The sequence below is a fragment of the Camellia sinensis genome, chromosome 7 (assembly GCF_055761805.1).
Source record: "Camellia sinensis isolate YWXY chromosome 7, ASM5576180v1, whole genome shotgun sequence".
Lineage (NCBI taxonomy): Eukaryota > Viridiplantae > Streptophyta > Magnoliopsida > Ericales > Theaceae > Camellia > Camellia sinensis.
Window position 1 is genome coordinate 101,172,881 of NC_138967.1, and position 72,089 is coordinate 101,244,969.

The 72,089-nt window shown below is 36.2% G+C and overlaps 1 protein-coding gene and 1 pseudogene across 7 annotated transcripts in view; both read left to right on the forward strand.

Moving 5' to 3' along the window:
- Nucleotides 1-6,711, forward strand: part of LOC145795226 (transcription activator GLK1-like) — a 14,816-nt pseudogene extending 8,105 nt beyond the window's left edge. The window contains exons 5-8 of the transcript XR_014335794.1: nucleotides 1-50; nucleotides 116-172; nucleotides 1,080-1,204; nucleotides 6,149-6,711. The exon at nucleotides 1-50 is cut by the window's left edge and continues 155 nt beyond it. The product of XR_014335794.1 is annotated as a transcription activator GLK1-like (transcript). The remainder of the gene's footprint in view (nucleotides 51-115; nucleotides 173-1,079; nucleotides 1,205-6,148) is intronic.
- An 11,784-nt stretch (nucleotides 6,712-18,495) lies between these two features.
- Nucleotides 18,496-49,082, forward strand: LOC114307358 (26S proteasome non-ATPase regulatory subunit 2 homolog A). Of its 6 annotated transcripts, none has more exons than XM_082878874.1 (25): nucleotides 18,496-18,781; nucleotides 18,873-18,973; nucleotides 21,480-21,600; nucleotides 21,685-21,744; nucleotides 22,067-22,134; nucleotides 23,605-23,647; nucleotides 24,026-24,091; nucleotides 25,096-25,134; nucleotides 25,207-25,290; nucleotides 26,678-26,794; nucleotides 26,920-27,072; nucleotides 42,090-42,248; nucleotides 42,396-42,503; nucleotides 42,593-42,697; nucleotides 42,776-42,916; nucleotides 42,998-43,102; nucleotides 43,561-43,782; nucleotides 44,132-44,245; nucleotides 44,330-44,545; nucleotides 44,708-44,767; nucleotides 44,866-44,979; nucleotides 45,080-45,165; nucleotides 48,275-48,383; nucleotides 48,488-48,612; nucleotides 48,672-49,082. In XM_082878874.1, the coding sequence occupies exons 1-25, from the start codon at nucleotides 18,713-18,715 to the stop codon at nucleotides 48,760-48,762; spliced, it is 2,676 nt and encodes an 891-aa protein (XP_082735000.1). In that variant the 5' UTR covers nucleotides 18,496-18,712; the 3' UTR covers nucleotides 48,763-49,082. The 6 variants fall into 6 exon arrangements, 4 of the variants coding, with proteins under 4 accessions (XP_082735000.1, XP_082735001.1, XP_082735002.1 ...); XM_082878875.1 differs by having other exon boundaries at nucleotides 48,488-48,594; nucleotides 48,687-49,082; XM_082878876.1 differs by having other exon boundaries at nucleotides 25,207-25,289; nucleotides 26,680-26,794; nucleotides 26,998-27,072; nucleotides 48,488-48,594; nucleotides 48,687-49,082.
- The last annotated feature ends 23,007 nt before the right edge of the window (nucleotides 49,083-72,089 follow it).

Genomic DNA, 72,089 nt, shown 5'->3' on the forward strand with positions numbered 1-72,089 from the left:
GACCACTGCTAGACTCATCATTTTGGCACTTACACTACCAAAGGCATAAGGTAATCTCTCCCTCCCTCCCTACTTGTTACCTCTCTCTCTAAAATGGCATCTCCTCTTTATTCAGGTTCCAAATTCTCTTACACCGGGAACACCTTGCTTTCCGCCACCACTGCCAACTACGGTAACGATTTGTTTCGGAGCAGCGCTACTAAGTACTAACACAACAATGAGCAAGGGTTCCCTTTCCTAAATATTCTTATCCATTTGTCCCAAATCATTTACAATCATTGGATTATATGAGAATCTTAAGATTTGAGAGACATATCTAACAATGAGCAAGGCTTCCCTTTCCTAAATATTCCTGTCCCTTTGTTCCAAATTACTTACAATCATTATATGAGAATTCTAAGATTTGAGAGACATTCCTAAATATTCCTGTCCATTTGTTCCAAATCACTTACAATCATTGGATTATATGAGAATTCTAAGATTTGAGAGACATATCCAATAATTGTGAATGATTTGAGACAAAGGACAGAAATATTTGGGAACCGGAAATCCTTGGACCAAATACAAATGGGTTTACAAACGCTTGCATAGTTCTGTGATTAATTTATGTATTCTAACGCTTTATTGTAGCAAAAAATCTAATAATAATTAAAAAAATCTAGTATGGCAGCAAAAAATTGAGTAATAATTAAAAAATAGAAAACAAAAGCATTCTTTGTTTATCTTCTCAATAAATCTAATAATAATTATAAAAAAAAAAAAAATCTAGTATGGTAGCAAAAAATGTAGTAATAATTAAAAAATAGAAAAGAAAAGCATTCTTTGTTTATCTTCTCAATAATCAACCTTTTCTTGTTTATTTAAAATAAATTTGTATAATAAACTCTAAAAAAAAAAAACTTACATTAAGCACACTTACACTAAGTTTTAAAATTAAAAAATAATAATAATAATAATAATAATAATAATAATCTGTAAACAATTGTAAGTAAACTGCACCAAAAGAAGTTAAAAAGACTTGCCTTGAGCTTGGCTCCATCTACAAGGAATTCAATGACACATGGTTATTATAATTGCAGAGATTTGGCACTCCAACGGTCCCCGGGATTCCACCCAATGATGCCATGTACAGGCTCAACCCTGGCATTGGTGTCCCTCCCAGACTAACAGGTCCCCACCCCACCCTCCATTCGATTTTCACCCGGTGAGAGACTACTGCTCCCTTCACTTTCTCTCTATCATATTATTTTCCTCTTTTTTGCCTTCTTTCTCCTCCTTGTTTTTACTTACAAAACATATAGTAAAGTCTTTTACAGGATGACATTTGAATAATTAAAAAAATCAATATTGTTATGGAGCAAGTTATTTTTTTGTCTCAGGTGTCACCGTTATATTAGTTTAAAAGGACTGACTCCTCTCCAATTACAGAAAAGTGGAGTTCAGCATTGGTGGGCCTTAATCTGGGCTTATGTCGATAATCCAAATCATTTTATGTGTAGAACTCGTTGACTACATTATCCCTGCAAAAAATTACATTGATTGAATATTGATAATCACTTGATCAAACAATACTTAGACTCAATTTACTTTGAAATTTATTTTGAAAATGTGATCTGATCAAATAGTTATCGATATCTAATCAAAGTGATTTTTTACAAGGATAATGTATTCGACGAGTTCTACACATTAACGATTTAGATTATTAACATGAACCCAAATTACGACCCACCAATACCGAGCTCTCCTCTCTAGTAACTGGAGAGGAGCCATGTCCATTTAAAAAGTCTTACTATTAATTTCTGTTATTGATATTGGCATATTACTTATAAGAAAAATGACATAAAATATACTTTTTAAATTTATTTTTTAAATATAGTGACATATCAAGAAGATGATTTATTGATAACCAAATAATGTTTAATTATCAACAAATTATTTTTTGACACAATACTGAGTTTAGAAGTTAGATTTAGGCCAAGTTTAGCATCTACTAAATAATACAAAAAGTCAAAAAGTCACTATCATATTTAAGTCACATCATCTTATTTAAATCACATCACATCTCTAACACATCACATCAAACCCAACCTATATAAGTTAATAAGTCAAAAAGTACACTTTTTTAGAACATTCCAAACCAACCTTTAACTTGGAAGTCTAAATAACGATGCTCTATTTATAAATAAGAAAAAATTAAACATAGTTGCGGAGCCGGCCCAAAGGGCAAGCTGGCTTTGGGCCCTGATGTTTGGGCTAGAAAATATTGCACGGTTGACCTCTCTTCAACCATTGTGTTGGAATGGTGCTGCAAATGATTGGTCATATCCTGTTGTACCAATTTAGGTGGAATCATTGGGCTTTGTTTTGATTCTTATAGCACCGCCTATTGGTCTTTGTGTTTTTTCTTTATTGATTTATGATGTAAGGTTATCCTTAATTCTTACCAATAAACTTTATTTTGTTGATATAAAATAAATAAATAAAATTAAAAAAAAAAAACCAAAAAAAAAAAAAACTATTTTTATTAGTGGATGACCACTAATTATTTTGATTTTAACTTGCCAAAACCCAAATACTACATGGCTTATTAGTACCAAACTCAAAAACAAAACTATTTTTACTAGTGGAAGCCTAACTTATTTGATTTTTACTCTACCAAACTTTGCCCCAACAATTTAAGGGCTGGTTTGACATTATGTATAAAATTCAAAAAGTCAAAAATTCACTAAAAAAATAAAAAATAAAAAGTTCATACTATTTACCTTTATTTTGGCAGGAAATCTGTCAGATGAAAAACAAAAACAAAAAACAGTGCTGCCACAAAACTGTGCAGCCACAACTTCCCAAGTCAAAAAGAAAACGTGGCACACTTGAAGCCACACATTCCCATTAAAATAAATAAATAAATAAACTAAAATAAAATAAAATAAAATAAAAATTGAAAAGAGATAGAAAGTCAGCGCAATATTAATGCTGACTATGTCAGGGAGGATAATTTCGTAATTTTACTATTTTATACAATATTTTAATACACATTTTTTCGTAAAAAGTCAAAAAATTATCCCAAACAACCATCTTTTTTTTCTCTAATTTTTAGTCTAAAAAGTATATTTATTTAGGACATTCAAAACAACCCCTATGCCTTTGATAATCTCTTTATATGTTGTCAAATTTTATATCATTCTGATTCTACTTTAGTGTTTGATAATTTGACTTGAAAATTAAAATCTCTACAATTTGAGTTGATTGTTACTTGTTAGATTGTGAATTAAATTGTTTATTTAATCATATTTCTTGTTAAGTATTAATCTATATGGGCCGTGCTATGTCCCCCGAAAATCCCCCCCCCCTAATCCTCCGAATTTTCAAACCAAGACAAAAAAAAAAAAAAAAAGTTCCCCAAAACGACATCGTTTTGGGGATTAGGGGGATTAGGGGAGGCTTTTTTAGGGCTCCAAATCATTTTCCAATCTATATATACATAAAAATAAGAAGAAAAGTAAAATAATTAAGGGCAAAAGCACTTAATACCCTTTGGTTTTGGGCTGAGGCAAATGGCCCCTGACGATTGGAAATATGCAAACATCTCTTCTGTAGTTTTAAACTTATCTGCAATCGTCACATCGTTAACGTCTATGTCAAAAAAACTAATTTACCCTTGCTAATATAGGCACACTCACCCATCACACACGTCACACACATGCACATTCCTGCTCTCTTCTCTCTTTCTCTCTCTTTACACGCCGTTAACGTCTATGTCAAAAAAATTAATTTACCCTTGCTAATATAGGCACACTCACCCATCACACACGTCACACACATGCACATTCCTGCTCTCTTCTCTCTTTCTCTCTCTTTACACAGCACATATCACATCACATCACTTAATTCACTTTTTTAATTAAAAAATAGAACAAATTTTATCCAATTTTATTTTAATAAAATACATATAATTTTTAATATATAAATTCAATTTTTATAAAATTAATTTTATTCAAAAAATATCAACAAAATCTTTAAAATAAGACTAATATTAACATATTTAATAAAAATTTAAATTAATAGTTCAAAACTATATAAAAACTTAAATAATTAAAATGATTTGTATGATTTGAAATTAATGTAAATAAAAATTATTTAGAATTATTTTTTAACAAAAAAATATTATTTTTATTTACTAAAAAAAAGTTAAGACTAATAAAAAAATATTAACTCAAATTGTACAAAATTAGTAATAATAAGGGTAAATTATGTAAATGGTCCATGTAGCTTACACGAAGTGTCAATTTGGTTGCTAGTGTTTTAATTTGCTCTATTTTACCCTTTAATTTAACGAATTGTGTCGTATTGGTCCAATAAATAACAGTTGTTAGGTTTGGTAGATAGAAACTCAAACGATGTATCAATTTAGTCTCTATAGTTTACACGATGTGTCAATTTGATTCCTGTCAAAATCGAGCAAATTAAAATAATAATGACCAAATTGACATATCGTATAAACTATAAACACCAAATTGACACATCGTTTGAGCACGTGATGATTTTCCGTCCACCAAACCTAACAGCCGTTATTTATTGGACCAATATGACACAATTCGTTAAATTAATGGGTAAAATTGAACAAATCAAAATAACATTGACCAAATTGACACATCATGTAAATTACAGAGACCATTTGCATAATTTACCCTACTAATAATAATAATATTCAAACTACTCAAATGTTAACTTAAATTGTATAAATAAAAAAATAATAATAAACCATAAAGATGGTAATAATTAAACCATACAAATATTATTTTGTGTTTTTATTAACTCAAATCATACAATAAAAATAATACAAATTAATACCAAAAAAATCACTAAAAATAACCAAAAAAATAGTCACATATATTTTAGCATTAAAAATAGTTTCAAAAAATTATGTCATGAGAAATCCAATTCGTTATATTTGATTGAATTTTGTCTTCTATTTTTCTAAAAAAAAAATTAAAATTAATTTGTTAAAGAAAAAGATCAATTTCTTATGATTCTATAAACAAATTGTATAATTAACAAAATATGATCAAGTGTTTCCCTTCCAATATTGTTTACAAAAGACATTTCAATATTCTTAACAAATTGTATAATAAAGTTAAAAATAATAAACAATAAAATAAAATAAAAAAGACACTATAGAGTGGAAGACAAATTAAACAAATAAATATTTGATTAAATAAAAATAATAAATAAGTAAAATAAATAAGAGATATAAATATAATAGAAAAAAATTTGTATAATACAGTTTAGTAAAATATAATCAAGTGTTTCCTACTCCAATACTGCTTGCAAAAGACATTTCAATATTCCTGACAAATTGTATGATATAGCTTAAAAAAAATAAACAACAAAATAAAAAAGACAATATAGTGTGAAAGACAAATTAAACAAAAAAATATTTGATTAAAAAAATATATAATAAAATAAATAAGAGATAAAAATATAATAAAAAAAAAAACAAATTAAAATAAAAAGGAGAGGAAGTACTAATTGTTCCAAGATGGTTCCACTCTTCCCTACAATTTGGGTGGAGTATAACATCTATTTCAAATCATGTGAAGGGTAGGGTCATTTTGGTCTTTTGATCAAATCATTTTTAGAGAAAAACTGTCAAACGGAACAATACTTGCACATCTGTTTTTTTGGATGGAAAATGTGATAGTTACAAATAAGTCCAAAATCATAGGAGAGATGTCTACATATTTTCAAACGTCAGTGGAGTTATCAGTACCAACCCAAAATCCTAGTGGGTTAAGTGCTTTTTGCCTTAACATATATTCAAAAATAAAAATTAAAAAATTAAAAAAATAAGTAACATGACTAGATTGTCTTTTTAATTTTTTAATTTTTTTTGTAATAATTTCCTTTTTAAGCTGATTGTCTTTTCAAGTGGTATTCACTAAGAGCCTCTAAAAGTTTAGGATCGACCCTTTTATAATTGTTTAAATTGTGAATTTCTACTAACTGACTTTCATTTCCAATTTGATTTGGTTGTTTAAGTTGTTAATTGCTCCATAAAATTTATTAATATGGTGAGAGATGTGTCTTACATAAATTAGAAACAATAATTGATTTCTTGTCTTGACTATTTGTCAATGTTGTTTTACAGTCGAAAGAGAGCATCGATGCAGCTATTGGAGATGCTTTATCAAAGCCATGGCTGCCACTTCCTCTTGGACTAAAACCTCCATCTCTTGTTAGTGTATTGGGGAAACTACAACTTCATGGAATTCCCAAGATACCACTCAGTTGCGCTTGAAATCCTAAAAACAATTTGGTGATCTCAAATCATAAAATAATCCTAAATTTGACGACATTTCCTGCATTTAGATATCCATCTAAGTTTGCAAAATTTTCACCTTTTCCAAAAAATAAATAAATAAATAAAAACCGGCTTTTCCTTCTTTCTTTTTTCCTTCTTTTTTTTTTTTTCTTTTTCTTTTTCTCTTTTTTTTTTTTTTTTTTTGAACTCAAAATCAGATTACCTCTATTTTCTTTTTCAAGACTGAGCTAGAAGAGCTTGATGTATGAAGCTAATAATTTTTGTAATAGTTGTTATCAATATAAGACAGTAATACTCATGAGGACCTCACTCTCTCTCTCTCTGCTTCATTGAAGTCCTGTTTGATAACTTAGTAATTTTTCCTTTGAATAATAATGTTAAATTGTTAACTATCAATGCTCAAGCAGGCTAACACATGTGTCACTTGCTACCAATTTATTTAAAAGCTTTTGCTATTATAGAAAAATGGATAACTTCATTATTTATATCTTCAAACAGGTAATAATTAAAAAAACAAACCACTAAACTGTGGGGACATAATTTTTGAATGACAACACTTGGTCGAAGTGTCACCGAAGTGCCAATCGAGATGCCACGTGTCCTGGTCATGACGCCAAGATGATCTCGGCTAGACCGAGGTTACCGGAATCCGGGATAAGCGGATAAAGGACAAGAGTCCTAGAATGAGAGAACTTTAGTTTGCGTAAAGATAAAACTCTTAGAGAGTTTATCCAAATCTTACTATGAGTCCAAGATTAGCAGTAATCCTAAGTCTATTGAAGCTAGGCTTCTATTGGGACTAGGTTTGTGTTGGCTATAAAAGAGAGGCACCCTCATGGATCTAAGGTATGCTTTTTATGCTCTGAATAGTGAGTTAAGCACTTTTGCTATCTTTGAGAGATAACTGACTTGATCGTCGGAGTGCCCCCGGGTGGACGAACCACAGCCGGAATTTCTTCTTTTTTGTGACAGGTCGTTTGAGCTTAATCTATTCTGCCAGTGTTCTCCAGCTGAGTGCTTGATTGGCATTGTGGTCGGAAATTGACACACAAAAAAATTTCAACAAGTTGAAGTTAAACTGAGGTCATATTTAACACTTATTGAAATTTTTAAGAAAAATTTACAAGTTGAAGTTAAACCGAGGTCATGTTTAACACTTGTTGAAATTTAAGAAAAATTTACAAGTTGAAGTTAAACTGATGTCATGTTTAACACTTGTTTGAAATTTAAGAAAAATTTACAAGTTGAAATTAAACTGAGGTCATGTTTAACACTTGTTGAAATTTTAAGAAAAATTTACAAGCTGAAGCTAAATCGGGGTCATGATTAAAGGAATGAATGATATAGGTTCCATCACCTCAGGATGCCGAGATAATAGAACCTAGGGGGCAGTTGTGGGGACATAATTTTTGAATGACAACACATGGCCGAGGTGTCACCGAAGTGCCGGCCGAGGTGTCACCGAAGTGCCAGCCGAGGTGCCACGTGTCCTGGTCATAACGCCGAGATGATCTCGGCTAGGCCGAGGTTATCTGCAAAGATACCAGAATTCGGGATAAGCAGATAAGGGACAAGAGTCTTAGAATGAGAGAGGATTTCAGTTTGGGTAAAGATAAGACTCTTAGAGAGTTTATCACAATCATACTGGAAGTCCAAGATTAGCAGTAATCTTAAGGCTATTGAAGTTAGGCTTCTATTGGGATTAGGTAAGTGTTGGCTATAAAAGAGAGGCACCCCCATAGGTTTAAGATATGCTTTTTATGCTCTGAATAGTAAGTTAAGCACTTTTGCTATCTTTGAAAGATAACTGACTTGATCGTCGGGGTGCCCCCGAGTGGACGAACCACCGCCGGAATCTCTTCTTTTTGTGACAGGTCATTCGGCCTTAATATATTCTGCCTATGTTCTCCAGCTGAGTGCTTGATTGGCAGTGTGGTCAGAAATTAACACACATAATTTTTAAATGACAACACGTGGCTGAGGTGTCACCGAAGTGCCAGTTGAGATGCCATGTGTCCTGGTCATGACACCGAGATGATCTCGGCTAGGCCGAGGTTATCTGCGAAGATACCGAAATCCGGGATAAGCGGATAAGGGATAAGAGTCCTAGAATGAGAGAGGACTTCAGTTTGGGTAAAGATAAGACTCTTAGAGAGTTTATCCCAATCCTACTGGGAGTCCAAGATTAGCAGTAATCCTAAGTCCATTGAAGCTAGGCTTCTATTGGGACTAGGTTTGTGTTGGCTATAAAAAAGAGGCACCCTCATGGGTTTAAGGTATGCTTTTTATTCTAAATAGTAAGTTAAGCACTTTTGCTATCTTTGAGAGATAACTGACTTGATCGTCGGAGTGCCCCCGGGTGGACGAACCACCGCCGGAATCTCTTCTTTTTGTGACAGGTCGTTTGAGCTTAATCTATTCTGCCGGTGTTCTCCAAGTGAGTACTTAGTTGGCAGTGTGGTCGGAAATTGACACACACAATTTGGCACCGTCTGTGGGAATCGAACCCACGACCACGTGGGTTCAACCACTAAACCATAAAATTTTGGAAGAACTATATGGAATTGGAGAAAAAAATTACAATTGCATGGGGGGTGCAAGTATGTCAGTGGTGGCACTATAGGAATTCGCACTTTTGCCGATTAAACATTTAGTCAGCAAAAGTCCATTTTTAGTTGGCAAAAGTTATCCGTGGCTAATTTTTTTGGTCATCACTTTGGTCACCAATTGAGGGTCACAAAAAGTAATTAGCGACTAAAAATTTTTTAGTCAAGAAAAAATTCTATTTGCCGACTAAATTTTGTCGCTAAATATATAATTACTGCGACTAATCCATTTAGTAGCTAACACACTTTAGTCACGCAAAGTCATATTTTCTTGACCAATCATGTTAGTCACCAATTATCACATTCCACGACCAAACATGTTAGTTGCCAAAAGTAATACTCCCTAACCAAACCTATTAGTCGCCAAAAGTAATGTTTACCCGACTAAAATGTTAGTCGGCAATAGATCTATTCGCGACCAAACTCTTTGGTTGCCAAAATTAATAATTTTATCTACTAATTATTTAGTCGCCAAATGTACCCTTTTACCTACCAACATTTTGGTCGCCAAATGTGAGTGGTGATACACCGACCAACAACTTTAGTTGGCAAAAGTATTACTTATCTTTCCCAACTAATCACTTGGTCGCCAAAAGAGGAAAAGCAAAACCAATTTTTGGTCGCCAATTCAATTCTTTTTGTTTATCAAAATATAATAACCTATCAAATCCATTCAATATGACCTGTAATTTCCAAGAATCATTCAAACCAACAAAATCAACTGAATCATGAACATCCAACAAAATATATAAATCATCCAATTCTTAATTTGTTTAATTAAAATCATCAACTATTATAAGTTTTCATCCACAAGTAATTCTATACTACATAATCGTCCAATTGAAAATATGATGTAATCTATATAATCATTCAATTCATATCCATCTAGCATATAAATTTAAAACATAACAAGTACCTGTTATTATGTATTAAATTTTTATCCATGCACATCTATCAAAAAAATATAACTAGTAGTGTACCCAAATATTTTCCATACACATCTATTTAAAAATATATAATTCTTCAAAAAATGTAACAAGTGCCAACTAGACCTGTACAATTCAACTTCGGGTACGAGTTCATCCATCTATACAAAAGAAAAAGGAAAATAATGTCAGGGAATTTTTTTTAATCAAAGTTATAAGCACATCAAATGATTGTAAAATTGGACAAAAAATGAAAAAGGTCCATAAAAATTAAAGGTATACCATTTTGTAAATAAAACAACAACATTCATACGTATATATCCAATCAACATTACAACTCTATCAATATCAATGCACCACACTTAGAAAAATTCCAATAGTAATAGATGTATGACTAATAGATTAAATGGAATAAAAAATAAATAAATAAAAGGAAGTAACCTCCACATTGATCCAGTACTCCCAAGCTTCCAAAAAGCTTTATCTATACACTTGCTACAACTAACAAAAGATTCTTCATATTTAAAAGAAAACTTCCCATAGTGGATATAATAATTCTAACAATTCAAACATCATCTCCTTCACAAAGCTTATCCAATAAATATATACAATTTAAAAATTCCATCTAATTACCAAAGGTTTACAAGGTAGAGACTTCATAATCATCATTTGTGTGAAACACCAATCTTGGTACACCTCTTTCAATCTTTGCATTTTTGTTAACATAAAAGGCTGTACAACTCCAAGGAGAATAACTGGGCCGAATAAGTTTTTTCTGTAAAAGAGTATTTTTTTCTATTTTACAGAGTTCTAAATACTCTTTTTTTATTTGATGGGATGAGACCTGGTAGGAATTGTGCGCTCATCAAATCCTGGTTCATATGGAAGAGAAACTATATGTTTCTTTCGTTCCCAGAAAGCATTAGGAACATTACTACAGATTTCTGTATAAAATTCTTTTTCAATTAGTTTGATTTTATTCTGTAAAGAAGACTGTTATAATCTTTGTTCTGTAATAAGGAAATGAATTTCTGTTTGAAGGAAATTAATTTGTTTTTCCTTAAAATTAACTAGATCTTTGATTTGATCTAATTCTTTTGTATAAGGTTTTGTAATAAACTCGAAAATAATCGGTTGATTACTAATGGTTGTATAGATGCCAATGGAATCCACTTTGGTTATAAGCATTAATAAACACAGGAATGGTGTCCCCAAAATAATAGTTTGGGACATATTTCTGATAAGAACAAATGAAGTTGGAAGACAAATGCCCTGATTACAAATAAGAACTTCTGGAAGTTTGTAACGAATATACATGGAATTACCACTAGCACTAACTAGGTAGTTTTCTAGAAATATTGAGTATGAATTAATCCTTCTTGAATGCAATTCATATTCCGCACCGCTATCCACAAGAGCGACAACATCTTTGATTATAAAATCTGGTGTTATAATAAATGTTATTCTTATATACCATTTCTGGAAGTAACCTAATTCATCAGCATTAAATACTGATTATCAAAAGGGTCAGTCTTACTACTACTGGATTCAGTTTCAGTAATATCTTTATTTTTGATTGAGTCTTTCTGTTGGTTAAGCTAAGTATTAATTTTCTTAATATCAGCAGTGATTGCTAAATTGGCAGTTTGTAGATGTTTAATTTCAGCTTTTAAAACATTAACTTCCATCTTGAGGTCTTGGATTGTTATAGGTTTTTCCTGTGGATAAGGTGTTTGTTAATGATGATAAACTTCTCTCATACTGTAATGATTAAGAGGAAGGCCAATTTCCTCTTTTTTATGTTGTTGATAAAATATTTCTAAAAATTTTAATTTCATTTCTAGATTGGTGATCTGGTCAGCAATGTTTAACATTTGTTGTTCATTATCAGCAAGGACATTGAGACTAGGTCCTCCTATGTCAAGTCCATTCATTTCGACTATTGCTTTCCAATAGTTTGCTTCTAAAATTTGGTTAATATTATTTTGGTTGCAAGGACAATTTTCTGAACCAAAGTTAGATTCTGAATCAGACTCTGAGGGTAAGTAAAGCTAGGCTAAACCATCATTAGAACTCGGGCTAGTATCTGTGTCTTCTTCAGATATAGCTTGGAGGATTTGTTGCTAGATATGATTATCTATTGCCATTTCATTAAGTTTCTGTTGGATTTTGGATTTACAGTGATTGGCATAATGTCCTGTTTGTCCACACTTGTAACATTTTATTGTTGATTTGTTTTTTCTTTTGTAAGAGGTTTTCTGTTTGCCTTTAGATCTTTGAGGCTGATTTTGCTGGTAACTATGTTTAGGAGATTTATATTGTCTGGTGTTTCTGGAGTAGTAATTGGAAGGTTTTCCAAACTTGTGTTTCTTATGTTTAGAAGGATACTGGATTTTACTATCATGGGCGAATTGTTCACAAAATTTACCTATCTTTTTTTCTCAGTATGTTGTTTTTTCATTTGATGTTGGAGTTTGAGTTCATTGCATAAAGCAAGACCTTCTTCAGTAATAAGAATTATGAGTTGTCCATAAGTATATTCATTGTAAGGTATAGTCATTCTATCATGTCAGTCACATAATTTCTTTCGAAATCTCTTAGCAAAGAAAGTAGGAAGGCCATAATTGAATTTGGCTTTCTAATGTTCATTGTTTGCATCAAATCGACGCACTATCCGCATAAGGAAACATCTTTATACCATGGAAAATGAGATAAAGATGGACATCGAAGATTCTGTAATAATTCACGACTCTTGTCTTCAAGGCCGGAAGTCATGTCACCAAGGAAATGGTATACAATAGTATGAATAAGATTGTAAACAGCATCTTGCTCTTGATGAGCATGACCAGTTATATAATCGGTTATAATTTTAAATGAATTTAAAATTTCATTCTATTGAGTTTCAGTGAGATAATTATCCCACCATCCTTTGAGAATTCCCGTAAAACCGTTTACGATGAAACGAGCTATTTGATGGTCTGTATTGTCATTTTGTTGGCATATAGTAGAATACATTATCATCTGATGCATAGTTTCAAAAACTTGATATTCAGATTGCCCATCAATATTCCATTCATAAATGGTTTTTCCATGATAAGATCTTTGTGTCTGGAGGAAATCTTCTTCGTAAAGGACATCCATGGGAGTAGGTCTAGGATAATAGTACTTACTTGGTCCTATTAAGGCCATTCTGTTTGTGCCTTTACCATAATTTATTCGGTTGACAGAGGTTGGCATTTCTTGAAAATTGTTTTGAATTTCAGTAATTTGGGAGAGTGTAGGATGTTGATAATTCTCTTCATTATCTTGTTGGTGCTGGCTGGATATCATATTAATTTGTATGTTAATATCCTTAATTCTTTTAACTAGGGTTTCCATAAATTCATTATTTTGCTTCTGTGACTTAAGATTAAACTTAGTCACTTCTAAAGCTGGTTTAATAGTTACTGGTATTAAGGACTTAGGCTTAGGTTGGACCTTATAATTGTCTTTGATGTGAACGACAGTTTCTTCAATTCTGATTAACTGTTTTCCTACTGTTTGGCAGTAGAGGTTTGTATAATTATTCTGTTTGATCAAAGGAATAATATCTTTGACTAATATAGATTCTCTTTGGGATATTCTTTCTAGAGTTTCCACAAAAGCGGTAATAACTAAAGGTTTACTGGATGTTGTGTCACTAGGTTTAAGTTCTAATGACTGTGGGGGTGGATGAACAAATGTTGTACTTTGGCCATCTGTCGTAACCCAAGTTTTCTGAATATTTTCAAGAACATTTATTTGAGCTTCTGGAATAGGAAAAGTTTCCTTGTACCATAAAAGAAAAGATTGAAGTTTCTGATAGTCCTCTAAATGGGAATAATACTACTATTGTTTCGTCAAATCCATTACACTTCAAAATTCATGTCACTGGCCATTGGACTGTAAGGCCTTCTGGATTCATATACCCCGTGTGGTATTTGGTTTTCTGAAAACTGAATTCCTTGAACAACAGGATCTGTAGCGTTATCAAGATTTGTATTACTTGGAGGTCTAGATGACATTTCTTGTAATACAGACTCGATAGGTTCTGAAGTAGATTGTCTAGAGGGGTCAAGTAGATCGACCTTGTAAGATGGAACAGTTCTAAAACTGTCACTAGACATGCTTCTGGATAATGACCTATGTGGCCTATTGAAAGTGAGGTATACATTCCCTCATTGTGTCTGTATAACATCATCTAAAGATTGGCGAATGATGGGTCTAACTGAAACGGCATTAGGAATTTGCCATCTTTTTGGAAAAGTTATATTCTGCCAAGGTATCAATCTTGGAACAGCAACTTGGCTACTGAAAAGGTTGGTATCAATTAGAACTGTTTGTCATAATTCACTCTATTTTTTGATATAAGGATTCAGAGTAGTTAAGACTTTTAAATGAATCCTAGAAATAACTGTAAATGGAGGTGATCCTGGAAAATACTGATATCCATTAGAAAGAATCCTAAGCTTGAGGACTTTTGACAGATTAGGGTCAATAAGTGTGATACTTAGGTTTGGATAAATGTTGAAATATACTGGACTATGAGAAAGGCTAGTTTCAATAGCTCCCATAAGGGATGCTCTCAAATCAAGACATTTTCCGTCTCGAAGGGTGCATTGGATACTGGTATTTTGCCCAAGTAATGTCAAGGGTTTAAATGCAATTTGATCAAGCCCTATGTGGACATACTTATACTCTTGTAAAAATGGGTATAAGTCCTGTATGTGAAAGAGATACATAATCATATCATCATTCTGTATAGGAACAACATGTTCAAAGGTTTTAATTATTTTTCTACTGGTAAAGTCAAAGGTTCATATCTTATAGGATAGTCCATTTATCTAAGGCTTCCCTTACATCCTAGGCGACTAACTCGGCTGCTTCTAATGTAGAAGTTATTGTATTGGCTACTGTAGTAATTGCATTATCTGTAGGTGCAGTACTCATTACGTTGTATGGGGACCATATATGTATAATTTCAATAAAATATAATTGTAATACAAATAGTACTAACCTTGGCTCTGATACCAAGAGAGGTGCTTACACAGGGTAAAGCTAAGCACGTCCGTCAACGACTTACAAGGATGTAACCTAACTGCAATCACTGCTAACCGGTCTGCCTCAACGCGACTTGAATGACGTCCCACTTAACCTAACACAGTTCTATCCCCAACTAGCACAAACCCAGGAATACTACTATTCATATTATTATTATATTAAATTTAAATTATGCCATATATGGTCTCATGAAATTACTGTAGAGGAGGAGGTGGCCGGACAGCCGTTACCAACAAGCAGATCTGCTCCTGGATCTGCTACTCAATTAACTGTATTTGATTATTAATATTCTGTAATTGTTGTGTCCTTACAATCTGTAAATGGCAATTATCAACAGTAAGCCATAAATTACGACGCAAATTGTAATATGTTAATAAATCATGTAATTCAACAAGTCTATCTATAGGCATACATTAAAATATTAAAAGATTAAAAAGAAATACTTACAACCAGAATTGCAAACTTTATTAAATAGGAAAGATGCACAGAGAGAGAGCACACTTATGTTAAGACTTAAAACACTCTGAAAAAAAAAACTTGTCCTCAACAAGAGTGAGGTTATCCCTTATATAGACACATAAAAGATAAGATAATATAAGATAAGGGTGATGACAAATTACGTGTCCTAGATGGGTGGAGTCAATCGTCCTTATCCTCAGCTGACGCAACACCTTATCTTTATTGTTCTGTACTGGATAGCTGTCTGGATAGCTAGGTGGTAGGACTGGATTACAGACAAGGAATCTGCTTTTGCCGAAAGTTGTTATCCTGGTAATTTGTCATTTTGTGCCGACATAGTGATGGTGGAGGACAAGGTCATGCAGCCTTTCCTTTCCTTTCATGTCTTCTTCGTTTCAATTTTTTTTGAAATGAGACTAGTCAAAGAGTCCCAAAAATCACCAAGATTAGGTTCATTATCGGCAAGGTCTTGAGATTCACCAGCAAGGACTGTGAACTCATTTTCATCCTGATCTAGGTCTTCTTCTGGATCAGGTTCTTAACTGCTGGAGACAGATTTCATACTGGTATCATAACTGGATAGGGACTGAAGGAACTGTTCCTTCATATAATCCATATTTTTAATAATTAATTCCTGTTCGAGCAAATCGGGATACTTTTGTCATAATTTTGTTTGAATATGTAAAAAAGGATTCTTCATTACTGAAGTTGCTGGGAGTAAATTAGGAACAGCATCCCAGTATGCCTTGGTATGAGCATGGATTTTCTGTAAAGTCTCCTGCTGTTGCTTAAGGGCATTAAGCCCCTTTGTCCACCACTTCACAAAAAAAACTCTTTTTGAGTCGTGGGATTTTATTCTGATAATCACATTGGAAGTCCCACTTCTATATCCTTGGAATTCCAAAGCGAATGACAAATTGGACAACATTTAGACATTGAAATGTCCTTGTATACTAGAAGACGACTGTAGGCAATTTGCCATTCATTAAAAGCCTATCGAATAGGTTATGGAAAAATTTCTAACTGGAGCCCGAACTTATCTCATCAAACGAGAAACCAGTTGGGCAGATTGTTTTTGAGGTTGTTGGGAACAATGCGGAGAAACCAGGAATGGCTTCGAGGGGGATTCTGGTAATAAAATGCATAAGTAAATGCATCAATAGAATCCCAATAACTGTAACGGGATTCCTTGTTATGGATATCCAAAAAGCCTCCAAACCCTCTTCCCAAACCATGCCAAAGCCAATTTCACTTTCGAAACAAAAATGCATGCTTATGTGACTTTTTTAAGGAAAAACACTGCTTATATATATATATATATATGATTACTAACAATTTTTAAATTTACACCAATTTTAACCTTCATCAATTTGTCAAAAAAAATTAAATGTAAAATTTTAAAAACACTCAAGTCAAGAAATCATTTAAAATTTATAGGGCTATGTTCTTGTTAAATAATATCTACGGGATTATTTGAGAATGCATTAAATAAGTATTTCTTATTTGAGTCATATGATTTTTTTATTATTTTTATATAACTTTTTATAAAAAATAAAAACGTACATTAAATAAACAAATTCCAAACAACCCCAAGTTTTATTACAATCAAGGTTAAATGGGTTTCATGTAACAATGGGTTAAGGGAAAATGGGTCTCATAGCTCTTTGTTAACACCCATTGTTTGATTCTTACCTCTTTATTTGGTTCTTAGTTCTTTGTTAAGAATTTGAAACAAAATGGATCCGGTATCCTAAAACATGGATGCAACCAACAAGATGCTAAGTAATTCCCTTTTGAAATAATTCCCTAAGATTTTAAATACTTACCCTTTCCTCTTCTCTAATCTCATCCTCTCATGGAAGAAGTTCTTTTTTCTCTTTTTTTCTTTTTGTGTGTTTGTTTGTGGTTGAAGTTGTTTTTGTTTTGATTTTTTTGTTGTTTGCTTTTTGTTTTTGTTTTATATTCTCTGTATTGGTTGGGGGTGTGGGAGAGAATAGTCAACATGGATGGAACTCTTGTTTTGTTTTTGTTTGTAGTTAAAGCTCCTAGTTTCATCAAGTCTCTACCATATTTGATTATTATAAACCACTTTCACAAATTTAGCAATATGGTTTATCTAGCAAAGAAACTATTTTGTGTGTATGTGTTTTGTAGTTACTGTTATTGATGGTAATGAAACAACTTATAATTTTTTTCTTTTTTTGACAAGTAAGAGAGATAGAAGATGAAGAGGAGAATCTATCCATTTTGGTGAATGAATAGATAAAAAATAAAAATTTAAACAGATATGTGTGTGTGTGTATGTATGTACTAGATATATTTGAGTGATAGTGGTAGAAAGTTTCAACAGATAGGGAAAAAGAACAAAAGAGAAGGGAGAGACTATATATATATATCACAATTTGAACAGATAAAAAAATAAACGGACAAGAAAAAAATAGGCTTGTGAAATTCAACAGATAGGGAATACTCAGTTTGAATTTCCACAGATAGGAAAAAATAATTGAACAGATAATAAACTTAAAGCAAATTTTCAATTGATATAAAAAAATTTGAACAAATACATAGAATTTAGGGGAAAATATTGAACAGAAATATAGAAAATTGAACAAATAAATAGAATTTTAAGGAAAAAATTAAATAGATAGATAAAATTTAGAAGAAAAATTGAACAAATAGGGGAGAAAATTGAACAAATAATCAAAAAATTTGAACAGATAAATATAAATTTAAACCGATAGACAAAAAATTTGAACAGATAGTCAACAAAAAGTCAAACAGATAAAAAAAGTTAAGGAATAAATTTGAAAACAAAATATCTTTCACGACTTTCCACCAAACTATTTCACAAAGCGTGAATTTCTTGCCAACAAAAAATATTCACTGAATTTAATGCCTTACTCCCTTAGATTTGATTTATCACTAATTTTTTTAAAAATGATAAATAATAAATTTAACATATCCAATAAAAAATTGATATTATCACCAATTTTTTTTTTTAAATAATAAATTTAACATACACAAAAAAAAAAAAAAAAAAATCTATATCAAATTGACATATATCAATTTGCCACCTATTTAAAAACATTTCCCACGCCAAATTTGGAAGGTTTGGTGGAAATGCTCTTGTACAAGTCATTTTGCACAGTATCATTTTCCAGCACTGAAAGGACCCAAGAGCGAACTCGCATAAAACGAAAACCTCTGTGCGTAGGGTTTAGCTTCGATAATCTCTAGATATCGAAGAAAATTCCATTGAGGTCTCGCAAAATCTGCGATAGAACTACGTGCGTTCTATAATTTCGAATCTCTCAGTCATCATGGCTCGTGATCCAAACAATGCGGTGATAGTCCCGAAGAAGAAGAATGAGATGAAGGACGAAGATCTTGTAAGTTCAATGCAATGTTTGGTTGCTGATAGGAAACAATGTTGTTTAGTTTTTCAAAATTTTAATCTCATTTGGCTCTGTGAATGTGCAGTCAGAGGAGGATTTGGCTTTGAAGAAGCAATTGGAGTCGTATGTGGAGAGGATTCAGGACTCCGATGCAGATTTACAGGAGGCTGCCCTTCAGAGTATGAGGTAGAGTCACAGTATTTGTGAATTTAATGTGTTTTCCAAAAATAATGCAATGTTGCCTTATTTGTCATACTATATGCTATTAACTGTGTGGCTATTAGCATCTCCATCAAAATATTCAAATTTTTAGTTAAATTTGAACTGAAAGTCTATTTTCTATTTTAATATTTTCTAATACATTCTCCAACAAACTCTCTATTCTTTATTTCATTTGTGTAGTCCTCTTTCTCTACCTATATGCAGCTAGTGGTTTGATATTAAACTAAACTGGTTATTCAATAATTGAGTTTGATGGAGTGTGTTTCTATGGTTGTCTGCTATAAAATAGCCAAGAGAAGACTCTAATGAGCTTGATAATGATGCTCATGCTAGAAACACTATTTGGTTCAATTTTGTAGTTTAGAGAGATTGACAAATTGAAAACTTAGCAAGGGAACTTTGGTATTAATTTGTTGGGTAAATTCCAAATAACCCCTGAGGTTTACTTAAAAATTGATTTATAGTTTTCAAAAACAATTTTCTGAGTCGTATTTTTATATTTTTAAGTTTTTTGAAAATATTTAATGAATTTTTTTAAAATTTCAATCTTAATATACTTAAAAAAATAAAAAAATTGTACCAAAATCTTTAAAAAATTTACTGAATATAACAAAATACAAAAAATGCATTGAATTTTCGTAATTTTTTTTTTTTGTATTTTTTGTATTTGGTAAATTTTTTGAAAATAATTTTCACAAATATTATACTTTTTAAGCATATTTCAGCGTTTTTCTATTAGGTGAATCCAAAAATAAAAAATTTGCATAAAATATTAAAAAAATTCACTAAAAATAAAAAAACATGAAATACAAAAAAATCAATTTTCTGAAAAGTAGAGTCAATTTGTTGGAACCAAACATAGTTAATTGTTTTTGTGATTCTAGAAATTACATTCTGCCCTTAAAATTTCTGATCACATAATAAATAACTCCTTTCACTAATTAACTATTAAGTCAATTAACAATTTTAATAATTTCCGCAATATATATTTCAATTAACAATTTTGGTACTTTCATTGTTGTATTATAAGGATAATTAGGAATTTCATTTTTTGAGTCAACTTTGTTAATTGACAAATTCTAACAAAGGGTATTTGTAATTTCCAGAACCAAAAGGGACAATTTGTAGTTTAAGCAAACCTCAGGACGTGTATTTGTTCTGCAAAGCTGAATACCTTTTGCTGTAAGAATAGTTATGATCTGTGGTACTGAGTGTTGGAACTTATTATATCTTCTCACTCAACAAATTGAGCCATTGGAATTCAGGACTACCATTTGTGAGGTTTCCCTAATTCAATTTGTGGTGTAGCAAAGCTAGCTTTTATTAGATAACAATTTGTGAGGTTTCCCTTAATTGTTAAGTATTTTTCCATTTTGTCTGCCTATATCTTAGGTTCATTATGGTTTTGTTCAGCAAATCACAATATTGGAATCACTAAAGATCACCATGGAATAGTTAAAAGTATTTGTTGTAATGAGATAGAATTTATTGTTTATTTGCTTTCAGCTTACGCAGTGCACTTTGTGAGTAACTACAGTTATGATCGGGAACTCACTGAAAAATGAGGTCAATGCTAATTGAATTTTAGGATATTTACAAATGATCAAATAGGGTTAGCATATAAAATGCATGTAGAATCATGAGTGGACCATAATCTTTAATTCAATGGTAGCACAACCATTTTTGGGGCCTTAGGTGAGCTCTCAAATTAAGGTCTTTTGATAATGAAATATTAATTTAAATGACTATTTCTTAATTTTCAATTTGTAAATTTTTTTCATGTAAGTTCACTTTTCTAACTTTTTGAGAAGCAAAATTTATTAATTAAATTTTTGTAATAATTATTTTCTAACATTTTTCAATCGATATAATATCACTAAAAAACTACACTTAGTTTAGTCCCTAATTGATGATATCAATAATCCATTTAATATTTTTTGTGACACAATCAGGATCTTAAATAGGATTTTAACAATTTCAGTTTTGAATTTTTTTTCTGTGTAAAAGAAACTGTTACAGGTATTGTCAATAACATTCTATAGGCAATGCATGTATTTATAAAAGAATATAATCTTTTAATGTAATTCAGTAACATTCTATATGTCAATTTCAGTGTTTTTTTTTATTATTATTTTCCCCGACATTTGTCATTTGCACTGGAACTGTGTCTAGATGATTGTTGCATTGCTCAGTAAATCGATTGGAGTGGTACACCTACTAGCAAATAACTTGTGCCAAAATTGTCTGCATGTTTAAGTCTAATATTTAGCTGTTTTTTAACTTTCAGCATGTCTGATAGATGTTTTACTTCATGACAGTCTGCAGCTAACTAATGTGTGAATGGAGTTTCTCGCATGGCTGTGTTTTCCGGAAAATGAAAATAGGAAGCAAAAAAAAGGCCAAACAGACCTGTAATCATTCATACAAATACAATTTGGTTTGATAGTGCAACTAAACCTTTGCCTTTCAGGCAGGAGATACTGACCTCAACCAGCTCTATGACTTCAGTTCCAAAGCCATTAAAGTTTTTGCGTCCTCATTACGGAACTCTAAAAGCATACTATGATACAATGGCAGATTTGGATCTGAAGGTATCAAACTGTTGGGATGGGCCCTTCCGTTATTCATTTTTGCATACTGTGACCTATCTGATTCACATTTTCCTTTTAACGCAGTATTTACTAGCAGATGTACTTTCAGTTTTGGCCATGACCATGTCTGCGGAAGGAGAACGGGTATGCTGAATTATTTTACGTTTTACATTTCATTATGCATTCTTAATATCACTCTGTTGTGACATTAGCTTACTTGGTTCTGTGAGGCAACTTTTTGGCCATGCAATTATCCTCTATTCTCCCATATGCGGTAATCAATATATGGTTTTGACATTTTATATTTATGATACTTGGACAACTTGCGTATTATGATAATAACAAATTTACTTGATATAGAATGTTGGATGTTTGTGCTGAAGTGTGTCTATATATTGTTGAGTTCTAGGTTTTGTGTTGTGCTGAAGTATATATGATATTTCCATTCTTATGTCAATTATTTTAGGAGAGCTTAAAGTACAGGTTGTTGGGCTCTGAAGGTGATACAGTTTCATGGGGCCATGAATATGTGAGGTGAGCATCATCAAACTACATATTAAAAGGTTATCAGTTAATATTCGTTGCTTGTTTTGTTGATTTGTTAGATATTTTATTTTGTCTCAAATTTTACGGTGGCCTACTTTGTGGTGTGGAGTATAATGAAACTAATTTTTTTTGTTTTAGGGCATGATGTTGATTGGCTTGGTACTTACATTAATGTGGTCTAGGACACATTAAATATAATTTGTTTATTTTTCACTAATTAATTTTAATTTATGTTCTAATTTGAAAGGCCCTCTAAAAACCACAACTTCCTTTCAACCCAGATGGGTATTGGCATATCAAACTATTTAATTTTGTTTATTTATTTAAAAGGCTTTTATCTCCACGGCCTTGCACATTGTGACTTGTCTTGAACAAAAGTATTTTGACTTCTAATCTTAGGGGTGACCAGTGGCGACTCCAGGAATTTTTGTCAGTAGTGTCAATCAAAAACTTAAATACCATATATCTTACAGAAAATTCACATTAATCATTATATTACATATGGAGAAAAAAATCAACAAATTAATTTAAATTCTAAAATTATAAACAAAAATATTTCAATATATTGATACTATTATTTAAGCAAAAAGACATGCTAATATACGAGCTTCTACAATTGACCACGACGAGATTTCATATTTTGAAATCGTTGCATAATAAGCTTATTATCAACACTATCAAATAGTGGGTTCAAAAAAGTAGGATTTAATACTATGGGTTCAAAGTTGTGTTTTAGTGGGTTCAATTACTAATTTTTTTCCTAAAATCTAATATTTATATTATAATAATAATAATAAAAATTCAGCCAGGGGGTTCGGGTGACACCCTTGGCCAAGCCTTGGAGCCGCCCCTGGGGGTGACCTAGTTTGGATTATTTGTTTTGTAGTGTTAGTCGCATTCAAGAAGCAACATTTTTAGGGGTTGTTTGGGGTGTCCTAAATAAGTGCACTTTTTGTCTTTTTGAACTAAAAAATTGAGAAAAAAAATATGGATGTTTGGGTTAACTTTTTAACTTTTTATGGAAAAATGTGTATTAAAAAATTGTATAAATTAGAGTGTAGGGGAAAATTAGGATTGGGAATTGTGCAGCCGTAATTGTTGACTTTTGGTGAATAGTGTTAACTTTTTAACTTTTTGAGTAACTTTTTGACTTTTTGACTTTTTATGGACTTGCCAAACTTGGCCTTAGTCTTCTTAAACTTTTTTCCCTATATTATTTTGATTATTATACATGGTTGTGATAAACAGGATGTTATATTAATTTTTTGTATAATATTGGTAATGTTGCGGCACATGTACATTGTATTATTTTAATGTCATGGTCATATTACAAGGAATTATTATTATTATTATTATTATTTTTTATTTATGAGTCCTACCACCTTCATTATTTTACTTTGTTGTTGTTGAATTTTCATTTCTATTAACCCTCATCAGTGCGTAACTTGTTTGTGATAGGAACTTAGCTGGAGAAATAGTAGAAGAGTATATGAAGCGACAGGTTATGATTCCTATCTTTTGAATCGTTATAAGAATTCTACTTATTAAAAAAAATATTATAAGAGGTTTTCTCGTTGGCTTACTTACTACTAAGTATATATAAATATATCTTTTATTTGCTTTTACTGTGTAATCATGCAAGGTCTTGTATGTTTAAATATATTATCATGTTTACTGTTATACTGTTAATATTCATGCTTTTGACATTTATGGGGGGCACTGTCTTGAACATAAATAATAACTCATTCAGTTACACAAGTGCGAAATTTGGCCTTTTTGTCCTTTTTACGGTGGCACATGTATTACATTAATGGGGTAATTATGTTGTATCCCTTTTGTTTTATTAAGTATATTTCCTCATTTGCATAAATCATTTCAGAGTGAAGACTTGTCTGTTGATGATCTAATGGAGCTTGTAGAACAAATTGTTGCTTTTCTCATGGAGGTAATGACTCAATTAACAATTTTTGAGTGGTTCTCCTCTTTGTTACTAGGAGACAGGGTTGACATCTATGAAGCATTGACACTCCAAAAATGTTGTTGTACAAGTACAAGGTGCATACTTGGTATGGGTATGCATACTGGTAAGGTTGCACGCGTACTGGGTACCTGAAATACTTAATCTAATACTTTTTGAATGTTGGGTATAGCTAGGGTAAAGGATGGGTATGGCTCGGGTGTGGGATGAATACAGCTTGGGCCAAGTTTGGGAACCACCTCAAATAGCCAAAAAGTGAAAAAAGTCACTACCAAAAAGTTAACTATTTTCTCTATTTTTCTGTACGTCTTTTTGTAAAAAGTTAAAAGACCAACTAAAATAGGTAGTTTCCAAAACAACCCTCAGTTATGAAATAGATACATTTTGGGAATTTTTGTGGATATGTTGAGATATAAATGTAATATTTAAAAAATATAGGGGTATTGGAACAATTATATTGTTTTTTGTTTTTTTAAAATAAAAAATAGTGTATTTTTGCAATTATCAAATATTTGGAAAAAAAACTCACATTCTTTTTTGGCTTTCTCTTCTCTCCGACTCTCCCTCTCTCCATCTTCTTCCCTGTTTTTTTTCAACAACCCTCTCTCTTGGAGTACCCATCTTCTTCTCAGTTTTTTCTTCTATCTTCTGTTGTTTTATATTTTCTATTTGTGACTTTAATTATTTTTTGTATTTAATTTTCTAATATCATGCACTATTACAAATTATACTTTTTTATCATTGTACCCTAGCAATACCCATATCCTATTTTTTAAAGTTTTTTTTTTTTTAGTCTACCCATAACATACCAGTACGTGCTTCCCAGGTTGACATGTTATGTGAATTTGTTTCAATGTATTTAGTCAAAATAGAGGCCTTTTTTTTTTTTGCTTGAACGGCAAATCAAAATATAGCTTGGGACAACATTTCATGGGGATTTATTTCTAGCCTTTTTTGTATCTTCCTTACAGCACAATGCGGAATTTGAGGCTGTAGATCTTCTGATGCAGGTATTATCTGTTGTCATTTTTCTCACGTTCCTTAAAAATATTGCATGTAAAAGATATCTTGAATTATTCCAGGTTGAAGACCTTTATTTGGTACTGGAGCTCGTGGACAGTACAAACTATAAAAGGACATGCCTGTACCTCATCAGTGCAGCTAGGTTAGTGAATCCTGAGAATCTTAATTTAACTTTTGAGTTTGCAGGACTGAACGTTTATTTGTCTTTTGTATGCCTTTTGTTTTGGTATCTAAATTATGTATTGAGTTGCTATAAGGATTTTTTCTTTTTAGATTAGAATTCGAAATTTGAATCCTATCAAAATCGTAGACCATTGTGATGCACAAAATAAATTTTAAGGGTTATTTACACAGATACCCCTCAAACGATTAAAAAGTATTACTTTGACATCCTGAATTTTAAAACCGTACAAATAGACCCTCTAAACTATAGAGAAGTATCACTTTGCCCCCTAAACTATAAAAGCGTACAAATGCACACCTTAAACTATTGGTGTATTTGATTTTGATCCGTCCGTTAGGGAGTCCAATTTATACGCTTTTATAGTTTAGGGGTCCATATGTACGCTTTTATAGTTTAGGGGACAAAGTGATATTTCTCAATAGTTTAAGGCGTCCATTGTACGTTTTTATAGTTTAAGGGGTCAAAGTGATACTTCTCTCAATAGTTTGGGGGGTCTTCGTGTAAATAACCCTAAATTTAATTGGCAGTCTATTTCCTGATATCTGTGTGGTTTGAGCAATGAGCAGTTGATTAACATTTTGTTTTAACTGATTCTCAAAGTTTTGCATTGTAGTTTGCTACAAGTTCAAGAAGGTTTAGATTATCTAAATAACTTAAATTTCTAATTCTAAATTAATTTTATGATTTAATAAATGATTTTACTGCAAATGTAGGCGATGAATTTAAGTGAGTTTGAGTATCTTATAATCAGACATGCTCATGTACATATATTACAGTGACAGATAAAGCAACATACTTGTATTTTTTCTTTTGGAGCAACAATTTAAGCATTGTCTTAGGAGTTATTGAGTTGTTTGGGGAAAGATTGGAAGCTGGGGGATGGGGTGGGATGGAAAACTTATGTTTGGGTCCCATATTCGGAAAAGTTAATATATCACTTGGGGAGTGGCAGGTTGATGTAGTTGCATCTCTATTGATGGCTAATAAGAGGGAGCCCTGCCAAGCACATAACTATATTGACTTTGTCTACTCTCTCTCTCTGTGCAGATTATTGGAAAAGGTGCTTCATATATGTGTGTGTATTTGATGCATGCTACTCTTACATGTAACATGACATTTTTTATTTTTCTACGTGATGAAATTTAGAGAACAGAAATGTAGCCTTCAGTTTTCTGTTCTTTGATTGGAAGATGACATTCAAATAACGGAAATTCTTTAGGGGGCCAAATTGCTATTTATTTATGTGCCTCATGGTATTGTGGTTTTGCTAAGCACTGTAGCCTTGCAGCTTTCTGTCGCACGACAAAAACACATGTATTCTGGCATTTAGCATTTCAACATCTTGCAGATACATTCCTGATCCAGATGATTTGCCAGTTCTACTTGTTGTGTTTGCGATTTATCTAAAATTTGAAGAGTACCCAAGTGCACTTCAGATTGCTCTATTCCTTGACAACTTGCAGGTTTGCACTTAATTAGGCACATCAAATATTTTATTCTCCCTCTATGACACTTATACAAATTTTATATTTGAGATTTTAAGTTTTGTTGATAATGACTGGATAACTATTATACCTTCACATTTCAGGAAAATGAGATAGAATGGTCAGATGGTCTTCTTGCTGCCCACTTTTCTGTTTATTTAACACTGTTTATTTATTGGCAGTATGTGCATCAGATTTTTACAGCTTGTGATGATCTGCTATTAAAGAAGCAATTTTGTTACATTCTTGGTCAACATGTAAGTCTTGTTTTTCTAACTTGTGCTATTCCCTCTCTCTCTCTTTCTCTCTTTCTTTGGAATCTTGTTATCCATTTTAATCTTTCTTTTGTTGTTTCATTTCCCAATATTATAATAGTGGTGGGTTCAAGATTTGTAGAACTCATATATTTCCTTAATGCATCGTGTATCCATTTTGATTTCTTCTTGGCTGTAACTCTCAAGATTGCCTCTCCCAGGAAAATACTATAAGCTACTAGTTTATTCATGGACATGGTATCTTTCCCTGTTCTTAAATTTCAGCTTGATTGTTGCAGTATGAGGTGTTGTAGACTCTAGTCATGTAATAATGTGCTTCATGACCTCTCCGTTAGACATGATATTTCAATATGGAGTCTTGTCCCTTGCTTTGAAATAATCTGGCATGCCATCTTTTTTTTTATTCTTTTTGGGTGGGATATTGATCGTAAAGTTATTGTATAGATAGGGTGTGTAATGCATGCCTATAAAAAAAAAAAAAAAAGATTGGTTGCATGATACACGCAAAATCTGTAAAGTTAGGTGCTTGGTTAGGAGCTAACTGTAAGAATTCCAAATAACTCTGTATATTCAATTGTGTCAATTTACAAAGAGTTCATCAGTTTATATAGCCCTAAATCTATGACTGAAAAAGAAAATACTAACTAATTCCTATTTACACAATCATGCCATATATACACAACATGCCATATATACAATATATTCTCACACCCCCGCTCAAACTCAAGATTTGTAGAACTCATATATTTCCTTAATGCATCGTGTATCCATTTTGATTTCTTCTTGGCTGTAACTCTCAAGATTGCCTCTCCCAGGAAAATACTATAAGCTACTCGTTTATTCATGGACATGGTATCTTTCCCTGTTCTTAAATTTCAGCTTGATTGTTGCAGTATGAGGTGTTGTAGACTCTAGTCACGTAATAATGTGCTTCATGACCTCTTCATTAGACATGATATTTCAATATGGAGTCTTGTCCCTTGCTTTGAAATAATCTGGCATGCCATCTTTTTTTTTATTCTTTTTGGGTGGGATATTGATCGTAAAGTTATTGTATCGATAGGGTGTGTAATACATGCCTAAAAAAAAAAAGAAAAAAAAAAAAGATAGGTTGCATGATACACGCAAAATCTGTAAAGTTAGGTGCTTGGTTAGGAGCTAACTGTAAGAATTCCAAATAACTCTGTATATTCAATTGTGTCAATTTACAAAGAGTTCATCAGTTTATATAGCCCTAAATCTATGACTGAAAAAGGAAATACTAACTAATTCCTATTTACACAATCATGCCATATATACACAACATGCCATATATGCAATATATTCCCACACCCCCACTCAAACTCAAGGTGTTATAGCACAAAATACTAAGAGTTTGCTAAGAAGAAACTGAAACCGAGCGGTAGTATGAGTCTTGGTGAAGAAGTCCGCAAGTTGCAAAGTCGAGGAGACGAAAGGAAGCGAGATAGAGCTAGACTGCAAATGCTGTCGGACAAAGTGACAATCAATCTCAATGTGTTTCGTCCGTTCATGGAAGACAGTATTGTGGGCAATCTAAATAGCACTGCGGTTGTCACAATAGAGAGAGGTTGGAGAAGACTGAGGTACACCCAACTCAGTCAAGAGACAACGAAGCCAAACAATCTCAGCAGTGGCATGAGCCATAGCACGGTACTCAACCTCGGCAGTGGAACGCGCAACAACAGTCTGTTTATTTGCCTTCCAAGAGATCAAAGAATCATTAAGAAACATGCAGAAGCCAGAAGTGGACTTGCGATCAGTGACATCACTAGCCCAATCCGAATCAGTATAAGCCACCAACTCCAAAGAGGAAGTAGAAGACAACTGTAAACCCTGAAATATAATGCCTCGGAGATAGCGAAGAATCCGAACCAAAGCAATCCTTGGGTAGAGCGAGGAGCAGAGACAAACTGGCTAACCACATGAACAGCATAGGCAAGATCAGGACGAGTAACTGTCAAATTGATGAAGCAACCCACGAGCTCTCGATATAACGTGGGATCATCCAGAGGGACACTATCAGTAGAGTTGAGCTTCACATTAAGCTCAATAGGTGTATCAGAAACCTTAGTATCAGTAAGACTGGCACGGTGAATAACCTCATTAGCATACTTGGCCTGAGACGGAAAATAGCCCTTTGGAGAAGAGGCAACCTCAATATCAAGAAAATACCGCAATGGACCCAGATCCTTCATTTCAAAGGAGCGGAAGAGATGTTGCCTGACCTCAGACATAGCAGAAGAATCAGAGCCAGTGATGATCATATCATCCACATAGAGTAAGAGAGCAACAAAACCAGTCAAGGTATATCTCAGAAACAAAGCAGAGTCGGAAGCAGAAGGATGAAACCCAAGCTCGGTAATGGCAGTTTGAAAGCAATCATACCAAGCACGAGGAGATAGCTTCAAAACATACAGAGCACGCTGAAGATGACAAACCTGCCCAGAAGAGTAGAGAAGACCAAGGGGAGGACGCATGTAGACCTCCTCAGTGAGATGATTGTTAAGAAAAGCATTCTTAACGTCCATCTGATAGAGAGGCCAACGTCGAACAGCAGCAACAAAAATCAAGGTACGAACAGTAGTCATCTTGGCAACAGGGGCAAATGTCTCCTCATAATCAATACCATACTCCTGTGAGAAACCCTTGGCAACCAAGCGAGCTTTGTAGGGCTTGAGAGAACCATCAGAATGAGTCTTGACTTGATAGACCCATTTGCAACCAACCAGATTCTTGCCAGCAGGCAAAGGAACCAACTCCCAAGTGTTAATCTTTTGTAAGGCAAACAACTCAGTCTCCATAGCTTGAACCCAATTAAGATCCTGACAGGCCTCTGTGTAAGACTGTGGTTCTGAAAAAGAGTGAATAACAGACAAAAAGATACGATAGGAAACAGAAAAATATGTATTAGACCAACCCAACCTGTTTGGAGGATGACGCTCATTAGTAGGATATCGGTGTGCAACAGGATCAGAGTCGTCAGAAGCAGAAGGAGAAGCAATAGGAGTGGAGACAACTGGTGGTGGAGGAGCATGGTGACTATAGCGATCCCGGATTTACCCTTGTTGTATAGCGATCCGGACATGTGTCCGTGGATGTTGGTAGTTGTTTATTATCTTGTTTACATCCTTTCTTACTTTGTATTTGAGTTATAGGATGTGTTGAGCGGGATTGTTACAGGTTGGTTGAGTTTAGAAACCAAAACTAGTTGCCCAGATTTTTGGCCTGTCCGCTCGAGCGGAGGTGTTGGCGCTCGAGCGGGGAATACATCCATCCAGTATCTTGTTGTGCAGTGTTGTGAGCTCGAGCGTAGGGTTGGGAGCTCGAGCGTAGGTCTGTTTCTGCAAAAGTGCTGAGCGAGTGCATTCTGCGCTCGAGCGGGAGGTTGGCCGCTCGAGCGTAAGTCTGTGAGTGGCCGCTCGAGCGGGGTGTTTTACGCTCGAGCGGAGACCTGGGTTAAAGACCCGAAGTTGTGACTTTCCAAATCACTTTTTGCTTTCTCTTCTCTCTCTTACTTTTCCAAAATCACCATTGTTGAGCCTCTCACTCTAGACTCTACCTTCTCTCTAGGTTTTGATCTAGTAGGAGTGATTTACTCACCTTTGGCCTTTACAAAAAAGTTGTTGATCGTCGAGGGCTTCATTTTAATCTGAAAATCTCGGGTTTTGGAGCACGTTGGGTTTTGTCGTCTTCTCCTTTGGGACTCCGAATTTGAGGTAGGGATAACCTACTCCTCTCTATGGGTTTTGTCTTTAAATTTTGGTATTTTGAGATGTTGGGCTTGGTTTGGTAATCTTGTAAAGGTTTGGGGCTTTTGTGTAATTTTACAAAGGTTGGGGTTTTATTCATAATAAACCTAGTTGCATGTTTGGCATAGAAAAATGGAATGATTGTTGAATCATTGACGAAAATGGGACCTAAGGGTTGAAATGGTAATTATGGAAAATGGTCTAATTACATTGGTTAATTAATTGGGATAATTAATTGGTGAAAAATGAGGAAATGAAATGTTGATTGAATATCCATTTGTGCATTTATTTTCTGTTTTAGAAATAACTGCTTTGGGCTATCGGTGGAGGATAGTCGTGATTGTTGTAGACAATGTATGTTGATTAGGCAAACTGAAACTAATCAATGGAATGTGTTATGGAACTTAACAGTTGCTAGAATACATTAATTGTTTGTATTGTGTGATTGTATATAGAACCAATGTGTTTATATACGTTATGTGTAGAGGAGGAGATAGGGGATGTACTCCGCGGTTTAGGGGAAGATAGGGGATGGACCTCTAAACCGGATAGGTATTTGGAGGAGATAGGGGATGTACTCCGTAGACAGAGCTCATATGCTTGTCTAGAGAAGTGAAGATAGAGCTCATATGCTTATCTTTGTGAAGTATGAAGTGTGGATACAGCTTGTATGCTTATCTGTGGATATTGTTGATATACATATCTGTTGTAAAGTGTGGATACAGCTTGTATGCTTATCTGTGGATATTGTTGATATACATATCTGTTGAGAATGTGGATATAGCTTTTATGCTTATCTGAATGTGAGATATAGTTTTTATACATATCTGTGGAAATGATGATAGAGCTAGCATGCTTATCTGTTGAAAAAGGGAAAATGAAAAGTAATTGGGACTTGTAAGTCGTTGACATAAATATGTAATTTATGTGATTGAATCAGTGGTGACCAACTATCAATTGCTAATGTTTTAGTCATTGTCCATGGTTGGTTTAGTGTATTTCTACTGGGCTGTGGCTCACCCTATATGGGAATATCATTTTCAGGTGCAGGAAGCATGCCACCTCCAAGGACATAGCTGGGAGGCTTGTGGCGGGCATAGTTTTGTCGTTTCACTTTTGATGTATTATATGTGTAACTTCAAGCCAAGGGCTTAATGTGTAAACGAGTTAGAACTCTTGTTGTAACCAAGTGTTGACTTGGAAAGCTGTAAGCCCGTAGGGCATTTTGTTTTGATGTTTACATGTAATACTAATGTGACGGAACTCTAATGAATAAAGGAATGTGGTTAGTTAATATGTAAATGCTTGTCTTATCTGATGGGTTTAATGTTATTATTTTGAGGGCGTTACAACTTGGTATCAGAGCGTATCGGGTTCGAATACTTTGGGTACGTGGGAAGTGATTAGGATCACAATGGGTTTGTCTCGCTTGATAGAGACGTAGATGTAGTACCATATGCTATGTGTTTATTTGATAACATGCTTGTGTGACTATGTGGGTATGAGATTTAATTTCTGGGATGTTGATTGGATCCTTGAGTTTCTGGGAGTCTTGTTGGAAAAGCACTTGATCAATGCTGTTTCTAACCGGAACTCTAGTAACGTCTCGGGACTATCATTATCCAGAAATGAAGTTCGTAAGTGCTTATGTGTTTATGTGCTTATGTGGAGTGAATTACACTTGTCCACGCATTAGGACGTGAGTGTTTAGTTTCGGCACACCTATGAATGTGCTAACGTTCTGTGCTACCTTTATTAGGATGTCAGGACGAGGAAGAGGTGCTAGGCGTGGTAGACCTGCAAGGCAGGAAGTACCGTTACAGGGTGAGATTCCGGTTGTGCAGGAGGGAGTTGGGCAGGCCAATGTGGCCGAGCCAGTGGGTCAGCAGGCTATGGGTGCCTTGGCCAGAGAGATAGCAGGAGCTTTGGGTATTCTTAGAGCTGGGAATCAGGTAGCTGAGGCAGGGCCTTCTTTCTTGAAGAGGGAGTTCTTCCGGTGTAATCCGGACGAGTTTATCGGGGATCCTAAAGAGCCGCTTAAGGCAGATGAATGGCTCGAACAGACAACGAAGACGTTTGAGATGCTTGGCATCGAGGACGGAGCACTGAAAGTGACCTTGGCATCCTTCCAACTGAAGGGAGATGCGGGTCAATGGTGGAAGTACGAGAAAGCTCGTGTTGGTGGTACTTGGGAGGCGTTTGTGAATGCTTTTCAGGAAAGGTTTTTATCAGCAGCAGCTAGGGAGAAGCTGAGGGATCAGTTTAGCCGGCTTAATCAGCAGGGCTTGTCAGTGGCCGAGTTTGAGGCTACTTTTACCAGTCTGTCCAGGTTTGCACCTGAACTGGTGGCGTCTGAGGAACGCCGTTGCTATGAGTTTGAGCGGAAGTTGAGGCGGGGCCTCAAGTTGAGAGTTGGTGGGTCTTATATTCGAGAGTATAGACACCTAGTGGATGCTGCAGCTCATATGGAGCTTATGATGCAGGAGGAGGATGAGGGTCAGAGAGGCTCCAAGAGGAGCCAGGATAGTCAGAGTGATGGCAGGAGGCAGAGGGGTTCTAACCCTCAGCAGTCTCAGGATGCAGTCTCTAGATCGACCTTTCCAGTGCCTAGTGTAGGCTCGGGGAGAGGCAGTCAGGGAGAATTCACTTGTTACAAGTGTGGCCAGCTGGGTCACAAGGTTTCTGTTTGCCCGCAGAAGGGTGGGGGTCAGAAAGCTGCTTCTTCTTCAGCTAGACCGCCGAGTCAGAGTTTGGGCAGGGGGCAGCTCTTGATTTGTTATCAGTGTGGACAACCTGGGCACATGAAGAGGTTTTGCCCACAGTTGAGTGCCACTTCGGGAGCGTCTGGGTCTAGGCAGACGCAGGGTTTTCAGCCAGCTCAGTCTGTGCAGGCCTCGAGGGCCAATCCGGGAGCTTCGTCATCCCAGTCTGTGCAGCAGTCTTTTGCTCCGAGAGGTGAGCAGGTAGACCAGGGGCCTACGGGGCGCGTGTATGCTGTTACCGCGCAGGATTTAGTACCGGCTCCATCAGTAGTGAGAGGTACTTTTCTGTTTTGCAACTCAGTTGCTAATGTGTTGATAGACACGGGTGCATCTCATTCTTTTGTATCTGCTGCATTTGCATCTGTTTTGGAATTGGAGTTAGCACAGTTAGCATCTCCTATTTGTGTGGTATCGCCTTTGGGTGGTGAGTTGATTCTGAAACAGGGTGTTAGAGGATGTGATATAGAGGTCGCCGACTATAGGCTTCCTTTTCCGTTTGTTGTCATGCCCATGAAGGGTTTTGATGTTATTTTGGGTATGGACTGGTTATCGTCATACCGGGCTGTTATTGATTGCTACCGCCAGAGGGTTACATTGTGTACCTTGAGCGGGGAGTGGTTCCATTTCTTGGGAGACCGGGTTGGTAGTGTTTTGCCACCGGGGTATGATTCGCGAGGGCGAAGTGAACTTAGTAGTCTATTTGCCAGTTTTGAGAGTGGTGAGAGTGGTGAGACCCAGGTTGTATTACCGAGGGTGGTTTGTGAGTATTCGGATGTCTTTCCCGAAGATCTTGTTAGTTTGCCACCTCACCGAGAGATAGAGTTCTCTATTGATTTAGTGCCTGGTACGGCGCCGATTTCTATGGCACCTTACCGTTTTGCTCCAGCAGAGTTGGTTGAGTTGAAAGTTCAGCTCCAGGAATTGCTCGATAAGGGCTTTGTTCGCCCTAGTGCTTCACCGTGGGGAGCACCGGCCCTCTTTGTTAAAAAGAAAGATGGTGCCTTGAGATTGTGTATAGACTACCGGAAGTTGAATCGGGCTACGGTTAAGAATAAGTATCCTATGCCCCGTATAGATGATTTGTTTGACCAGTTGAAGGGTTCCCGTTGTTTCTCTAAGATAGACTTGAGATCGGGTTACCATCAGTTGAGGGTCAGGGAGGAAGATGTTCCTAAGACGGCATTCCGTACGCGGTATGGCCATTACGAGTTTCTGGTGATGCCATTCGGGCTTACCAATGCACCGGCAGTCTTTATGGACTTGATGAACCGGATTTTCCGGGAGTTCTTAGACCGCTTTGTGGTTGTTTTCGTGGATGATATCCTTATCTATTCGTCTTCTGAGGAGGAGCACGAGGCACACTTGAGAGTGGTGCTTGAATTACTTAGAGCCCATAGGCTGTATGCCAAGTTTGGGAAGTGTGAGTTCTGGCTGAGGGAAGTCAAATTCTTAGGCCATGTGGTATCCGGGGAAGGGGTGTCTGTTGATACATCCAAGGTTGAGGCAGTGCAAGGTTGGGCACAGCCTAAGAGTGTGTTTGAGATCCGCAGTTTTCTGGGATTAGCTGGGTATTATCGTCGGTTTGTGAAAGATTTCTCCAGGTTAGCGTCACCGTTGACTAGACTGACTCGGAAGGGAGTCAAGTTTGTGTGGAGTGAGACTTGTGAAAAGTCGTTCCAAGAGCTGAAAGTTAGATTGACCACCGCTCCGGTGTTGATTATTTCGGAGAGAGAGTTGGGTTATGCGGTTTATTGTGATGCCTCACGAGAGGGTTTGGGTTGTGTGTTGATGCAAGAGGGAAAAGTGGTAGCTTATGGCTCTCGTCAGTTGAAAATACACGAGAAAAATTACCCCACACACGACCTAGAGTTAGCAGCTGTGATCTTTGCCTTGAAAATCTGGAGGCACTACCTTTATGGTGAGAGGTTCGAGGTATTCTCGGATCATAAGAGTTTGAAGTATCTGTTTACACAGAGAGACTTGAATCTGAGGCAGAGGAGGTGGATGGAGTTCATCGAGGATTATGATTTTGAGTTGCATTATCATCCGGGAAAGGCCAATGTTGTGGCCGATGCCCTTAGTAGGAAGACCATTAGTGATGTAGCTTGTATAGCCATCCGGGAATGGGAGATGTTGGGAGCACTTGGCGAGTTTGATTTGCTACTGGGCGAATCTGTCGAGGCTGCGGCCTTGTTTTCTGTTGTTGCGCAGCCTACACTTGTGACTAGAGTGTTAGAGGCACAGAGAGGTGACCTTGAGGTAGAATCCCTCCGAGAGAAGATCTCCAGTGGGAAAGTTGAGAAGGGTTTGACGGTGTATCCCGACCTGAGTGTGAGATACCGAGACCGTTTGTTTGTACCGGAGGCTTGCCGTGAGGAAGTACTCCGAGAGTTTCACCATTCGCGCCTTGCGGTGCATCCGGGAGGTACTAAGATGTATCGGGATTTGGGTCGCCAGTTTTGGTGGCGGGGTATGAAAAGAGATGTGGCTGTTTTCGTATCGAAGTGCCTTACTTGCCAGCAAGTGAAGGCCGAGCATCAGAGGCCAGCGGGTTTGTTGCAACCCTTGCCTATTGCCGAGTGGAAGTGGGAGCATGTCACTATGGACTTCGTTGTAGGTCTTCCGAGGACTCAGCGGGGTAGTGATGCTATTTGGGTGGTTGTAGACCGGTTGACTAAGTCGGCGCACTTTATTCCTATGCGCGTGAGAGATTCGGTAGATCGTCTTGCCGATTTGTATATTCGGGACGTAGTGAGATTGCACGGGGTCCCAGTGACGATTGTCTCAGATAGAGATCCTCGTTTTACTGCTAGGTTGTGGCAGAGTTTGCAGAGTGCCTTGGGCACTAAGTTGACCTTTAGTACGGCTTATCATCCTCAGACTGACGGGCAGTCCGAGCGTACTATTCAGATCCTCGAGGATATGCTTCGGGGTTGTGTCCTGGACTTCAGTGGGACGTGGGTGAGGCACTTGCCATTGGTAGAGTTTGCCTACAACAACAGTTTTCAGTCTAGCATCGGTATGGCACCGTTTGAGGCCTTGTATGGCCGACCGTGTAGGTCTCCAGTTTGTTGGGCCGAGGTGGGTGATGCACCTTTGTTGGGTCCGGAGTTGGTTAGGGAGACGACAGAGAAAGTTGAGCTTATCCGTAGGAGGCTTGTTACAGTCCAGAGTCGACAAAAGAGTTATGCCGACCGTAGGAGGAGGCCTTTGGCGTTTGAGGTGGGTGATCATGTCTTTCTGAAGATATCACCTAGACGAGGCCTGATGAGGTTTGGGAAGAGTGGGAAGTTATCCCCTCGGTTTATTGGTCCTTTTGAGATCCTTGAGAGGATAGGTGAGGTTGCTTATCGGTTAGCCTTACCGCCGCAGTTGTCCGGAGTGCATGACGTGTTTCATGTGAGTATGCTCCGGAAGTATGAGCCAGATCCATCACATGTGTTGGATTGGACTGATTTAGAGGTAGATGAGGATGCCTCGTATGAGGAGAGACCGGTTCGGGTCTTGGATAGGCGGGATCAGGTCCTGCGTGGCAAGACCATTCCTTTGGTGAAAGTCTTGTGGAAACATCACGGAGTGGAGGAAGCCACTTGGGAACGTGAGTTGGAAGTCCGAGAGAAATATCCGGACTTGTTTGTTGTTATGTAATCTTATATTTAAATTTTACATTTCGTTGAACTTAAGAGCTTTTATATATGTCTTAAGTTGTGAAACATTGAAAATGTTTTGGTTATTGGAAATATGTTTTGGGAACTTGCCTCATATGGAAGTTGAATATAACATTATATATGTTGATTATATTGTTGAAATTGGAAAGTTAATGCATAATGTTGATGCATGTTGATGGTACATATGTTCTTTACATATTGTGATATGTCTCTTGTTAAAGGGATGGGATGACCGGTAATGGGTCGAATTGTTGAATGTTAAATTGTAACATTGTCTAAAATGGAGGAAAACTCGTTTTGAAAACTTGTGCTTAATTTCGGGGACGAAATTCTTTAAGGGGGGGAGGTTATAGCGATCCCGGATTTACCCTTGTTGTATAGCGATCCGGACATGTGTCCGTGGATGTTGGTAGTTGTTTATTATCTTGTTTACATCCTTTCTTACTTTGTATTTGAGTTATAGGATGTGTTGAGCGGGATTGTTACAGGTTGGTTGAGTTTAGAAACCAAAACTAGTTGCCCAGATTTTTGGCCTGTCCGCTCGAGCGGAGGTGTTGGCGCTCGAGCGGGGAATACATCCATCCAGTATCTTGTTGTGCAGTGTTGTGAGCTCGAGCGTAGGGTTGGGAGCTCGAGCGTAGGTCTGTTTCTGCAAAAGTGCTGAGCGAGTGCATTCTGCGCTCGAGCGGGAGGTTGGCCGCTCGAGCGTAAGTCTGTGAGTGGCCGCTCGAGCGGGGTGTTTTACGCTCGAGCGGAGACCTGGGTTAAAGACCCGAAGTTGTGACTTTCCAAATCACTTTTTGCTTTCTCTTCTCTCTCTTACTTTTCCAAAATCACCATTGTTGAGCCTCTCACTCTAGACTCTACCTTCTCTCTAGGTTTTGATCTAGTAGGAGTGATTTACTCACCTTTGGCCTTTACAAAAAAGTTGTTGATCGTCGAGGGCTTCATTTTAATCTGAAAATCTCGGGTTTTGGAGCACGTTGGGTTTTGTCGTCTTCTCCTTTGGGACTCCGAATTTGAGGTAGGGATAACCTACTCCTCTCTATGGGTTTTGTCTTTAAATTTTGGTATTTTGAGATGTTGGGCTTGGTTTGGTAATCTTGTAAAGGTTTGGGGCTTTTGTGTAATTTTACAAAGGTTGGGGTTTTATTCATAATAAACCTAGTTGCATGTTTGGCATAGAAAAATGGAATGATTGTTGAATCATTGACGAAAATGGGACCTAAGGGTTGAAATGGTAATTATGGAAAATGGTCTAATTACATTGGTTAATTAATTGGGATAATTAATTGGTGAAAAATGAGGAAATGAAATGTTGATTGAATATCCATTTGTGCATTTATTTTCTGTTTTAGAAATAACTACTTTGGGCTATCGGTGGAGGATAGTCGTGATTGTTGTAGACAATGTATGTTGATTAGGCAAACTGAAACTAATCAATGGAATGTGTTATGGAACTTAACAGTTGCTAGAATACATTAATTGTTTGTATTGTGTGATTGTATATAGAACCAATGTGTTTATATACGTTATGTGTAGAGGAGGAGATAGGGGATGTACTCCGCGGTTTAGGGGAAGATAGGGGATGGACCTCTAAACCGGATAGGTATTTGGAGGAGATAGGGGATGTACTCCGTAGACAGAGCTCATATGCTTGTCTAGAGAAGTGAAGATAGAGCTCATATGCTTATCTTTGTGAAGTATGAAGTGTGGATACAGCTTGTATGCTTATCTGTGGATATTGTTGATATACATATCTGTTGTAAAGTGTGGATACAGCTTGTATGCTTATCTGTGGATATTGTTGATATACATATCTGTTGAGAATGTGGATATAGCTTTTATGCTTATCTGAATGTGAGATATAGTTTTTATACATATCTGTGGAAATGATGATAGAGCTAGCATGCTTATCTGTTGAAAAAGGGAAAATGAAAAGTAATTGGGACTTGTAAGTCGTTGACATAAATATGTAATTTATGTGATTGAATCAGTGGTGACCAACTATCAATTGCTAATGTTTTAGTCATTGTCCATGGTTGGTTTAGTGTATTTCTACTGGGCTGTGGCTCACCCTATATGGGAATATCATTTTCAGGTGCAGGAAGCATGCCACCTCCAAGGACATAGCTGGGAGGCTTGTGGCGGGCATAGTTTTGTCGTTTCACTTTTGATGTATTATATGTGTAACTTCAAGCCAAGGGCTTAATGTGTAAACGAGTTAGAACTCTTGTTGTAACCAAGTGTTGACTTGGAAAGCTGTAAGCCCGTAGGGCATTTTGTTTTGATGTTTACATGTAATACTAATGTGACGGAACTCTAATGAATAAAGGAATGTGGTTAGTTAATATGTAAATGCTTGTCTTATCTGATGGGTTTAATGTTATTATTTTGAGGGCGTTACAGTGACGAGAAGAGACCAACAATGGAGGGGAAGAAGAAGTCGAAGGAAGAGAAGGAGCCATAGGTGACACAGATGGAGAAGTAGGAATGGGCTTTAGAGGAACAGTGGAGATGTACTCATCAGACGGGACCTCAGAAGGAAAGGGGTCGATGTGAACCAAATCCTCTTTAGAAACTGGAGCAGTGAGAGGAGAAAGCTGAAAGTAAGGTAGACGTTTGAGAAAGGCAATATGACGGGAGACATAAAGGTGATGAGAGATAGGATCATAACAGCAGTAGCCTTTCTGAGTAAAACTGTAACCTAAAAAGACACAGAGGACAGACCGGGTACTAAATTTGGTCCTATCTTTGCGGGGAAGAAGGACAAAACAGGCAGACCCAAACACACGAAGAAGGGAGTAGTTAGGAATTTGGGAGAACAAAGTCTCATAAGGAGACCGACTAGAAAGAAGGGGGGTAGGCATGCGGTTGAGAAGAAAAACAACAGCAAGAACTGCCTCCCTCCATAATGGAGCCAGAACTGAGGCATAGAGAAGAAGAGACCTAGCTGTCTCAAGGAGATGACGGTGTTTATGCTCGGCTCGACCATTTTGGGCAAGTGTATCTGTACAAGAAGTTTGGTGAATGGTACCCAACTTGGCTAAATACTCACAGAATTCATTTTTAAAATATTCCCCACCCAAGTCAGACCGTAACACTTTAATGGTAGACCCAAACTAAGTAGTAATCATACACTAAAAGGTACGGTATATCTGATAGAAATCGGACTTATGAGTTATAAGATAAACCCAAGTGTAACGGGTGCAATCATCAACAAATGACACATAGTATGTAGAACCCCTTTGGTGAGAACAGGAGAAGGGCCCCAAGTTTACACCCTCGATACTCGGTAAGTTGACTAGGAGAAACTTTACCCAAAATACCTGACTGAGCTAAGGACCGTAAGTGGTCAGTAGACAAATGCCTTAATCTGGAATGCCACAAATAGAAAAGACTGGACAGAGAATCTAACTGAAAAGAAGAAAAGGCAGTCAAAGAGTTAGTCATAGGCAGATGCAAGCTTTTCACCACATAGAGGTCTCTAATTCTACGGCCAGTCCCAATCTGCTGCTTAGACATCGGATCCTGCACAGAACAAATAGAAGAAAAAAAGATAATATCAAAACCAGAGGTATCAAGCTGACTGATAGATAATAAACTGGCAGATAACTGAAGAACATAAAAGACAGATGGAATAGAGACAGCAGACATAGCAGATGGTAGGACAGACCCAACAGATATAACAGACATACCAGACCCATTAGCAACATTGACAGTAATAGGAAAGGGAGGAGTACAATTCTAAAGTAAGTGGAGATGGGGAGTCATATGATGAGAGGCATCAGAGTCAAAAATCCAGACAGGCGAAGAAATACCTGAAGAAGACCTAAGCAAACTTGAATGAAGAGAGGAAACAATGGAGGCAAACGGTATATGTTGAAGCTGACCAATCTGAGCACTCAAGGAAGCCAAATCAGGTTCAATAGCAGGAGCAAATGTAGTATAAGAGGTAGGAGATGCATGGAACTGGTTCTGAGACTGCTGAAAATACGGGGCAGACAATCGTCCCTTCTTGGGACAATGGTACTTCCAACGACCTCTTTGATGGCAGAAGGCACAATCATCAAGACCACAGAGATGAAGCAGATGACCAGACAAAGAAAACGAACTAGATCCAATCTCAGATGGATCGCGAATTGAAGATGACGAGCTGCAATTCGAAGCAGATAGGTCACGACTGAGAGAGAAATCCTGGGAGGCGTGGAACAACGACTAAAATAGAGATGGGTTCACGATCGCGACACTGGGTAGATCGCGATTCTAATGAGACCAGATGCTAATTGCGAGCCTGGTACAATCGTGACTCCAGAGAACCACGAACGAGAAGTCTACAAATTGAGAAGAAAGAGCTTTGAACCAGAAAGAACTTCGAAACTTCGAACCAGAGAAGAATTCGAACGTTTAGAGGCAGAGCTAGGGTTTCACACACAGCTCTGATACCATGTAAGAATTCCAAATAACTCTGTATATTCAATTGTGTCAATTTACAAAGAGTTTATCAGTTTATATAGCCCTAAATCCATGACTGAAAAAGGAAATACTAACTAATTCCTATTTACACAATCATGCCATATATACACAACATGCCATATATACAATATATTCTCACACTAACATCTCACCTAAATCACAGTTAAAGCCATTACGGCAAGTAGAAAGGCATATGTAAAGATAACAGATGTCTTATTAGAAGTTGGGCATTGCACTATTTACGCTTTTTGCAAGACATCTAGTTAATTTCCTTTTTGATTGAATGTAAATGGTTGTTTGCTCATTGAATTTCTTTCATACAGCGTATAACTTTTGTTCTCGATGAAGAGATGTCTGGAGATGATGAATGCAGGGAGATATTGCAAGGAATTACCAACAATGGCAAGTTAAGTGAAGGTTATCTTATGCTTGCTCGTGATATAGAGGTCATGGAGCCCAAATCTCCCGAGGATATTTATAAGGTTGAGATTTCTAAGATATCCATACTAGCTCTTGATATCACCTTTGATATTGATAGTTGAAATAATTGTTGCATCTTTAAAAGGAATTTCTAAGCACATGTTATTCCTAAGTTGTTTTCTTCATTAAGCCTGGTATTATTTAACCAGGCACATTTGCTCCATGGCCGGGCTAGTGCTGGTGCAAGTGTTAATTCAGCCAGCCAGAACTTGGCAGCTACATTTGTTAATGCATTCGTGAATGCTGGCTTTGGTCAGGTAAAAGTGTGGTTCATCTACATAGAAAATTTTAGAGGCAAATATTTGGGGGCAGGTTCATGTATTGTTTACTGGTTTTATTGTCACAGGACAAGTTAATGACAGTTCCATCTGAAGCTTCAAGTGGTGGTTCTTCTGGAAACTGGGTCTTTAAGAATAAAGCACATGGAAAAGCCAGTGCTGCAGCAAGTCTGGTATTGTGTTCTCTACTACCAGTCGATTTGTTGTTGCAAATTCTTTTATTGCAGGATTATCGTTTTCACATATTGTAGGGTATGATTCTGCTCTGGGATGTTGATTCTGGACTTGCCCAAATTGATAAGTATTTCCACAGTGATGACAAGAATGTCATTGCTGGTGCATTGTTAGGAGTTGGTATCTTGACTTGCGGTGTCGAGCATGAATGTGATCCCGTGAGTTCCACGTCACGTTTTTTTGCAAAAAAGACCTATGATTGTTATATGTAATTTGAAATCTCAGTTTTCTTTTTTCAGGCATTGCGAATTCTTGCTGATTATGTAGATAAAGAAGATTCTTCTATCAAAATTGGTGCAATAATGGGTCTGGGCCTTGCTTATGCTGGTGCCCAATGTCCGCAAGTGAGGTTCCTTGCTTATTTTTTTCTATTTTTTTTTTTTCTTTCGTTCTTTTTGGCGCTATTTGGAAGCCCATGAAAATAATACTATGTGTGGTAGACATGAGCCACCTTTTCCCACCATTTATGATTCACGAGGCACATCAACAGAATTATTCTATTTATTTTTCCATAAAATGATGATTTTAGGTTATGGAAGTCTGAAACTATATATAACTCTGTGTGTGTGTGTGTGAGAGAGAGAGAGAGAGAGAGAGAGAGAAATTTGATGAGCATCTATTCATTTCCTTTTCTTTGTATGTGAAATTTGGTTAAAGTTGTTTAATCCACTGTTTCTCAGATCCATAGTAAATGGTCTCCTATCCTTCGAATACAAAATCACTTCTTTACTTGCTTGTCCACTTTCTTTGTATGATATGTTTATTTTCAATTGAAGGTGACTAATTATACATTATTTGTCAGATCCGTAGTAAATTGTCTTGTGTCCTTGAAGATAAGAAAATGCCTCTGGATGTGATTGTATTTACTGCAATTTCATTGGGTTTGGTGTATGTTGGTTCCTGTGATGAAGATGTTTCTCAGACAATTATATCTGCATTAAAACACCGAAGTGTGTCTGAATTGGGGCAGCCCCTCACTCGTCTTTTGCCTCTTGGACTTGGCCTTCTATATCTTGGGAAGCAGGTAACTTAAAATCACAAGCTATGAAAGTTTTTAATTAATTTTCTATAATTTTATTTGTACTGTATCATAGTTTGTTCATTTTTAAATCAATGGAGAGCAAGCTAGAAACACGCACACACAACTGTCACTTGCACTTCATTGATTTGCAATTAGTTTCCCCATTTCCCATTTATATGATATTTTCCCTTTTTATTTTGGTGTTGCCTCTGAAATGTTATTATTTGGTGACAACAGATTGCACCTTATAGATTTGGGACTTAATTTTTATTTCTATCGTTCTTTTTTCTCTCTTTTTATTTTTTTTATTTTTTATTTTTTGGTTTTGAAATCCCATTCTGTTTCTTAACAGGAAGGTGTTGAGGCAACTGCAGAGATTTCAAAAACATTAAATACAAAAATTAGGAAACATTGTTACATGACCCTATTTTCCTGTGCTTATGCTGAGACTGGGGATGTGCTCAAGGTGTTTACTCTAAGCCTTTCAATTTGAATTGGAGTTCGCTCTGTTATGTTGATGAAAATAGCTGACCGTCCTTTTTTCACACAGGTCCAATACCTTCTGGGTCAGTGTGCCCAACATCTTAAGAGGGGAGAAACCCACCAGGGACCGGCTGTACTTGGAATTGCTATGGTAGCAATGGCTGAAGAATTGGGTCTTGAAATGGCTATTCGCTCTTTAGAGCATCTTTTACGGTATGGAGAGCAGAATATCCGAAAGGCTGTTCCTTTGGCTCTTGGTCTCCTCTGTATATCAAACCCTAAGGTAATCAATCCTTAGATATGTTACGATAACAAAAAATTCCTTAGATATCTTTTGCCAAGCTGAGCACCTTGACAATGTTTGAATTGCAGTTGAGCAAGATTGTATACTTTCTTTCCATGGGTAATATTGCCAAGTAATTTATGTTTGGATGTTCTAACCCAGGTAAATGTTATGGACACATTAAGCAGAATTAGTCACGATACAGATATAGAAGTAGCAATGGTATTTTCACTTTTATATAATATGATGATTATTCTTATTGTTATCAAATTCTAGTTAGTTACAGCCTAAAGTTCGTCATGTTTGTCTGGATTCTACAGGCTGCCGTCATCTCCTTAGGTTTGATTGGTTCCGGGACCAACAACGCTAGAATAGCTGGCATGCTTCACAATCTTTCGAGTTATTACTACAAAGAACCTAGGCTTCTCTTCTGTGTAAGCTTCTCTTGGAGTTACATATAGTGCATCTCAGCTTTCCTTCCCTTTTTAAAGTGTTCTATTAGAGATTTAATGATATGTGTTGTCTATTGTGCAGGTACGAATTGCTCAAGGTCTTGTGCATTTGGGGAAAGGCTTGTTGACTCTTGCTCCATATCATTTTGAGCACTTCTTGCTATCCTCGTAAGTGTTTCTTCTTGTGAGAGATGACAGGTGAGCTGGTTGAGGATTTCCCTTTGGGAAGATGACAGGCACAGGTATGGCTGGTGACAACTAGAGGTGTGAGAGGAGAGGCAAGGACAACCTTAAGAGGGAGAGGGTGGCAGTGGAGAGCTGGAGTACCAGAGAGCAATGTAGAGGACATATGGCCTGCTTGGAGGTCCCCTTTGTATAGGGTGGCATGCCAGCTCATCTGAGCACACGTTGCGTGACCCCCTTGGCTAGGCAAAATGGAGGGATTCAAGGTCAAACTTTGCAACCTCTGATGCCGGCCTTGAGGCATGTATCATATGTGGACAAAGGGTAGGTATGATGCATCCATTTCTGGGTGTATTAGGGCAGCTCAAAGGTAGGTATGATGCAGCCATTGAGGTGTCAGGCATTGGTCAAAGCCCCTCTCTCTGACTGGATGATCTTTGAGTTCTCTAATCCTGTCCTCCAATGGTCCCGAGCGTGGCACCTGGGTCATGCTCCCAACCTAGGTAGTTGGAGTCAATGTTTTGAAAACCGCACCAGATTGAACTGTTGACCGGTCCATTTTTTGGTCCAGTCAACCCGCCAAAAACATTTACTAAGAAACCCTCCATTAAACTGCCAAACCGCCCAACTGCTTGAATCAGCGCCAGTTCCTTAGAAACAGATGACCCGCAAGGCATGCTTTAAGGCTAAACAAAATGTAATGGGATGGAGTTTCGAACTCGTGACCACCTTCTTGGACTAAATGCTGCCAAAGATTTGACTACCACTATTAGTTTTTGCAAAGGTTTATATATAATAGATTTATTCACATATTTCAAGAAATTAGTGCCAAAAAAGACTTTTTACATAATTACATTTATATATATACCAAAAATTATACATATTTATATACAATAATATATTAATACATACATTAAGAACTTAGGCTTTATGTAATTTTTTGGTTATTTTAATACCTTTATTTTTATAAAATTTTTAATATATTTATAAGGTAATTAGGGTGGTGTAAAACGCTACCCAATCCACCAAAATCGCACCAATCCACATTGATATATCCACTAACTATGGATTAAATTTTGAAATTTATAATCCGCTTTCGAAACTGGTATGCTCCGCTATAGTTAATACATATATATTTTTTGGGTAAATTACAAACACACCCCTGAGGTTTATTTAAATTACAAATTACCCCTTGTGGGTCTAGAAATTACATTATGCCCCCTAAGGTTTCTAATTTCATAACAAATGGGTCCTTTTATTAGTAAATCATCAAGTTAATTAACGGTATTTAACAATGTTAAAATTTTATTTGAATTAATAATTATGATAATTTTATTATTGTATTGGTGAACAGTTAGAAATTTCACATTTTCAATTAATTCTGTTAAATAAAAAATTCTGACAGGGAGGTATTTTTAATTTTCCAAACCACAGGGGACAATTCGTATTTTAAGCAAACCTCAGGGGGTGTTCTTGTAATTTATCCTATTTTTTAATCTCTAATGAAATAGTAAAGTAAAAATGAGTATGAGAAATTTAAGATGTGAAATTTGTTACAAATTAGTAGTTATATATATGAAAAATATTATGTAAAATTAGTTTGTGTTATATATATAACAAATATTATGTAAATTAGTGTTATATAATCAACTAGCAAATTGAAACGTCGCAAACAGCCGAAACCGCGGTTTGGTTATTTGCCAATCCGCCATTCACAGTTTAGTTTATAATTTTACTCTCAAACCACCCGAATTGTACCACGCACACCCCTAAAAGTAATTATGATATTACGATTTGATTCTGGTTGACCCGACAGTTGAATTAGTGACTCTTGACCCGGTGACTTTTTCGAAACGGTCTGGGTTTTAGAACATTAGCTGAGGCATTTGTCTTCCAAAACGGAGACCTCACTCAGGTGGGGGTGATTGGTCCTCGGGTCCATTGGCTGGAGATGACACTTGGTGTGCAAGGCTAGCGAGGTACCCATGAGGACTGATCCCATATAACTACACTTCTATTAAGAGTACTTCAGGGCCCATAAGAACTTTTTAATCTTAGGTATAGAACTGGTTTGCAAACAAATCAGCAGGAGATGACCAGTTATTGGGATGTTTGTTAAAAGGTTCTTCCAAAAGGGGTATCTTTCACGTCAGGAGTGAGTGGCCCGTTATTTATTTATTTTGGATGATTTTTTGTGAAGCTTTAATTACTTGATTGACATCTAAACTACTCCATTTTGTATTTCAACCAAGCATTCCACATAGTTTATTCACTTTTAAGTTATATTAATGGAATTCTAGAAATGGATCAATATCATTCATAAGGAATTTCCAATGACTAGTAAGGTCTTGGTCTTGGTCTTGGGAGTGTGCTCTTTCTAAAGTTTAAGGATTGAAACCTCTTAGGTACTAACAATTTCTTGGGACCATTGGACTAGGGGAAAACCCTTGAATTAACTGTGGTGCACTTGCGGGAAACTCTTTGCCGAGGGAATGTGCACCTCTGGGGATTAGTCGAGTTTTGATCCGGACACCCTAGTGCCAATCAATAAATAAATAAAATAATAATAATAAAATTGTACACTTACGTTTGTGATACGTAAAAGAAATGCAGTTATTGGTCTAGAAATCTATTTTGTTATAATGGTGCCAAATGAAGCATTGTTTATGTAAGAGAAGGATTCAATTAGCTGATCCAAACAAGTTGGATTCAAGGTTTTGTTTGATTAAGAATGGGTGCCAGATTGCTTTGTTGATTCACTTCTTTGACGGAGTAGACCATTCAGCGCAAGGGAATTTAAGTTCTGCACTGCCTACGCAGTACGTTTACTGGTGCGAAAAGATTCCAGGGCATGGCCCTATTGATAAATATAGTTACTTTGTCCGAAGTTATTCAGTGGTTGTCATGGGGAATAAAACATTTTCACTTTCAAGTAAAAGTCTGGGATAATTTTTTTTTTTACTTACAAATAAAAATGTGGAATAAAACATTTTTTGGGGAGAGAATGTGAAGTGTTTAGCCTTTTTAATTTATTATACCTGTCAATTTTTTTTAATCAGCTCAATTTTTGCATGTATTTCTTCTTTTCCCCCAGGACGGCACTGGCTGGAATATTAACTATGCTTCACGCATGTCTTGATACGAAAGCCATCATGATGGGGAGATATCCTTTTATTCTTTATTTCCTTGCTTTGGCAATGCAGGTTAGGTCTCAGTTTGTAATACTTTTTTCTCTCTCTCTCTCTCTCTCTTGATGGTTGGGCAGTTTACATGTTGATTTCATTTTATATTTTCTACAATGCAACAGCCAAGAATGCTGATGACAGGTCGACCGAAGACTATCACTGGTTTCCAGACCCACTTAACACCAGTTCTTCTGGCTGCCAGCGATAGAGCAGAGCTTGCTACTGAGAAGTACTACAATCATTCCCCTGAACTTGGAAAGTGTACTATTTTAACTGTTTACCTGTTGATTTGCTTACTAATATAATTAAATGTCTCTGCAGGTATATTCCTCTCTCTCCCATTCTTGAAGGCTTTGTCATTTTAAAAGAAAATCCAGAGTACTGTGAAGGTCATTAGCTGTGTATTAATTAGGATACAAGTAGAGCTGTTTCGATTAAAAAATTCAACTGAGTTCAGATGTATGTTAGGTCCAATCTTATTTTGGGATGATTGGATTTGGACTAGGCTCAAGTCCACCACTAATGGAATTTCACCCAATGATGGCCTGTTGGTTGGGCTTATACATGCTATGTACCCAGAATTTTATGCATGAAATCATGTAAATAGGTTTATATTTTTCATCTACTTTTAAATTTTGAAGGTAATCAAAATTTTGTTATGATGACTTGTGAGATTCAACCAGTTCAATGGGAAGCAATTACATTCTTTGTTGGTTCTTCTTGGGTTTAATTATTTTACGATGTGTTTGGTTGAAGGGTTTGAAAAGGGAAAGAGAAAAAATGTGTGAAATTAGATGAAATGTAGATATGTTTTATTTGCATTTTACTTACTTTTTTTAATTTCCTTTCTAAATCTTTTTTAAATTCTCCAATCAAATAGGGTTTTGGGATTGAGAGATATAAGCTAGTAGGACCTGTCTGAGCATGATTTTTAGGCTCTACATATTTTTGTGGGCTGGGCATATAATTTGGGCGCGGCCTGAGATTCATTATACATATATGTTTAGATGTATGTCATTTTCGTTACATGTTAGCTACTAGTGTTCATTATGTTTGGTTAATTACAAATATATTTTTTGAGATTTATTTAAAATATAGATTGTCTTATGTGGTTTGAAAAATTATATGTATCCTCTTATTCGAATGTTAGAATTTTTTATTGTACAAAATTAATTAAAAAAATAAAATTTTTAATTGCTCTCTTATATAATAATAAAATTATTTGAATTATTAATTAAAATAAATTTATAATATCATTAAAAAATATTAATTGATTTGATAATTTATTAATAGAAGAGATTATTTATTATAAAATTAAAAATTTCAAAGACAAGATGTAATTTTTAAAATTACAAAAATAATTTATATTTTAAATAAATTTTAAAAGAATATATTTATAATTTACCCTTATGATTTTTTAAGAGATTATTATCTAAAATTTTGTTTATTACAGAATAAATTAAAAGAAAAGACAAATTTTATTTTCTTTCTTGTGGTTTAAGACCAGGGCACGGTTCAATTGTAACCAGAAAACCTCTATATGGTTTTGTACTAGAGTGCAACATTAATACCATTAATTATAGATGTAAAATAACTATAATACTCTCAGACCTATATTTTTTTGTTATTTTTTTTCTTTCTTCGCTCTCATACACATAATTTATAATGTCTAACATTAATTCAATTAAATCACAATTAATTATAAATTATAAATTATTTATTGTAATTCTTAACTTTTTTATTCTAATTTTAATTTAATTGTATTTTAGATCACAATTAATTCTAAATTATAAATTATTTATTGTAATTCTTAACTTTTTTATTCTAATTTTAATTTAATTGTATTTTAGATCACAATTAATTCTAAATTATAAATTATTTATTGTAAAGTGCTCCAACCCCAAACCGTAAGGTGGTAAAATAAATTGAACCCTAAAAGAAACATACAAAATAAAAAATAAAAAAAACAATACTTGAAAAAAAAAGTAGAGAAAATTGAAAAGAATATAAAGTACGAAGGGAGAATGGCGAGAAATACAAAGAGAGTGCCAATGTATTCAAGATAGAGTTTTACTAGTGATTTGTAAATATAAAATTCATCAGAATGATGTGTAAATGATATTTGTGAAATTACAAAGATAATAGTAAATGTTTTGATTAAAAATGAATGGGAATTGGAATGGTTGCTATGTGGGGGGTATAACAACCATTACTATGCTGCATGATTTGGGACCCATTTTGATGATTAGAACAATTCATTTTTTAGGATACATCGAGTAGAATATATCTATAAAAAATCAAATTGATCGAATATTGGTAGGACTTTCATCGAATTGCGTTTGTATCTAAAAGAAATAATGATAAATGTGATTTGAATTATAAAACTAAATACAAATGCACTTTGATGAAAGGGTTATCGATATTCAATTAACTTATTTTTTTGTAAGTATGTTCCATTCAGTATACCTTAAAACATGAACGATTTTGATCATCGAAATGAGTCCTAACATAAGTTCCACAAGCCGTACAACAGTGGCTGTTAAGCAGCTACCCTTAGACCAAATGAAGGAATCACTAGATGCCACCTTATTTTGTATTGAATTTTTGTACAAACATTTTGTTTATATAACATTACTATTTTTTTTTAAAACATCACATAGGAGTTCTTATTGAAAAATTTAAAATATTAGGTACCTTAATATTACAAGGGATATGATTGTAGTAACTAATTTGATTCTTAAAATTTAATGTACCGGTGTGGATGACCTTCCTTTGATCTGACTGGAAAGGAGATCAGTCAAGGTACGCGTAAACTAGTTCGGACACCCTTTACCATTGAACCCCAAAAAATATTTAGGTGGGAAGATGTTGATGCAAATAGGAGTATGATCCAATCTTTAATAGGCAAAATCATATATAGCCACTATTTGTGATTTGAACTTTAACCAACCTCTATTCTTTAGAAGGTCGCAACTTAAAATTCAATAGTATTATAAATTTAAATTTCATTATTTAAAAAGTATTTGGAATTATTATTTTATGGTTCAAATTTGTTTTACATATAGACTCTATTACATAAATTCAGTCTTAACCGCATATTCTCATTTGGGATAAATTAGGAATAGCAAAAGTGGAGTTCATAGACTTATTCCTTAAAATTAGGCCAAAATTCCATATTGTTTCTTTTTAAGGTCTTGAAAATAATTTATGGGTACAATTAGGGGTCAATGTAGTAAGTAGTTTTTAATAAAATTCTCAACTCTTATTGAGAAATACCACCCAAAAAAAAAAAAAATGCTAATTAATAACAAAATATGTATTACTCATTGAGCACATAATTGAGTGTTAATTATGAAGCTATTCGATTTTCGTATCTTGTCTAATTTTACTATTTGTGGGTGTTGATTTTTGATCTCACAACTAAACAGATCTCCTTGTCGAGATTTAGGAAACTCAGTTGGAGAGCACACGGCAGAATAAATTAAGTGAAACACCTGTACATAAGAAAATAAGAAATATCACGGTGGCTCGTCTACTCTAGGACACTTCGACGATCAAGTTAGTAACTTATCTCACAAGATATCAACACAATTAAACAACTCACAAGTAAAAGAATACCTTAGATCCACGGGAGTGCCTTACTTTTATAATCAACGTTGCTCTCATCTCTTAGAAGTATCACTTCATGGAACTCAAGCATAACACTTATCTCGAACTCTCAGCTAGATAAGAATGATCCTACTTAAGAGCCTCATTTTTATTCAAATAGAGAGCCTCAACTTACCTAGGACTCTTGTCCTCTATCAAACAATCTCGAATTCTGATATTACCATACCATATCTCGGTAATACCATAACAACTTTGATAACATGACTCATCTACGTGGCACCTCAAATAATCACCTCAGCCATGTGGGTAGCCTAAAAATATGTCCCCACAACTGCCCCCTAGGTTTTGTTACCTCGGTAAACTGAGGTGATGGAACCTACATCATTTGTCTTCTCAACATGTCGGCTAAACAACATGTAAGAGATACTAGGAATGGCAACGGGGCGGGGCGGGGCCAGGGATCACCCTCCCCGTCCCCGATCCCCGATTGTGAATATCTCCCCGGCCCCGGCCCCGGCCCCGATCCCCGACGGGGAACCTACCGTCGTCTCCATCCCCGCCCTCAACGGGGAGCGGGTTTCCCCGACCCCGAAATATCCCTGACCCATTTTTTTCATCATCAACAACTTATAAAAAATAAAAATAAAAAAATTCTGGCTCAATCATCAACAATCATCAACAATAATTCATCAATCATCAACAATCATTAAAAATGTACAAGCCCTCAGATCTGGTTCATTTTCTTTCACCATCTGGTTCAGATCTGAGAAATGGCAAATAAAAACGCTTTAGATTCAGAACTGAAATGAAGAGAGAGAATATATATATATATATATAGAGAGAGAGAGAGAGTCGTCTTACAACGGAGCTGAAACCCCATACTTTTTCGCCGGCGACGATGACAGGGTATGCAACGGCGACGATTGATGATCATGCAGCGGCGACGATGATCAGATCATAGAGAGAGAGAGTGAAAGAGAGAGAGAGAACAGATCTGTTAGATCTGAGTACACCTTTGCGGCTGTGGCAGTGGGCTCGGACCTGCGGCGGCGGCGGTGGTGGCCATGAGGAACGAGAGAGTTAAGAGTGAGAGTTGAGATGAGAGTCAAAAAGAGAGTGAGAGTGAAAGAGAGAGTTGAGATTCCGATCAAAAAAAAAAAGAGAGAGTTGAGATGAGAGTCAGAAACAGGTTAGAGAGTAAGAGATATAAAACAACACAGCTCCTCAAAAAAAACAAAAAAAAAAACAACACAGATATATTATATATATATGCATATAATATAAATATAAAGGGTATAAATGTAATTTTATTTTGGGGAAATTCGGGGATGGAGCCGGGGACGGGGACGGGGCCGGGCCGGGGCTTGAACACTGATCACCATCCTCGGCCTGAAACAGATCGGGGATTGATTTTCAAATACCGTCCCCTCCCCGTCGGGGGTATTTTTCAGAGAAAAACCGCTCAAATCGGGATCGGGGTCGGGGATCCCCATCGGGTCAGTTTCAAATTGCCATCCCTAAGAGAAACTTCTCCATTCGAGATCATGACTCGTTGGCATCAGGAAATAAGTACTCAAGGGTCCACTCATCAAGAACCAAGAACTAAAATGTTCTTTCTCATCCAAGATCAACATCTCAACCGAGATTGCATTACTAGCCGAGATCGTGATTCGCTAGTTCAATAACATCAAGAGTTTAAGATCTATAAGCTGTCATGTCATAACTACCTCAACCATTTCTTCCACGTGTCATCACCATACTGGTCCATACTTATCATGTGATAGGCGCATCATTTCACCTGTGAACCACGCCGCCTGATATTAGCTGACGTCAATTAGGAATGTCGCCCAAGGATTCCAAATAATGCCCTTTGTTGCCCTTTTAGTTTTGATCAAAACTCTTTCCCTCTCTCTCTCCGTCTTTTCACTTCTCCGTTCATAACTCTTTCTCTTCTCTCAGCCTCTCTCTCTCTCTACAATTTTTCCTAAACCGCTATTACCAAACGACCAAGCTTTCTGAAACTGCTCCAGTTCACCATCTACGACAGCCAAACCACCGTTCTGCTCTGATCAATAAAAGCGTCTCACTTTGGCAAGTACAATCTCAGTTTTCTTTCCCTCAATCTCAATCTATAAGTTCTCTAATCCTTCAATTTCAACTTTAGTTCTTCAAAATCTCCTCACGACCTTGAATATATATACTCCATACGATTTGGTTTCCTTCAATGGCCTAAACACCGCACACACTGCACTCGCACTCGAATCTATATCATTTTTTTTGGGTTCAATTTGCCCTTATTTGCACTTTTCATATTTGATTGTGCATTTTCATCACTACTTTGGATGATACTCCGGACATGTTCTTGCATTCCTGTGTTCTTGATTATACTCTGAATCTGCCCTTTTGTCATTCATTGTCTCCAGATTGCTTTATCCAATTCCTGCACATTTCCATTGTTCTTGCCCAACCTAGATTTAGGATTGGGATTTGCTAGAACACTAGGGTCATGTTTGATTCACAAGACTAATAGTGAAGTATTAATAATCCTATTAAATTCGTGTGGTATTCACTATACAATTGGATTAATATCCATTGGATTAATAATCCTAACCCTACCCCATTACTAATAATCCTACAAATTTGTTGGATTAATTATCTATTAGATTAATAATCCTAAACCAAAATGTTAAAACAAACATAGGATAATTGGGCCCACGGATTAATAATCCCAATCCCATGCTTTAATCCACCCAATCAAACATGCCATAGGAGAATTGAAATCTAGACCTTCTTTAGGATCTCCCGAACCCCAACCCAAAATATTTGAACCAAACAATACTTAGTAGTGCCACATCGGACCTTGGGTTCATAAAACCCTAACATAGAACACTCTTTGAAGAAAACAGTGCCAAAACCACCTAGCCAAGATCATGGTTATGCACAAATAGAGGGTAGACTCCCCTAGCGAACTAGAGTATTTCCGCCAGGAGTTTGATATCCCAGTCGATGTCCAGATTAGACTAGCCGATGAGAACGATTCCATCATACCTTAGGAAAATTACATGCCCTTCCTTGTTGCATCAATCATTAAGGGTGGAATTAGAAACCCCTTTAGCATTCTTTTTAGAGAAATGATGCACTACTATCGCCTTAACCCCATAGCAATTAACACCTTTAGGATTATCAACGACATAGCCGAGTTGTGTCACCGACATAACGCTAGGCTAACCCTATTCGATATCCAATACTGCTACATAATGTGTAGCCTTAAATCTTCTAACGATATCTCCTACTACCTCAAACTCCGGTCAACTGCCTATAAGTTGATAGTCGATCTTCCAAACTCCAACAAGGGTACTAGAGAAGACTATCTCATTGTCTCAGGCAACTGGAAGTTTGCATCAGATAATAAACTATGCCTCTTTCCCTTACGTAGAGGGATCTTTAGGGAAGATGAGGGTAAACACTTAGTTTTCCTAGATCACACACGTTCATAAACAACCTTCTTATATATAGTTGAATTCTCACATTTACTCTCTTGTTTTTGTAAAGTTACCCCAGTTAAGCAAGTCCTTCTGCAAGTCAAATGTCAAGTGGAATGACCTTGTTACCAATAAAAGATTGCAAGACCCTTATTCTAATCAACTACATGTTGACATACAGATCTCCTCTGCTCGACATTTCATCTAGAAGCAGAACTCCACCATCTGCAACAATAGTGCCAACAACATCTTCCCCACGCACAGATCAAGCCTCCACTTTTGATCCAGTAAATCAGTTGTCCACCTCGCTCCATCACAACACATCTCTCTAGCTCAACGTCAACGTCGTCGCCGGCCTACCAACGCTCTTGCAGGAGGACTCGTAGCAGAAAGTAGCGAGGTAGTGACTTGCCAGCTTATGACCCCGCAAACCTACCAATCGCTCTTTTTGCCTTCAAACTTGGCACCAGAGTTACCGTCATCTCCTCCTCTATAGGGATCTCCGTTTTACCCAGACCTTTATTGTGTTCCGGACTCAGTTCCGTGATTGTGTGTTGATTTCTATGTCTCGTTTTCTTCCTTTAACTCTATGAATTTGAGTTTTGGGACTTGTTGGGCGAATTTGGAACAGGTTGGTTGTCAGTTGATACAAATGGTTGTTGCCCAGATTTCGGTCTCTTTGCTCGAGCGAGGCTTTTTGCGCTCGAGCGAGCCTTGTGTGTTTGCTTCTTCGCTCGAGCGAGAATTGAGGGTCTTCAGGTTTTTCTCCCAAACGCAGTGTTTCTGGGAAGGTGAAAGTGCGTCGCTCGAGCGAGGCTTCTTGCGCTCGAGCGAGCCTTGTGAAATTGTTTCTTCGCTCGAGTGAGACTTCTTGCGCTCGAGCTTGCATCTGCGTCTATGACAGACCTGAAGCTTTGCATTCTACGCTTGAGCGACACTTCTTGCGTTCGACCGAGGTCACTATTATGTCTGGTCGCTCGAGCGAGGACTCCTTCGCTCGAGCGAGGATTGCGTATATCAGTTCATAGCAGAGCTTTTCTGCATCACTTTTGTTATCTCTTTCACCCAAAACCCTAGCCCAACTCTTTCTCTCTCTAAAATACTCTCTCTCTCTTTAAATACACCTTGATTTGGGGGTCTCTCAACCTTAGTCCCTTTGATTAAAAAGATAGAGCAACTTGTGGGCTTCCATTTGATCCAAGAAAGTTTGAGTTTTGGGCATCTTCAAGTTCCTCCTTCTTCCTTTTTGAGCTTCTCCACTTGAGGTAGGGATATTCTACTCTTTAATATGAGTTTTAACCTAGGTGTTTGTCATTGTGCATAAATGGTGGGATTTGGGAAGGTTTGGATGAACTTAGGGTTTGGTTTCTATGTATAATAGAGGGGTTTTCATGTGGGTTTACAAAATAACTATGGGGCTTGTACATGAAGTTCTCTAGTTTTGAAATGGTGAAATTCTAGACTTACGTTGACATTTTGGAATTTGGGAAAATTTGCCCTAGGTTGGGTTGAATAAATTAAGTTGTGTGAATAATGAAATTAATGTGAAAAATATGCAATTGGAAGACTATGTGAATGGATGGTGTAACTAGATTTGTTAAATCACTCACCCATGGAAATTTGATAAATTATTTGTTTGATAAATTTATTTATCTGTTTAGAAATATCTATTTTGGGATTGTTGTAAGAGTAATATTCCTTTTTCTTGAGAATTGCTGGGATTGGTTTGGCAGGACTTACAAAAATTTCAGGGACGAAATTCTTTTAGGAGGGTAGGTTGTGACAGTTGTTTTTGGTGGACCGCTCGAGCAATCATTTGGTCGCTCGAGCGAAGATTCGTAGCTCTCAGTAGTTTGCCATTTTTCAAATGAGACCGCTCGAGCAATGAAGTTGTCCTTTAATCATAGATTTCATGCTCCAAGTATTTTCACTCGCGTTTACCGCTCAAACGGTGGAAGTATCGCTCGAGCGAAGAAAAGTTCATTCGAGCTGTCTGCCGAGGCAGCTGACTTAAAAAGTCGATCCTTACTCATTTTCTTTCCACTTTTACATATCCTCTCTCTCTCTCTCTCTCTCTCTCTCTCTCTCAAACCCTAGCCTAGAAACACTAAATCTCTCTAACTTCTAGCCAAAATCCACCCTAAATCTTTCAAGAAAATGAAGGAGCAAGTCTAGATCAAGACTTTCACTGATTGTTTAGAGGTTTTTCGAAGTTTCACGTGGATTCTCATCTCTAGCTTCTACCCTTGAGGTAGGGGTGTCTTTAACTTATTATAGCTTTAATTTGAAACTCATATGTGGTAATTTCATTAGATACTCATCATATACATCTATTTATATATATATATATATATATATATCTAGATGAATATATATATATATGGGGAGATTATTTTGTGTTAGTGAAGCAATTGGACAAAAGTGAGTAATGTTTCATGATTATGGAAGGATTGTGTTTATTATTGATCATTATTGTTGTTTGTAATGACCATTAGCTTCAATTTCTTGAAAGTGAGGAAATCCCTAAATTTTATATAAAACCCTAGTTTTGGAAATTGTTTAATAAAAAGGGGTTTTGCTTAATTGGTTTCAAAAACATGAAATTGAAGGTATTTGCTTAACTTTGAGGTTGAAATGTTTTTCGATATACACCTTGTGTTGGTGATGATGGTTGGTTGAGTAATCCTTATTATTGAAGAGTGAAATAGGGAATTATTGTGAATTGGAATCATTCTAGGGGAAACAAGAACTTACAAATTCATGTATCATATGCATCATTTAATTTCTTTATGGTACAATCATGGTGCGAACAATGAAAAGTTGGAGAGGGGTAAATAGTCTATGAGTCCGAGTATGAGTCGGGTTGATTTGAGTTGTGTATTGTATTTGGTACCCGCATGGGGAGTCAAGGTGTCCAATTGCCCTGTATGCACATATCACCGGACGAATGTGAGAAAATGTTTTTGGGTGTCCACGAGCCCACCATTTCTGGAGTCAGCAAATGTGGAAAAACATGGTTTTGGGTGTCCACGTCCCCGCCATTTTTGGAGTCAGCAAATGTGGAAAGGAAAATAGTTTTTAGGTGCTCATCGCCCCGCCGTTTCTGGAGTCGAAAAATGTGGGACTATTTTCAGTATACGAAATCTATATCTATGTATGTATTTTGAATTTTGACTCTTACTTGGAAAGTCATAGTATATTTACCGCCCCGTCTAAAATCAAGAAATGTAAATTAACCTTAACATTACTCATTGCATACTCATGCATAAAGGCATATATGTATACATAATGAAATTTACCAAGCGGTTGCATTGCGTGATCGTGTATTTTTCAATTGATGTTATAACCTGTTAAGTGCATTACCTACTGAGCTTTTGCTCACCCCAAGCTAACCAAATTTCAGGAAAAGAAAATGAAGTCCTTCCTAAATGACTGTTTTGAGAAGAATAAACATTGGAATGTGAAAGCTTTTGTTTGAAGTCATGTTATGTGTATGCCTAAGGCAGGTTTGGTGACTATCTGTTGACTTGTATTTCGATGTAACAAAGGAAAAATTTCGAGGGAGAACTAACTTGTAACTAATTTTGTTGTATCATTCCTTACTTGTTGAACTATTATATTTTGTTTATGAATGTAATGAGACAATGTTGTAAAGCTTGGAAATAGTTCAAAAGGGAAGGAATGTTATTGATGTTACTTCATTACTATTTGTCTCGTTCTCGTTGTTGATTGTATATTGGGAATGCCCGGATGAATGGGATCAAGGAGGTTCATTGTCAGGGCGTTACAAGTGGCTCTTTCGGATCCACAACAAACTCATCTGAATTTGACCAAAAGAATTCCCTCTTTAGAAAAGACTGACATGTCTCAGCAGCATGTGCCTGGACTTGATTCTCAATTCTAAAAATGTCCATAGATTCCCGCAACGCTCTTGCCCTTTCTAAAGCCAAAGCTCCCATGGCTTGTTGGCCCACAGGCTCGGCCACATTTGCCTGGCCAACTCCTTCCTCTTGTGCCAGAATTTCATCATGAATTGACACTTCCTGACGTCTAGGCCTACTACGCATACCACCACCATGTCTGCATCCTAACATTCTAATAAAGGTAATGCAAAAATTTAGCACATTCACAAATGTGCCATAACTAATTCACACATGTTCTAATACAATGGACAACACGATAATTCACTCCACGTAAGCCAATCACGTATTCACAAATGAATCTCCTTTCTAGATAACAAACATTCCGCAACATTGCCAAAGTTCCTATTAGAATTAGCAGTGATCGAGTGCTCTTCTAACAAAACTTCTAAAAATTCGCAGACACAATCAATATCTTAGAAACTATATCCCATAGTCATTTAATCACATAAGTATGTTATTACATAGCGTACCAAGTATACAACTATTACTGCCTAGCGAAACAAACCCATTGTGGTAATAACCACGCCCCATTAGTCCAAAGTATTCAAACTCATTGCACTCTGATACCAAGTTGTAACGCCTCGAAATTTATACAACGGATACCCTCATAATACCTAACAAATATACGAAAGCTCATAAGATTCAATCATTCAATATAAGACGCATTGTCAGAACTGCCATCCATTCCTTAAGTCCTTTGATGTGTTACAAAAGAAAATGTCACATGCATTGGTACATTCATTAACCCTAAGCCATGAATCTATAGCATGTGACAAATATACGTAAAATCATAAAGAAATAAAGACAACTCCATATCCTAATGGCTACATTTTTCCAAGACGACACTTAGTTACAACAAAAGTAGGTTGATGCCCAATACAGATAAAACCCTAGGCTTATTCAAAAATATCTTCCCAAACTAACTCCTTAGCTGAGGCATATCATTAATTCTTGTAAGTTGGTTTCCACATAGGGTGAGCTAACGCCCGGTAGAAATTAATTTAATATTCTATATAATGTTTAACAATGCCATACGGTGAATGCACATGAATGCCATTTACCAAACGATGCATTTTCTCTTTCAAACAATGCAATGCCATGTTTATAATTTAATTCATAAACCATTACTTTCAAAACAGAAAATAGTGCAGTGAATACACACACTTGGAATCTCTAGCTACGTGTCTGCCAATAGGCTATACAAGTATTACCAAAGCCATTTTACATTACTAACCGGAAGGATCGGCACCTAACCACGCGGGTTTCTGGACTTGCACCGAAGACACACAGGCCAACATAAAAAAAACCACAACCATACCCCCTAACTAGATTCTCCAACATATTCACCATTTTTTCTAAAAAATGATACATTTCAATGTATGAGTATGAAACAGTGTTCAAATGAGAGATGCATGAGTTAGTGGTTTTAATTGACCTAGTTTTCATGCAATTTTTACAACAATCAAAGTTATCCTCCACCGATAGTCCAAAACAGATATTTCTATTCAAAAGATAAATTTCAAGCAATAGATATAAATTCATAATTTCGAATTTGTAGTAACAATACATGTTCAACTCCACTATCTAATTCAACAAGGGTTCAAATATTACTCCACCATTCTCATCCTTATTCAAAAACAATAATTTCCACAGTTTTCCAACAAAATAACTATTTCTTTCAAAATCCATTTAAAAGAGAGATTTTCAATATTTCAATTCTACTCATCAATACAACCATTTTCAATGAATCCATTTCAAAACCCCTCTTTTATACCCCCAAAATCAACCCAAAATACTACTCTATTTAAGAACATATAATGAAGCTAAAAATCATATAGAGATGTTAAAGAAATCCCTACCTGAAAATAGAAGAAGAAGAAGAAAAGGGATAAACCCCAAGATTTGATGGAGACCAAAGCTTGAACTTTTCAGATTACAATGATCACCATGATGAACTCTACCCTTTATCCCAAAGCACTGAGGCGGTGAGATTAGCAGATGGTGTATCGGAAAGTTTATATAAGATTTTAGAGAGAGAGAGAGAGAGAGAGATTTCATTCAGAAAATATGGACATAGGAAGAGAAAAACAGAAAAGTGAAAAAAAGATATTTTCCCACAGCTTTATACTAACAGACCACTCAAGCAACCAAAACACCGTTCGAGCGTCAGACATAACACACCACTCAAGTGACGAAAACATGGCTCCAGCGAAGAAAGAAAATTCCCAGAAAATTTTTCCCAACAGAATAGATCGCTCGAGCGAGCTAATCACCACTTGAGTTAAGAATAACCCCCTCTCAGAAGTTCATACCTGCAAAAGACCGCTCAAGCAAATAAAAGACCACTCGAGTGAAAAACACCCTACTCCCAGAAGTTCAGATTGCAAATACCTATCCTAGGAGAAACGAAAGACTGCTCAAGCAAAAAAAAGACCACTCGCGCAAACCCAAGAATAAATTGATAGAATTTTCCTTGAAATACTAAATCCCAACATGTTCAAAACATAACCAAACACTCCAAACAACCACTCTCATTCAATAACAAGACTAGATGAGGTATAAATAACAACAGTAGATAACAGATTCGAAATCAATAGTATAAAAAGGGGTCAGGTCTTAAACCAAGCTGCTATAAAATTTGCAGAAATATGGGGAACATGAAGAAGGTTATGAAACTTAAACGAATAAAAAGGAGTAGGGAGAAGACCATTACCATTGTACTGAATAGGAACAGTAGCTCCATCATCAACCATTACCTGTTCATAACCATTATAGGGCTGATAAAGATGTAAGTTCTGAAGATCATGTGTAATGTGACTGGTAGTCGCAGAATCCAAAAACCAATTCTTAGATGAATCTAGTGGCAACATAGGCTTTATTTGAACCATCTGATGAAGTATGAAGAGATTTAGGTAAAGAAAATGGCTGATATGATGAATCTATACAATACCAACAGTTTAGGGAAATATGATTTCCCTTGCTACGCATCTAGCATCTGACAGAAGAATTAGATCTTCCACCTTTGCATCCATGTTGAAAGTAAGGTCATCCACCTCTATGATCATTGCAATCTCTTCTATGATTAAAGCTACCATGATAAGCATTATGACATCTAGAATTTTCAGACTGTGAAGAAGAGTAAGCCATGTGTGAATCAAAAGAGACCTTAGAAGTATTCTCAATATGAATAGCTTCAGAGCAAAGAAGTGAAGACAGAACATCCATGGAAATTGGATCAGTTTTAGCCCTAATCATAGTTTTGAAAGCATTATTGTCATGACCCGAACCCGCCCCTATGGATTAAGGTCATAACCAGCCAGTAATCACGAGATCACCTACGGCCTCAAACCAAATAAATGTATATCATCAGAGTTAAGGGGCCAAAACGGAAGAAAATTTAAAACTTTGTCCATAGAGCTGACATTTCACATATGTGTCCGTTAATAACTGTAGACGCGCCCCGCGAGGGGCCCTTCGCTACTACAGTTCGGACTCGCGATTTTTGTTGTCGCGGTTCTTAATCTTGAACCAAAGAGTCCAAATTTGGCAAATCGTTTTGAGAAACAGATTTTTGAAAAAGTAGTGCCAAACATGGACTGCTTTGCCAGATACAGAGTCGCCACCTAAATATTTTAAAATGGGGAAATTTAGGAAACCCTGACTCGATGCCGAAGGCCACATGTCCGTCATCACCGGAGTTGTCTCGGCTCGGGAGCTTAGGTACGATCGGGGAAGGTCAGCTATGAGCAACCCCTTTCGCCCGGTCCGAAGACCGGCCTCTACTAACCATGATATCCGATTTTGAAAACGTCATGTATTCTTATTCCATTTATTAGCCTAGAATTACTACGTTATGCGCACAGTAAACAAGTATAGACTAGATTGCCTGATTTGGAAATAAGCATTGCATATCCGTTTGTTTTGGAAAGTGCTTTAGATTTTGCTACTTGCAAGTAGGCTAAAACACGGATTTCAACGAATTTTCCCAACTCAAACAACCCAACCTTCACCCACAGGCAATCAGACAGTTTATCACATAAGCATCTAGCCACATGGTAAACATACTGTCATGATAGCATTCGCACGCATGTGATATGCTAAAGCATTAAAATACTTACATAGTACTCCGTGCCAAAACAAAGAACTCGTTAGCAAACATGCATGATCCAAGTCCGTGTTAAGTGCCTAATGCATCGCATACAAAATGTTGCTAGAATAGGCTCGGCTAACCTAAACATGGCATGTGAAAATGCACAACTATCACATATTCAGCTTTGAATTTGAAGTACAAATGCAGTTAGCGTGATGTACCGAGCCCGGTGCATGCGAGACAAATATATGGATGCACGCATGCATAGCATGAGGTATGCTAAATTAAACATGCCCTAATCTACCATCATAAGCAGGTAAATAAAAGGGAAGAAAGAAGTGGGGATTGGAAGACATACACGCCACTCACCCACACTTATTACAGATTTGCCCTCGCTCAAAGGGACCAAATAAATATTACAAGTTAATTAACTACGCAAGCTAATTAAATATTACAAATTGCCTAATCAACTAAGCAAATTTAATTAAACTAAGAAAACAGTAAATCGCCTCGGGAAATGCGCCGCCATGCGTGAGCTGCCTCTGTTTTCCTTCCTTCACTCCTCTGGAGGTTGCCAAAACCTCAGGGATGCTTCCTTGGATGCTGGGAGACATCACCGGCTGCATGGAATTGCCACCGGCAGTGGGATGTGGCCACCGGCACAAAGTTAAGCTGTCGGCAGAGAAATGATTGCCGGTCGGCACTTTACACTGCCGGTCGGCAGAGTGTTCCTACAGAATCTGCAAATGACAGCAACAGAGGGCAAGGCAAAGCATGGCAACACAATTCAAGGCATATATGCACCAACCATGTCCCTTATCATGGTAATGACTCAAAGGGGCATGTGCCTTGATTCTCGGACCACCAATCACGCATTTCCATGCATGATGGCCCAAGGAATCAAGTATGCAATTTTCATGTCAAATGAAATGCAAACCAATCAAACAAACTAAGGCCCAATTCCTATCATCAAGTCAAGGAATAAGGCATGCATGCAAGATGCAATGCAACCTAGGCATGCAAGCTAAGGATGCAACACGACATGGCAACAAGCTTATGCAAGCATACAAGCAAACATGGGACCATGCAAATGGATGTAAAGATGGACTTATACATGAATTAGGCAGCTCTAATAAGGCCCAAAACAGTAGCCAAAATGCCCAAAAAAAAGGAGGCTAAACACACATGCACACATACACATGTTATGGTCCAAACCTCAAGCATTAAGCAAGCAACATTCAAGCACACTTGACAAGAGATTTCATGGACGATTAGCATGCAACATGAGCTCTAAAATCATGCTAAAACATGGTGTCAAACCAAGCAATAAATCAAGCCAAGCATGCAACAAATGGCCTAAGTGCTCAAAACAAACCAATGGAGTATTGAACTACACTTAGCAAGACCAAACATGGCATGAACTCATTGACCAAAAACAGAGTTTTAGGACATTAATACAAGGCCTAAGGATCACTTAGATGGCATCCAAATGACTCAAAAACAAAGGCATGCATAATCACCAAAACAAGGAGCATTGCTACACAAGCTTATGAGGCATTAAAGAGGCATGCAAGGCATTCATGCAAGCATGAAAATGGGACTGAAATAACATGTAGGGTGACCCCAAATCACCAAATCAATGTAAAGATGTCATGCTATACATGCACATACTTAAGGCCAACAAGCCGGAATGCAAAGTGGCTATACCAAGCATGCTAAAATCAACCCAAACACTTATGGACAGACCTAAAACATGTCAAGATAAGCACAAAATCTTCACAAATGTAAGCCTAAAACATGCTAGAAACAAAGGCACACGACCTAAGACATGTTAAGGAATCACAAGGCATTACATGGCAACTATGCTAAGCATGCATGGAGTACCAAAACCAATTTAAAATCATGTTATATTACGGAAATATAAGCATGAAAAATAGTCTATACATGCTCAACACACACTCAAACATGATGCTCTCTCAAGAGGCCAAAACATGCCCTTTTCAAGGACAACAAGGAAAGGGGGTGGCCCTCTCCCTTTAGAGACTTCAAGGCACCATCTCCACCACTGAAATCCCTCAAGATTTTAGTGGTGAAGAGGCCCAAACACCAAAGTCCCGAAACTAGCACAAAATAGCACAAAATGAGGCCTTTTAAGGCCTAAGAGGGGTCAAACACCCTCAAACCACAAAACACTCTTAATAAACAATCAAGAGGGCCTAAAAACAGAACTTTTTTGTGTTATACAATAAGCACAAAAACGAATTTAAGACAGGTAGAAATAGGGTGCAAAAATGGGGAATAAAGGGGTGAGATTCTTACCCTTGAAGCCTTCTTCAACAATGATGCTCTAATGGCCTTCCTTGGCTTGAATCCAACACCAAAGTACTAAAATCAGTCCCTTAGAACCTCAAAAGCTAGACAAAGGTGAAACACTAGGTGTTTATGTGCAATAGTAAGACACAAAACACCTAGAGCATAAAAGAGAGGGAAAGAGAGATACGATGTGTATCTAACCCTAACCCTAAAACCAAAGCTTAACAATGGCTATCTAAGCTCTCAAAATATCTCAAGTGTCTACCCCCTTCCAACAAGAGAGAGACCCTCTCTATATGGCACTTCTTGTCTTGTAAAGCTTACAAGACAAGCTTCATAAGAGGGGGATCCCTCCATACACAAAAGCAAGACAGCTGTCTTAAAATATCTGCAAAAGCAGATGCACAATAGTCAGCCGGCCAAAAATGCTATCTTGGCCAAAAGTAGTGCCGGCCGGCACTAAATAGTGCTGACCGGCAACAAAAGGTGCTGGCCGGCAATAAAAAGTGCCGATGGGAGCAAAAACCAGCCGGTGGCCTCTAGCCACTGCCGGTGATGGGTGGGGATGGTCTACAAGCCCTACCCTGCCTCTCAAAGGCAAAATGTCAGTGTTTGGTGCAAAACCAGACACTAAACGGTCGAGTTCGGAGATCCTGAGGCAAGGCGCGTAGCCGAGGCCTCCGGGAACTCCAAACGAACACAAACATGGATGATCACCAAGTGTTCAAACGGTGACATCCAAGTCTTGAGGACGGTCAAAAATGGGGTGTCTACAATAACCCACACCAAAAGGAAAGCTAACATATGAACTTTACACAACAGGATCATTCCATTCATAATCAGCCAAACCAAAAAGCTTATGTACAAAGGTGATCCAAAGTTTTCGCCAACATTAGCAAAAGTACAACAACGAACAAAAGAGGTGAAAACAAGTCTCGTACGTGAGACGTTTGGGCTGACTCCACAAAACTTGACTCTTCTCACATAACTTCACCGAGGCTGGGTTTGTGCATCTCTTGGCTCACCTACAGACACATGAATAAGAGTGAGCGAAAGCCCAGTGAATAATATCAAGTAGAGAAGATACATGAATGAACTTTGAAACAGTTACATCAGACGGCCTTGGGCCCAATTCATGTTTCTATCTAATGTATCAAACGACAAAAGTTCTAGATGTATCAAACGGCCTCGAGCCCAATTCACTCATGTCCGACAACCTTTGGCCCATTCATTCATGTCCAACGGCCTTTGGCTCAATCGTCTGTATCCGACGGCCTTTGTCCCAATCATTCATGTCCAACGGCCTTTGGCCCAATCATTCATGTCAAACGACCTTTGGCCTATTTCATTCATATCCAACGGCCTTTGACCCAATCATTCATATCCGGCGGTCTTTGGCCCAATCATTCATGTCAAACAGCCTTTGACCCATTTCATTCATATCTAACGGCATTTGGCCCAATCATATAGTAAAACAAATATTTGCCCACAATTCAAATTAACAAGCTTATAAGACTTATAAAGGAATAAGCAATAGGACAAATAACATACTTCAAAATATCTTTACTAAGATATTACTCACAGTGATCTACCGGTGGATTTGCTCTCGTGCTTGACCCTACACATTTCATGAACATAATGGGTTATAAATGATTCAATCTGTTCTTAATTCATATATCCCCCTTAGGCTTCTTTCTTATTCTTTTAACTCGTTTACAATGCTTAATGTATGCCTAGGAGTACTTAGAAATGAAAGAGAATGGAAAATGAAACACAAAACATCTTTACAAAGTTTCTGAAATAGGGCTCCCTGCTCGAGCGTGGCTTCTGCCGCTCGAGCAGACCCCTTTGGTTTGCAAAAGTACTGGTTGCCTCACTTTACCACTCGAGCGTGACTTTGAACGCTCGAGCTGAAAGTCAAACTATGTGGCTTGGAGCTCGAGCGTGAATCTCCCCGCTTAAGCAGACATCAATGTCTACAAAACTTCTAGGAATTAGCATTTCACGCTTGAGCAGCCGTTACCTCGCTTGAGCGGACATGGCGAATTCTGGGTTTTCCAACAAGCTGTTTGAGCTTCAAACTTGCATTCAAACTAATGTAACTTGCATATTATGACTCATACTTCACAAACACATCCTCTAACATGATACAAATGCGAAATTACAACATTATGAAGCTCAAATCCTATGAATCAATCACATGCATACTCAAATTATACCAAATCTATCTCCAACACATCAAATTCATGCATTCAAAACTCATACCTCCATGAATTGTACTTGCATGTGGGATATAACTTTCATTCTCAACTTAAATGATGTAGAGATGTTCAAAAGCATGAGCTTTAATCAAAATTCAACATGGATCATGTATTTCATGCTCAAAGATACAAATTCATGGCAATTTCTTACATGCATGCATTCATTGACTTCAAATTCATCAAGATCAACTCAATTTATGTTCTAGATCACCATCTTACTTTGAATCCACAAAATTACAACTTATACTCATAAATCTTTGCTCAATTACTCACCTAGGAGCTTTAATCCTCACAATTGTAGTTAAATCTTAAGTTGATCTTCAAATCCTTAAAGTTTCTTGCTCAAATCTCCAATTGCCTTCACTCCCTCACTCTAACCGACTCTTTCTCTCTCTTTCTCTAGAGTAATCTCAGCCAAAATGAATTAAAGAGGAGGAATTGAGTGTAATAAGGCTATTTATATAGGCTTTCCTAATCAAGTTTAATTAGGCCAAATAATGGAGTTTAATTTAATCGTTCTGAATCTAATTACTTTGGTCCAAATCAATTTTCAATTAAATTTCACCATAGACTCTAAAAATTACGCTAAGCACCATGGCGTAATCAATTTTAGTTTTTGTGGCCGATAAGGCCTTTAATTTAAATTCTAAAGTAGAAAATCAAACAGATTTTCCTACGGTGAACAAATAGAATTACAGAAACACATATAATCATGTAATTATCACAATCATAATTAAGATCAATTAGCATAATACGGAACAAGATATTCCTCCATAGATGAAGAGGTTTTGGTAATATTATGAAGCTTATTCTTGAGTTGATGTACATGTGATCTAGAGAGAGAAGTGAATCTCTCCTCAAGACTATTCCAAACCTCAGAACCAGTTTTGCAATGGAATACGATAGTAAAGATCGAAGAAGAAAGAGTTGCAGTGATGCAACTCAATAGATGAGCATCTACAACTTGCCAATGAGTGAATTCAGGATTGAAAACACTCAAACTTGCTTTATCTGTGATCAATTTAGGTGGACAAAACAATTGATCTATCGACATATTCAGGTAATCTGGTAGCACAAAGAATGTTGTACAGTTGTTTCTGCCACACGATCAAGTTCCTAGCAACAAGCTTCACAGTAACGAAAGCACTAAGATTTGAGATTAAAAGTTTTAGATTTGAAGAAAGTTGAAAAGAGGAATCCATGGAAGCAATGAAAGGACCTTCAAGCTCGGTAGAGCATTCTGGCTCTGATACCATTAAGAAGTTTTTTAATCAATTCAACTTATCATTCATTTCTCAACTATTACACTTTATAGAGAAGTTTGTTACAACTGTTAACTCTTCTTGAGTTAACACTAGCTAAACTAACTAAGGGAGGTTACATACTTTAACTGTAAAACTATTATAAGTCAGTTATAACTAAGGCTTTGTTTGGCAAGTGACTTTTTTAGCCAAAAAGTCAAAAAGTCACTAAAAAAATAAAAAAACTAACAAATTATATCAAAAAGTCAAAGATTCATTTTTCTCTCTACTTTTTGCACATCTTTTCGTAAAAAGCCAAAAAGTCATCCCAAACATACTAATTTTTTTAGCTCATATTTTAGCCAAATAACTAAAAAGTTACTAAATTAACCTGTTCCCAAACGAGACCTAAGTTTTAAGTTGATGCACCGTACAACTGTCTTGAACTTCCTGAGCTACACTCGTGTGGACTGCAGTATTGGCTGCACCTTGTGTGAGTTGCACTTGTATTCTTATCACTATTCAATAACAATATCATTTTCTCTCTTATTTTTTTTGGTTACTATAACAACAGATAATCCTATTCCATCCCTACTGACGTTAATTTAGACCCCCTCTCTTTCCTGAGAAGTTATTCACAGCCTAGAGACACGGCCATGAAGACATGGTGTCACAAATCGATTATAATTAGTATATATATATATATATATATTAATTTATGTTGATGATTATAGAATAATGAGGACATGATAATTGATTATAGAGATAATCACATAATTATCCAAGAGCATGATTACTTTTTTGAATTGTGATTCTTTTCATTATATATTTGTAAATCAAACTATAAGTATAATAATCTTTATTTAATTTAAAATAATTATAAATTTATATTTTTATTTCATGATTATTAGATATAAAATAAAATTCTTCCCCTACAAAGGGAGAGGATCAAAGTGTGACCACCATAACTTCTTTACGGCTTAATCTCAAGGAGGTCATGGGTTCAATTCCCCTTAGGGAGATTGAATTAAGGGTGTACGAGCACTTAGGTGCTTTGTCCAGGATGTAGAGATTTTCTCCCATAGGTGCTAATCTAACAACTAACAACCAACATTTGCCGATCCAAAAAAAAAAAAAAAAAAAAAAAGTGTTAACGTTTGATTTAAAACTCAAATCATGATTTGGATCAAAACTTTTTTTAAAAAAATTCAAAACTCATAACCAAATATACAACTCAAAACTCAATTTAAAATTCTTTTTAAAACTCATAATCAAACTCTTTTCAAAACTCTATTTTTAAAATAAAAAAATTCAAAAAATAATATTTTTTATTTTATTAATTACAATTTTTTTATTTTTTTATTTTTTGAAAAAATATTATTTTTTATTTTATTTTTGAAGAAAATATTTTTTATTTTTTATATTTTGTTATTTTTTAAGTATTGGCCAAATAATTTATTATGATTTAGATATATATGGGTGATACAAAAAAATTTAAAATTTTAAAAAAAGAATTAAAAAATTTAAATATTTTTAATAAATAAATAAATATCAAAAATTTTTTTATAAAATATTTAAAATATTTACAAAATTAAAATATTTTTAAAAATAAAATAAAATATTTAAAATAAAAAAATAAAAATTATATATATAATAAAAAATAAAAAAAATGTAATTTTAAAATATTAAAAAAAAATACAGCGCATAAATGTAGTAAATACAACACACATTCAAATTTGGAAAAAGGTTGAAACCCTTTTTTTCCTTGACCCCCAAAAAGAGTCTTTGGAGACGAAAACTAATGACGAAAATAAATTTTGTCACGAAAGACTTATCTTTTACTAAAGAAAATAATATTTCGTCACTAATGTACATACTTAATAAAAAATTAGGTTACGAAATTATTTTTCGTCATTAAATTTTTTTATGTTTGGTCGCCAAACATTTTTCTCGCCATTAAAAAGTTTGGAGGGAATTATGCCGCAAAATTAGTGACAAAACATTGCGTCTCCATTAAAAATATTATTAGTGAGGAAAATTTTTTTGTCACCAAATATTTCAATATACAAAATTATTCAGAGAGCTCACCAAATCCGTTCTCTTCACCCAAATATAATAACACTCATTCACAAATCTTAGGGCTACGAACAGAGGGTTTTTTTCCGGCTCTCCTCTCTCTCTCTCTCTCTCTCTTTTGGGTGTCACCGGTTTTGGCATCATTCAAACTCTCTCTATCCAGCAGTTGTAGTGGTGAATGGCGGAGGACACAAATCCGGTGAGTATTTCCTCAAACTCTCTCTCTTTGCTGCTTCTCTGTTTGTTTATCTCAGTTTTGTTTCTCTCTGTTACTATTCTTTTTCTCTCCTCATTCTCTTCCTTTTCTGCTACTATTCTTTTTCTCTCCTCATTCTCTTCCTTTTTTTGTTGTGTATGAAACTAGAAAGCAACTCAAAACGATAGGGAGAGAGAGAGAGAGAGAGAGAGAGAGAGAAAAAAAAAAGAGAGAGAGACAATGAGGGTTATGGATTTGGTGGAAATGGGTTGAGTTTTAGGTGGGGTTTTGGAATTGTGATGATCTACTTGTTATGTTTTCAATTAACTGAATGATAATATTGTTAATTGTTATGGTAAAACTATAATGGTCAATATATATACTTTGGTCAAATCATGTTCCTAGGATTGGAAAAACATTTCCAAAAATTCTTCAGAACCTGAAGTTAAAAAAAAAAGAAAAAAAGAAAAAAGAAAAAAGAAAAAAAAAGAAGGTAAGTTAAGTCTCTGTTAGGGCTCAAACTCGCACATTTT

Excerpts from the sequence above, each read along its gene's own strand:
- LOC114307358 (XM_082878874.1), top strand. The coding sequence starts at position 18,713 with ATGGCTCGTGATCCAAACAATGCGGTGATAGTCCCGAAGAAGAAGAAT. Across the intron at positions 27,073-42,089 it reads GTTACATTCTTGGTCAACAT|CGTATAACTTTTGTTCTCGA; the intron begins GTAAGTCTTGTT and ends TCTTTCATACAG. Across the intron at positions 42,917-42,997 it reads TCGAGCATGAATGTGATCCC|GCATTGCGAATTCTTGCTGA; the intron begins GTGAGTTCCACG and ends TTCTTTTTTCAG.